This window comes from Saccopteryx leptura, chromosome 4 (genome assembly GCF_036850995.1).
Source record: "Saccopteryx leptura isolate mSacLep1 chromosome 4, mSacLep1_pri_phased_curated, whole genome shotgun sequence".
Lineage (NCBI taxonomy): Eukaryota > Metazoa > Chordata > Mammalia > Chiroptera > Emballonuridae > Saccopteryx > Saccopteryx leptura.
Genome location: NC_089506.1, coordinates 96,635,914 through 96,708,002, shown reverse-complemented (window position 1 = coordinate 96,708,002; position 72,089 = coordinate 96,635,914). Strand labels below are relative to the sequence as shown.

The 72,089-nt window shown below is 38.1% G+C and overlaps 1 pseudogene; it reads left to right on the top strand.

Moving 5' to 3' along the window:
- The first annotated feature begins 41,430 nt into the window (after positions 1-41,430).
- On the top strand, positions 41,431-53,620 carry LOC136404200 (ribosome biogenesis protein NSA2 homolog; annotated as a pseudogene).
- Positions 53,621-72,089: the final 18,469 nt, after the last annotated feature.

Here is a 72,089-nt window from a genome sequence, read left to right as displayed (position 1 = left end):
ATGAGATAAAAAAGATAGCAACAGAGGAAAGATGTATGGAATACAACCAAATAAAAACAAAAGATAGAAAAACGGAAGACATGGATCAAAAAAGACACAAAACTAACAGAGAGCAAGATATAAAATGGAAATAGGGAAATCACAAGTATCAATAATTACAATAAATGTAAACGGATTAAACTCACCAATAAAAAGGCACAGAGTAGCAGAATGGATTAAAAAAGAAAATCCAACTGTATGCTGCCTACAGGAAACTCATCTAAGTAACAAGGATAAAAACAAATTCAAAGTGAAAGGCTGGAAAACAATACTCCAAGCAAATAACATCCAAAAAAAAGCAGGTGTAGCAATACTCATATCTGATAATGCTGACTACAAGACAGGAAAAGTACTCAGAGACAAAAATGGTCATTTCATAATGGCTAAGGGGACACTGAATCAAGAAGACATAACAATTCTTAATATATATGCACCAAACCAAGGAGCACCAAAATATATAAGACAGCTACTTATTGATCTTAAAACAAAAACTGACAAAAATACAGTCATACTTGGAGACCTCAATACACCGCTGACGGCTCTAGATTGGTCATCCAAACAGAGAATCAACAAAGACATAGTGGCCTTAAACAAAACACTAGAGCACCTGGATATGATAGACATCTACAGGACATTTCATCCCAAAGTGACTGAGTACATTTTTCTCCAGTGTACATGGATCATTCTCAAGAATTGACCATATGTTGGGCCACAAAAACAACATCAGCAAATTCAGAAAAATTGAAGTTGTACCAAGCATATTTTCTGATCATAAAGCCTTGAAACTAGAATTCAACTGCAAAAAAGAGGAAAAAAATTCCACAAAAATGTGGAAACTAAACAACATACTTTTAAAAAATGAATGGGTCAAAGAAGAAATAAGTGCAGAGATCAAAAGATATATATAGACTAATGAAAATGACAATACGACATATCAGAATCTATGGGATGCAGCAAAAGCAGTGATAAGAGGGAAGTTCATATCACTTCAGGCCTATATGAACAAACAAGAGAGAGCCCAAGTGAACCACTTAACTTCCCACCTTAAGGAACTAGAAAAAGAAGAACAAAGACAACCCAAAACCAGCCGAAGAAAGGAGATAATAAAAATCAGAGCAGAAATAAATGAAATAGAGAACAAAAAAACTATAGAAAAAATTAATAAAACAAGGAGCTGGTTCTTTGAAAAGATCAACAAAATTGACAAACCCTTGGCAAGACTTAGCAAGGAAAAAAGAGAAAGAACTCATATAAACAAAATCCAAAATGAAAGAGGAGAAATCACCACGGACACCGTAGATATACAAAGAATTATTGTAGAATACTATGAAAAACTTTATGCCACTAAATTCAACAACCTAGAAGAAATGGATAAATTCCTAGAACAATACAACCTTCCTAGACTGAGTCAAGAAGAAGCAGAAAGCCTAAACAGACCTATCAGTAGAGAAGAAATAGAAAAAACCATTAAAAACCTCCCCAAAAATAAAAGTCCGGACCCTGACGGATATACCAGCGAATTTTATCAAACATTCAAAGAAGACTTGGTTCCTATTCTACACAAAGTCTTCCAAAAAATTGAAGAAGAAGCAATACTTCCAAACACATTTTATGAGGCCAACATAACCCTCATACCAAAACCAGGCAAGGATAGCACAAAAAAAGAAAACTACAGACCAATATTTCTAATGAATACAGATGCTAAAATACTAAACAAAATACTAGCAAATCGAATACAACAACATATTAAAAAAATAATACATCATGATCAAGTGGGATTCATCCCAGAATCTCAAGGATGGTTCAACATACGTAAAACGGTTAACGTAATACACCATATCAACAAAACAAAGAACAAAAACCACATGATCTTATCAATAGACGCAGAAAAGGCTTTCGATAAAATACAACACAATTTTATGTTTAAGACTCTCAACAAAATGGGTATAGAAGGAAAATATCTCAACATGATAAAGGCCATATATTATAAACCATCAGCTAACATCATATTAAATGGCACAAAACTGAAGGCTTTTCCCCTTAAATCAGGAACAAGACAGGGTTGTCCACTCTCTCCACTCTTATTTAATGTGGTACTAGAGGTTCTAGCCAGAGCAATCAGACAAGACAAAGAAATAAAAGGCATCCATATCGGAAAAGAAGAAGTAAAGGTATCACTTTTTGTAGATGATATGATCCTATACATCGAAAACCCCAAAGAATCCACAAAAAGACTACTAGAAACAAGTGAATACAGTAAGGTCGCATGATACAAAATTAACATACAGAAGTCAATAGCCTTTCTATATGCCAGCAATGAAACAATTGAGAATGAACTCAAAAGAATAATCCCCTTCACGATTGCAACAAAAAAAATAAAATACTTAGGAATAAACATAACAAAGAATGTAAAGGACTTATACAATGAAAACTATAAACCATTGTTAAGGGAAATCGAAAAAGATATAATGAGATGGAAGAATATACCTTGTTCTTGGCTAGGAAGAATAAATATAATCAAGATGGCTATATTACCCAAAGCAATATACAAATTTAATGCAATTCCCATCAAACTTCCAATGACGTTTTTTAAAGAAATAGAGCAAAAAATCATCAGATTTATATGGAAATATAAAAAACCCCGAATAGCCAAAGCAATCCTAAAGAAAAGGAATGAAGCTGGGGGCATTACAATACCTGACTTCAAACTATATTATAGGGCCACGACAATCAAAACAGCATGGTATTGGCAGAAAAATAGACACTCAGACCAATGGAACAGAATAGAAAGTCCAGAAATAAAACCACATATATATAGTCAAATAATTTTTGATAAAGGGGCCAACAACACACAATGGAGAAAAGAAAGCCTCTTCAATAAATGGTGCTGGGAAAACTGGAAAGCCACATGCAAAAGAATGAAACTGGACTACAGTCTCTCCCCCTGTACAAAAATTAACTCAAAATGGATCAAAGATCTAAACATAAGACCTGAAACAATTATGTGTATAGAAGAAGATATAGGTACTAAACTCATGGACCTGGGTTTTAAAGAGCATTTTATGAATTTGATTCCACAGGCAAGAGAAGTGAAGGCAAAAATTAATGAATGGGACTACATCAGACTAAGAAGTTTTTGCTCAGCAAGAGAAACTGATAACAAAATAAACAGACAGCCAACTAAATGGGAAATGATATTTTCAAACAACAGCTCAGATAAGGGCCTAATATCCAAAATATACAAAGAACTCATAAAACTCAACAACAAACAAACAACCAATCCAATAAAAAAATGGGAAGAGGATATGAACAGACACTTCTCCCAGGAAGAAATCCAAATGGCTAACAGATATATGAAAAGATGCTCATCTTCTTTAGCTATTAGAGAAATGCAAATCAAAACGGCAATGAGATACCACCTCACACCTGTTCAATTAGCCATTATTAGCAAGACAGGTAATAGCAAATGTTGGAGAGGCTGTGGAGAAAAAGGAACCCTCATACACTGTTGGTGGGAATGTAAAGTAGTACAACCATTATGGAAGAAAGTATGGTGGTTCCTCAAAAAACTGAAAATGGAACTACCTTATGACCCAGCAATCCCTTTACTGGGTATATACCCCAAAAACTCAGAAACACTGATACATAAAGACACATGCAGCCCCATGTTTATTGCAGCATTGTTCACAGTGGCCAGGACATGGAAACAACCAAAAATCCCGTCAATAGATTACTGGATAAAGAAGATGTGGCACATATAAACTATGGAATACTACTCAGCCATAAGAAATGATGACATCGGAACATTTACAGCAAAATGGTGGGATCTTGATAACATGATACGAAGCGAAATAAGTAAATCAGAAAAAAACAGGAACTGCATTATTCCATACGTAGGTGGGACATAAAAGTAAAACTAAGAGATATTGATAAGAGTGTGGTGGTTACGGGGGAGAGGGGGGAATGGGAGAGGAAAAGGGGGAGGGGGAGGGGCACAAAGAAAACAAGATAGAGGGTGACGGAGGACAATCTGACTTTGGGTGATGGGTATGCAACATAATTGAATGACAAGATAACCTGGACTTGTTATCTTTGAATATATGTATCCTGATTTATTGATGTCACCCCATTAAAAAAATAAAATTATTAAAAAAAAAAAAAGTAGTAGAACCCAAGTCATTGAAATAAATTTATTTTCTATGTGAGCAGACATTCTGGTTTCCCATAAAACCATATATATTCTCTATATATCAACTAAACAAGTGTTAGCATGAACTACATTAATATAATTTTTTGCCTATTTAAAGAAATAAAATAATATATATATTAGATATTCAAATGGCTCTTTCTGTCTCCAACTTGGCATCTTGGGCAGTGTTTCTCAAGATGTGATCCCAAAAGAATAACAAATGCGTTGCTTGTGAATTTGTGAAAAATGCAAATTGTAGGCCTTACCCAAGACCTAAAATAAAATCTCTGCTGTTAGAACCCAGAAATAGGTCCTGGCCGGTTGTCTCAGCGGTGGAGCGTTGGCCTCGTGTGTGGGAGTCCCGGGTTCGATTCTCGGCCAGGGCACACAGGAGAGGTGCCCATCTGCTTCTCCACCCCTCCCCCTTTCCTTCCTCTCTGTCTCTCTCTTCCCCTCCCACAGCCAGGGCTCCATTGGAGCAGGGATGGCCCGGGCGCTGGGGATGGCTCTGTGGCCTTTGCCTCAGGCACTGGAATGGCTCTGGATGCAGCAGAGAGACGCTCCAGAGGGGCAGAGCATCAACCCCTGGTGGGCGTGCCAGGTGGATACCGGTCGGGCACATGCTGGAGTCTGTCTGACTGCCTCCCCGTTTCCAGCTTCAGAAAAATGAAAAAAAAAAAAAAAAAAAAAAAAAAAAGAACCCAGAAATATGTGTTTTAACAAGTCATTTACGTGATACTGATATATGCTAAACTTTCAGAGGCCCTATGCTAATGACTACGATTTGTGACTTCATTTTTCAAAATTAGCTGAAATTTGTTATAAAATAATATAATACTTTTCTAGGTCATAGGTGCTGCAGAAAAAGTAAGTTATCATTATTAATGTTAATTAATAAGAGGAAACACTATCTGAAATTTTTGGAAAATGAACCTGATGAGGCTTAGGCTTTCAAATAGATACAATCATATACATATACTCATACCTAACAATTCAATATCACTATTCTTTTCCAGGGACAATTTGATGAACTTTTCATATATTAACTCCTTCAGTTCTCAAAATAAATACAGAAGATATTATTGATCTCACATTTTACACATGAAGAAAGCAAAGCCCAGAGAGTTTGGTAATCTCCCAACATCACAAAACATGTTGGGGAAAAATCAGGGGTTTGAACCAAGAATTATAGTAACTCATGCTTTTCAATATGACTTTGTTGAGTAAACATCCTCTTATCATACTCAGTGTTATTTAACTTTTTAAACTATAACTCTGCCATCTTAATTGGGATTTTGAACATTTGTATAAAACTTAAAGTAGGCCCTGGCCGGTTGGCTCAGTCGTAGAGCGTCGGCCTGGCGTGCAGGAGTCCGGGGTTCGATTCCCAGCCAGGGCACACAGGAGAAGCACCCATCTGCTTCTCCACCCCTCCCCCTCTTCTTCCTCTCTGTCTCTCTCTTCCCCTCCCGCAGCCAAGGCTCCATTGGAGCAGAGTTTGCCCGGGCGCTGAGGATGGCTCTATGGCCTCTGCCTCAGCAGCTAGAATGGCTCTGATTGCGGCAGAGCTATGCCCCCTGGTGGGCATGCCGGGTGGATCCCGGTCAGGCGCATGCAGGAGTCTGTCTGACTGCCTCCCTGTTTCCAACTTCAGAAAAGAAATAAAACAAAAAAAAACCTTAAAGTGTTCACCAATTCTTTTATTTATTCTTTATTTAGTATTTTCAATTTATACTAACTAAATTAAGGTTTTGGGAGGCTATATGATGTTCTCAATTCCATACAATATTAAACTGAGTAGACCTGTTTTTGAGTAGAAAGTTCTTTCCCTAAACTTTTATTAAAAAAAAAATCAGTGTAAATTCACTGATGAAGTGATTAATATTTAATTTTAATGCATATTAAACTATATTTTTTATTCCATACAGACACAGTGCTAGTAAATAAATCACTCCAACTTTAAACATAAAAATCAATTTATTTATACACTGGTAAATATTTAGCAGCTTTTTTTTCTAAGGTTAATATTCAGAATCTTCCTCTACAATATATTTAATATATTTTAGAGTTTGTAAAAATTCTAATATCTAGTATATTCTAAATAAATTGCAAATTGAGCTATTGCACAGATTTGAAGTGTAATTCTTATTAGCTACATGTGTTAGCACAGATTGCTTTACTGTGCCTCCAATATAAATCTGATGCAAATTAACATAAGCAAACATTAAGTAGATTGTCTGGACCAGTTATGTAGAATGTAGTTATATTGAAAGGTTTTTTAAAAAAATGCAACTAGAAGCAATTTTTCTTATTTAATAAATATTAAACATCGAGTATTTTTTTTAAGTCATCCTTAATCAACCTGCCATTATTTGAACACAATCTTAAAACACATCGGCATTTTCTTTCCCATTGTCCAACGCAGAGACATTTGAAAATACAATTCAGTAACTCACAAGTGCTGGGAAGGTAAACAGCCTCTTGTGAATTCAATCACCAGTTGCTTTAATGCTTACTGTTTAATCATATTATAAACTTCTCCAATGGGCCTGCGTAATTGCCTTCCTGGCAGAAAAGAGTAAACAGCTTACCTTGCATTTCTTGTTACTTGAGAAGCCCATTACATTCCTGAAAACATCAAAAGATTTGTCAGCACTTCCATTATCAACCTCCATTTTCTAGAGTTGATAGTTGGCTATTAAATTTTTCTCTGGCCTTAAAACGAACACTTATTATTTTGACCATGGAATAAATGTGGTCATACCCTGGGGGAAAGGGTGGGATTCTTTTGCTATGTAGTTCAAATTTGGTAAATTGTCATTCCCCAGAATATAGCAACTACTCATAATAATTACTACCATTTATTTAGTACCTATTTCTTGCCAGGCATGTTGCGCACAGTATATTGAATTCTCTTTAGCCAATTCAACAAAGAAGGTGTTATTATCCTGATTACAGATGAGGAAACTCATGCTTAGAGAACTAAAGTCCTTTTCCATGTTTACACAGTAAGAAACTGAGCTCAAATACAAGTTCAGAGTACCATGGCATTTCACATCGTGGAACTGCTGATTAACCTTACCCGTGCAGATAGGGTAAGTAGAAGGGACAAGAGGTAACAAGGAAAAATAGTTTCTTTACAATTCGACACTCAACCTATTTCATTTAAATTGCCAGAGGCAACTGTCTCATTTCGTAGCCAATTATAGCACCCGTGGATATTTTTGCTGCCTATCTTGAAGGGAAAAATTATACTAATAAGTCAGGATTAGAAAGACATTCCAGTCACTTGACAGCTTGCCATGTTTCTGTAACAAACAACTATTTGATTAGAGAAAATAAGGTTTGAAAATAATCACTTTAAACCAAAATATGGACTCATCAGTGTAAGTGTTTTTATTAAAAAGAAGTTCGCAATAGTTATAATTTACTAACTTAAATAATAATTATCTCCCACCTATGTTCTTATGACTTCTTCAGCAAAACTATGTAAAATACTTTCTCACCAAGAAAGTTTAGGCTCCTGACATCTAGACTAATATGACAGATCACATGGCTCAGCATGTTGGAAATTCATTGGAACTTACAAATACGTCTAAAATTGTTCTGTGAATAAGTGCTGAATAGTGTTGATGGTTATGCTAATTCAGTGGCATCTTGACTTTGAGGGGTGAAAGCTAATTTTAGGGACAAAAAAGCTACACTCCTGTTTTTTTTTGTTGTTGTTTTTTTGTATTTTTCTGAAGCTGGAAACGGGGAGAGACAGTCAGACAGACTCCCGCATGCGCCCAACCGGGATCCACCCGGCACGCCCACCAGGGGCGACGCTCTGCCCACCAGGGGGCGATGATCTGCCCCTCCGGGGAGTCGCTCTGCCACGACCAGAGCCACTCTAGCGCCTGGGGCAGAGGCCAAGGAGCCATCCCCAGTGCCCGGGCCATCTTTGCTCCAATGGAGCCTTGGCTGCGGGAGGGGAAGAGAGAGACAGGAAGGAGGGGCGGGTGAAGAAGCAAATGGGTGCTTCTCCTATGTGCCCTGGCCGGGAATTAAACCCGGGTTCCCCCGCACACCAGGCCAACGCTCTACTGCTGAGCCAACCGGACAGGGCCTACACTCCTGTTTTAAAAGACAGAATATGGTAGCCTGACTAAAATTTTGTTTTCTGGTCTTTATTTTTCTACTTTTCCAATTATGGCATCAATATGAAATATTCATTTGGTCTATATCTCCTAGGTTTATAGTTCTGTAACACTTGTCTGTAGAATAGCTACAAAACCCAAGTCTCCTCAATGTACCCAGTTTGGCTAATGCCCATTGATTTGATCTTTTACACTTATTTTCACGATTACTTGTGAAGAGATCAATTGGAATGACTAAGCAGTAATCAGAACTGAAAATGTGAGATCAAGAGTGACCAAATTGGCCCTGGCCAGTTGGCTCAGTGGTAGATTGTTGGCCCGGCGTGTGGAAGTCTCAAATTTGATTCCCGGCCAGGGCACACAGGAGAGGCACCCATCTGCTTCTCCACCTTCCCCCTCTCTTTTCTCTCTATCTCTCTCTTCCCCTCCTTCAGCCAAGGCTCTATTGGAGCAAACTTGACCCCAGGCACTAATGATGACTCCATGGTCTCTGCCTCAGGTGATAAAATGGCTCCAGTTGCAGCAGAGCAGCACTCCAGATGGGCAGAGCATCACCCCTAGTGTGCATGCAGGGTGGATCCTGGTTGAATGCATGCAGGAGTTTGTGCCCCTGCCTTCGTGCTTCTTACTTCAGGAAAAAAAAAAAAAAGACCAAATGGGCCTCTAGCCATGTTTTTTAACATGGTCAACATTTGACTTCATATCTAAGATGGTTTATGCCTGTTAGATTGGCAATACCATCAAGCAATTCATCAGCATGGATACAGGGGTAACTAATGCTCAATTATACAGAGACTAATTTTGTCAAGGAGAAAGCTGATTTTCCATTTTTGATTGAGAGTATCACTTACACTGATTATAAATTTTTAAATAATATTTAGATGATAAGTATAATGTTGATTATTTTTTATTCCTACAAACTGCCTATAATGCACTACTGGCTGAAAGAGAAATGTGTATAAAAACAAAAAATCCTAATGGTTATTTTCAACTCCCAAAACTGAATGATTTCACTCATCAGAGAAAGGGTGAGACTCAAAAACATGGTACATTTTTTTAAAAAGAACAGTTGTCACTAAAAGTGCTAATATTCCAGCAAAGACACTTCACCAGGAAAGCAGACCTAATCCTCTGCCCAAGTAGACACTGGAAGCATGTTAATAAGCAGTATAATTTTCGTAGCCATAAAAGCAGACAAAACTGGCTTTCAATTTACATTCCCCTTTTTTCCTCCCAGAGTAGAGACATATTCTAAAAGTCTAAGGGAATGACTACTTCTGTATACTTACTGTTTTACTCTTAGAGATATTTGATAATTTGCACAGGCCTCCCAGGGAGTGAGTGGACTGATGAGGAAGCTCCATGTTGCTGGATTAAAAATAAAAATGCCTCTGATCCTGAAATCCATGTCAGGAAAACTTGTTTTATGCCATTTGGCTTGTCTGTATCTGATCTTGTTGCTGCTTCGCATGCATTATGAATTCTACTCAGTCAGGATTTCATCTTGACTACAGAAAACAAAAACTAGCTTTTTATTTGCCCTAATTTTTCTTTCCTTTTTTTTTTGTCTCTGTCTGAATTGTTCAGTCTTAGAGAACTGCTTAATACAACTTGAAGAGCAAAACTTTAGAAAAAGTAGGAGACATGAAGATGACAGCAGAGTAGGCAGATGCACAGACTCCCAGCTCACACCACCGAACTGGATTACAAACTAATTTTGGAACAATCAGGGTGAAAAACCAACTCTGGATTACAAGAACAGCTCTCAAAAACCAAGGTGCGAGGAGATGATGTAAGAGTAATGGCGCGGTAGGAAGTGATACCAATAAATCTCCCCCAAAACTCAACAAGATCTTCAACCAGAAACAGAAAAACCTATCCTTGGAGCCTCCAGATGTTTCGCAATACACCCAAAGGTGTGGTCGAGTGAAAAATTGGCTAAATATATAATCAAACCCCGAAGGAAATAGGGAGTAAGAAATGCTCCGCCTTCCTCACTAACCTAAACAGGGCGGCTTTCACTGGGAACTGAGAATATAGAAACTGAGGCGGGGAAAGGGGGTGAATAGATCCAGGCCGCGGCGCAAACAGCCGAACCAGGCTGTGGCACGGAGATCCAAGCCACGGAAAAACTGTTCCTGTGGCAACCCAGGCAATATAAGCTAATACTCGCACCAAACCCAGACAAAGAAAGACAAGTGGGGCAGCCATTTCCCCCGATCTCCGGGTTGGCGTGCGCAGATAGTGGGCGAGAGATTCCTTCCAAAGCCACGAGAGTGTGCACCCGTGTTGTCCCACAGAGAGGCAGAGTCAGAGGCCTTTGTATGGGCCGAAAGCGGAATCTCCGGGCCGCCCCAGCACTCTGGGAAAGCCGTGCACGGGGATGGAGTGAGAGCCAATTCCAATGCCGGAACTTTTCCGTGTGGGAGGGGGATTCACTCAGAGGGTGAGGTGGCTGGCCTGATATCCTGGTCGGCGCGCATAGTGAGCGAGAGATTCCTCCCAGCACCTCAGGAGTGGGCGCCCGTGTTACCCCACAGAGGGGCAGAGTCAGAGGCCTCTGTGTGGGCCAAAAGCGGAATCTCCAGGCCGCCCCAGCACCCTGGGAAAGCCGCGCATGGGGACGGAGCGAGAGCCAATTCCAACGCCAGAACTTTTCCGTGCGGGTGGGGGTTTCACTCAGGTGAGACTGCTGGCCTGATATCCTGGTCTGCGTGCACCGATAGTGAGGGAGAGATTCCTCTGAGTGTCTTGGCAGTGCCCACCCATGTTATCCCATAGAGGGGCAGAGTCAGGGGCCTTTGTGTGGGCCAAAAAGCAGAATCTTGGGCCTCCCCAGCGCCATGAAAAAGCCGCGCCTGGGGACGGAGCAAAAGCCAATTCCAATGCTGGAACTTTTCCGGGCAGGTGGGGGTTTCACTCAGAGTGTGAGACTGCTGGCCTGATATCCTGATCTGCGTGCGCAGATAGTGGACGAGAGATTCCTCCAGGTGCCTCAGCAGTGTGCACCTGTGTTATCCCACAGAGTGGCAGAGCCAGAGGTCTTTGAGTGGGTGGAAGCCCCGCCTGATTATGCTAGCAGCTCTGACTGACTGAGCCTTACCCAGAACCCTGTGCTGAGTGGGAATAGAGTGGAGAGTTGCCAGCTCTTTGAGCCTCTTACTATTAAGGCAGAGGCAGCAGCAACCCCATAGCTGGATTATCAGGCTACTAATTGAGGAAGGAAAGACTAGGAGAGAGGCTCCAGGAACATGGACTCTCTCACTGGAGGAGCCTATAAATGCTAATGCGCCTCGACTGCCAACGAGACTGAAGCACAATACACAACATCTCCATAGAGATTTATCAACTGCAAACCTCTACCTGAGCATGCCAAAGGGGCAGAACCCGGCGTACAGAGTCACTGACCAGGAAGAGGGAGAGAAAAGAAAAAGCAAGAAGATAACGTCTCAAAATCAACAATAATACGCAGACTTTATAGCCTATCCCATTTTATTATATTTGTTTGTTTGTTTGTTTCTCTTATCTTCATTCTTGATATTTTTTATTCCTCCTCCAATTTGGTCATTTAAGTCTCTGCAAGTCTTACTCTTTCCTCTCCTTGAACTACACTACCCATAAGTGTTACATCTCCCATTATCTTTTCTTTCCTCTTTCTTTCTCTCTATGATGGTTGCACTCCAAAACCCTTAACTCTCTCTCTCTCTCTCTCCTCTTTTTTCTTTTTTCTTCTTTTAGTGGTTCCCGCTTTTTTCTCTCTCTCTCTCTCTTTCTTTTCTCCCTCTATATTAGTTTCTTCCTTTCTCCTTTACATCTCCTCTCATTCAAACCTCAATAACAAACAATATCTTATCTGGTACTCAAACTTATGTTTGTGGCATTTTGGGGTTTTTTTACTTCACCTTTTTAACACACTAGCAGTGCTCCCATCCCTGGCTCTCCATTTTATCTAGTTCTTGTTCCACTAAATACAATAGTAATTTTTTAATTTGTCCCCCCATTTTCCTTTTTCCCTCTTATTCCTCTCATCATAACTCTTAGTCAACCAACACCTAAAAGCAAATCATTTTATTCTTGACCCAATTTTTTTTCTTATTTGCTTTTTGTGGGTCCATACACCCTTTTTTCTTCTTCTTTTTTCTTTTTTTTTTTTTGCCCCTTTATTACTTCTCCCCAATTCAGGCCCTCCATCACAGGCACTGTTTGTTATAATTCACAGTCCACCACAAGATTTTCTCAAGAAAGAGGGGAGAGGAGAGGAGAGAAAAAAAGGAGGGGGGGGGAATAATTTCCTTTTTTAAATTTTTTATTTTATTTTTCTTTATTTCATTATTAATTTTTTTAAGAAAAACAACAACTCCTTTTGATTTTTTTTAACTTTTTATTCTTTATTAAATCTCATTAATACTATCAACAAAACCACCCTCAGATGCCATGATATTGTATCAAATATCATGGATACAAAAGAAAGAAAGGTAACACAGCTAGATGAGGAAAAATCTATGGAGAAAAAATTTAATATATTGGAAACCTTGGAGCTAAATGACAGAGAATTTAAGATAGAAATCCTAAAAATCCTTTAAGATATACAAGAAAACACAGAAAGGCAATTTAGGGAGCTCAGAAAACAACTCAACGAACACAAAGAATATATTTCCAAGGAAATTGAAACTATAAAAAACAAATCAAACAGAGATGAAAAACTCAATTCACGAGCTGAAAAACGAGGTAAGAAGCTAAGCTAATAGAACAGGACAGATAGAAGAGAAGTTTAGTGAAATAGAAGACAAGCAACTTGAGGCACAACAGAGAGAAGAAGAAAGAGACTCAAAAATTTAAAAAAATGAGATAGCCCTATAAGAATTATCTGACTCCATCAAAAAGAATAACAAAAGAATAATAGGTATATCAGAGGGAGAAGAGAGAGAAAATGGAATGGAGAACATACTCAAACAAATATTAGATGAGAACTTCCCAAGCCTGTGGAAAGAACTAAAGCCTCAAATTCAAGAAGCAAACAGAACTCCGAGTTTACTTAACCCCAACAAAACTACTCCAAGGCATATCATAATGAAAGTGGCACAATCCAATGGCAAAGAAAAAATTCTCAAGACAGCCAGGGAAAAAAAGAATACAACATATAAAGGAAGATCCATTAAATTATCATCAGATTTCTCAGCAGAAACTCTACAAGCTAGAAGAGAGTGGACCCCAATATTTAAAGTCCTGAAAGAGAGGAACTTTCAGCCACGAATACTATACCCATCAAAGCTATCCTTTAAATATGAAGGAGAAATAAAAATATTAACAGATACAGAAAAGATGAGGGAATTTATCATCAAAAAACCCCCACTCCAGGAATAACTAAAGGGGATTCTCCAATCAGATACAAAGAACAAAAAAAAACAAAGCCACAAGTAAAAGCTCCAAGAAGAACACAATAAAACCAAATTTAAACTGTGACAACAACAAAAAGAAAGGGGGGGGGAGAGGATGGAGATTAACAGTAGCAAAGAATGATGGAGTGCAAAAGTACTCACAAAATAGTGCGCTACAATGAACAGGGTAGTAACCCTTTTCATTACTTAAAGGTAACCACCATTGAAAAAACCACCACAGAAGCACATGAGATAACAAAGATAGCAACAGAGGAAAGATGTATGGAATACAACCAAATAAAAACAAAAGATACAAAAACGAAAGAGAAGGATCAAACAAGACACAAAACTAACAGAAAGCAATCTATAAAATGGCAATAGGGAACTCACAAGTATCAATAATTACAATAAATGTAAACGGACTAAACTCACCAATAAAAAGGCATAGAGTAGCAGAATGGATTAAAAAAGAAATTCCAACTGCATGCTGCCTACAGGAAACTCATCTAAGTAACAAGGATAAAAACAAATTCAAAGTGAAAGGCTGGAAAACAATACTCCAAGCAAACAACACCCCAAAAAAAGCAGGTGTAGCAATACTCATATCTGATAATGCTGACTACAAGACAGGAAAAGTACTCAGAGACAAAAATGGTCATTTCATAATGGCTAAGGGGACACTGAATCAAGAAGACATAACAATTCTTAATATATATGCACCAAACCAAGGAGCACCAAAATATATAAGACAGCTACTTATTGATCTTAATACAAAACCTGACAAAAATACAATCATACTTGGAGACCTCAATACACCACTGACGGCTCTAGATCAGTCATCCAAACAGAGACTCAACAAAGATATAGTGGCCTTAAACAAAACACTAGAGCACCTGGATATGATAGACATCTACAGGACATTTCATCCCAAAGTGACTGACTATACATTTTTCTCCAGTGTACATGGATCATTCTCAAGAATTGACCATATGTTGGGCCACAAAAACAACATCAGCAAATTCAGAAAAATCTAAGTTGTACCAAGCATATTTTCTGATCATAAGTCCTTGAAACTAGAATTCAACTGCAAAAAGGAGGAAAAAAATCCCACAAAAATGTGGAAACTAAACAACATACTTTAAAAAATGAATGGGTCAAAGAAGAAATAAGTGCAGAGATCAAAAGATATATACAGACTAATGAAAATGACAATACGACATATCAGAATCTATGGGATGCAGCAAAAGCAGTGATAAGAGGGAAGTTCATATCACTTCAGGCCTATATGAACAAACAAGAGAGAGCCCAAGTGAACCACTTAACTTCCCACCTTAAGGAACTAGAAAAAGAAGAACAAAGACAACCCAAAACCAGCTGAAGAAAGGAGATAATAAAAATCAGAGCAGAAATAAATGAAATAGAGAACAAAAAAACTATAGAAAAAATTAATAGAACAAGGAGCTGGTTCTTTGAAAAGATCAACAAAATTGACAAACCCTTGGCAAGACTTAGCAAGGAAAAAAGAGAAAGAACTCATATAAACAAAATCCAAAATGAAAGAGGAGAAATCACCACAGACACCGTAGATATACAAAGAATTATTGTAGAATACTATGAAAAACTTTATGCCACTAAATTCAACAACCTCGAAGAAATGGATAAATTCTTAGAACAATACAACCCTTCTAGACTGAGTCAAGAAGAAGCAGAAAGCCTAAACAGACCTATTAGTAGAGAAGAAATAGAAAAAACCATTAAAAACCTCCCCAAAAATAAAAATGAAGGCCCTGACAGCTATACCAGGGAATTTTATCAATCATTCAAAGAAGACTTGGTTCCTATTCTACTCAAATTCTTCCAAAAAATTGAAGAAGAAGCAATACTTCCAAACACATTTTATGAGGCCAACATAACCCTCATACCAAAACCAGGCAAGGACTGCACAAAAAAGAAAACTACAGACCAATATCTCTAATGAATACAGATGCTAAAATACTAAACAAAATACTAGCAAATCGAATACAACAACATATTAAAAAGATAATACATCATGATCAAGTGGGATTCATCCCAGAATCTCAAGGATGGTTCAACAAACGTAAAATGGTTAACATAATACACCATATCAACAAAACAAAAAACAAAAACCACATGATCTTATCAATAGATGCAGAAAAGGCTTTCAATAAAATACAACACAATTTTATGTTTAAGACTCTCAACAAAATGGGTATGGAAGGAAAATATCTCAACATGATAAAGGCCATATATGATAAACCATCAGCTAACATCATATTAAATGGCACTAAACTTAAGGCTTTCCCCCTTAAATCAGGAACAATACAGGGTTGTCCACTCTCTCCACTCTTTTCTTTTTTTAATTTTTTTAAAATTTTTTTATTTTTTATTTTTCTGAAGCTGGAAACAGGGAGAGACAGTCAGACAGACTCCCGCATGCGCCCGACCGGGATCCACCCAGCACGCCCAACATGGGGCGAAGCTTTGCCCACCAGGGGGCGATGCTCTGCCCATCCTGGGCGTCGCCATGTTGCGACCAGAGCCACTCTAGCACCTGAGGCAGAGTCCACAGAGCCATCCCCAGCGCGCGGGCCATCTTTGCTCTAATGGAGCCTCGGCTGTGGGAGGGGAAGAGAGAGACAGAGAGGAAAGCATGGTGGAGGGGTGGAGAAGCAAATGGGTGCTTCTCCTGTGTGCCCTGGTCGGGATTCGAACTCGGGACCTCTGCACGCTAGGCCGATGCTCTTCTCCACTCTTATTTAATGTAGTACTAGAGGTTCTAGCCAGAGCAATCAGACAAGACAAAGAAATAAATTCATCCATATTGGAAAAGAAGAAGTAAAGGTGTCACTTTTTGCAGATGATATGATCCTATACATCGAAAATCCCAAAGAATCCACACAAAGACTACTAGAAACAATAAGCCAATACAGTAAGGTCACAGGATACAAAATTAACATACAGAAGTCAATAGCCTTTCTATATGCCAATAATGAAACATTTGAGAATGAACTCAAAAGAACACTCCCCTTCATGATTGCAACAAAAAAAATAAAATACTTAGGAATAAACATAACTAAGAATGTAAAGGACTTATATAATGAAAACTATAAACCATTGTTAAGGGAAATCGAAAAAGATATAATGAGATGGAAGAATATACCTTGTTCTTGGTTAGGAAGAATAAATATAATCAAGATGGCCATATTACCCAAAGCAATATACAAATTTAATGCAATTCCCATCAAACTTCCAATGACATATTTTAAAGAAATGGAGCAAAAAATCATCAGATTTATATGGAACTATAAAAAACCCCGAATAGCCAAAGCAATCCTAAAGAAAAGGAATGAAGCTGGGGGCATTACAATACCTGACTTCAAACTATATTATAGGGCCACGACAATCAAAACAGCATGGTATTGGCAGAAAAATAGACACTCAGACCAATGGAACAGAATAGAAAACCCAGAAATAAAACCACATATATATAGTCAAATAATTTTTGATAAAGGGGCCAACAACACACAATGGAGAAAAGAAAGCCTCTTCAATAAATGGTGCTGGGAAAACTGGAAAGCCACATGCAAAAGAATGAGACTGGACTACAGTCTCTCCCCCTGTACTAAAATTAACTCAAAATGGATCAAAGATCTAAACATATGACCTGAAACAATTAAGTGTATAGAAGAAGACATAGGTACTAAACTCATGGACCTGCGTTTTAAAGAGCATTTTATGAATTTGACTCCAATGGCGAGAGAAGTGAAGGCAAAAATTAATGAATGGGACTACATCAGACTAAGAAGTTTTTGCTCAGCAAGAGAAACTGATAACAAAATAAACAGACAGCCAACTAAATGGGAAATGATATTTTCAAACAACAGTTCAGATAAGGGCCTAGTATCCAAAATATACAAAGAACTCATAAAACTCAACAACAAACAAACAATCCAATAAAAAATGGGAAGAGGACATGAACAGACACTTCTCCCAGGAAGAAATACAAATGGCCAACAGATATATGAAAAGATGCTCAGCTTCATTAGTTATTAGAGAAATGCAAATCAAAACTGCAATGAGATACCACCTCACACCTGTTAGATTAGTTATTATTAACAAGACAGTTAATAACAAATGTTGGAGAGGCTGTGGAGAAAAAGGAACCCTCATCCACTGTTGGTGGGAATGTAAAGTAGTACAACCATTATGGAAGAAAGTATGGTGGTTCCTCAAAAAACTGAAAATAGAATTAACTTATGACCCAGCAATCCCTCTATTGGGTATATACCCCCAAAACTCAGAAACATTGATACGTAAAGACACATGTAGCCCCATGTTCATTGCAGCATTGTTCACAGTGGCCAGGACATGGAAACAACCAAAAAGCCCGTCAATAGAAGACTGGATAAAGAAGATGTGGCACATATACACTATGGAATACTACTCAGCCATAAGAAATAATGACATCGGATCATTTACAGCAAAATGGTGGGATCTTGATAACATTATACGAAGTGAAATAAGTAAATCAGAAAAAAACAGGAACTGCATTATTCCATACGTCGGTGGGACATAAAAGTGAAACTAAGTGACATTGATAAGAGTGTGGTGGTTACTTGGGTAGGGGGGAGAGGGAGAGGGAAAGCGGGAGGGGGAGGGGCACAAAGAAAACGAGATAGAAGGTGACAGAGGACAATCTGACTTTGGGTGATGGGTTTGCAACATAGTGAATGACAAGATAATCTGGAGTTGTTATCTTTGAATATATGTATCCTGATTTATTGATGTCGCCCCATTAAAAATAAAATTATTTAAAAAAAAACCAAGGTGCAAAGAAGAAGCCACAACAAACCTGGTAAGGAGCTTCTGAATCTCCCCTGCTGATAGGAACGAGGGTGGGGGTGAGGCTGAGAGCCCAGAAGGGCTCTCACTCCAAGGAAAATTGCAGAAAATACTGCTCACAGCCACTTGCCTGGTGACCATGGAACGAGGTGTGTTGAAAGGGCCGGCTCCTCTTTCAAAAAGAAAGGGGAGACAGAAAGACTGATGGTGAGGGAAAGAGGAATGCAGGGGACAACTTGAGAAGCTGACTCATCCAGTGCTGGAAGTGGCCATAGATGTGGGAGTGGCTGCTCCTTCCACAAAACAGAAGACTAAAGTGCTTCCAAGTCACAGGTCTCCAGACATCTCTCCAGCTCAAATCAGCACTACAAAACACAGCTGAAAACAAGAAGTGGGGAAGAGGGGCAGTAACTCAGGTCTCCATGGAGATCAGAGATACACCTCCCCCTACTGAAGCTGGGAAAACACTCTGCCCCCAGAGACAAAAACTGGCAAAAGAGTCCTACAGAGTCTCAAGTTACACCCACCGCATTCCTGGGTACAGTTTCATATAAAACCCATGCTGAGATCAGTAAACAAGACTATCATCTGTTAAGAAAAAAAAGAAATCAAAACTTCAAAGTGACCCAAATTCAAAAGTGGATTACAAATAATAGCTGATGCCAACCCAAAAAGTCCTAGACATAACACAATTGAAAACTAGAGGCACACAACACCAAGCCTAGACTCAACAAGCTCTACAAACAAAACACACAAACACAGACATAATGAGAAGACAAAGAACTACAATCCAAATGAAACCACAAGAGAAACCTCTAGGAAATGAAGTGAGTGATATGGAAATAACCAAACTTCCAGATGCAGAGTTCAAAATAATGACTGTAAGGATGCTTAGGGATCTTAGGACAACAATGGATGGTCATTATGAACACCTAAATAAAGAAATAGCAAGTATAAAAAAGGATATTGAAATAATAAAAAAGAATGAGTCGGAGATGACACATACAATATCCGAAATGAAGACCACAATGGAAGGAATTAAAAACAGGATGGATGGAGCTGAGGATTAAATCAACAAGTTGGAGGACAAGCTGAATGAAGGCGTGAAAGCAGAGAATAAAAAAGAAAAGAGACTCAAAAAGTCTGAGGAAACCCTTAGAGAACTCTATGACAAGATGAAGAGAAAAAACATCCATATCATAGGGGTTCCTGGAGAAGAAGAAAAAGAACAAGGGATAGAGAATTTGTTTAATCATATCATAGCTAAAAACTTCCCTAAATTAATGCTGGAGAAACTCTCACAAGTTCAAAAAGCACAGGGAACTCCATTAAAGAGAAACCCAAAGACACCTACACCAAGACACATCATAATTAAAATACCAAAGCTAACTAATAAAGAGAAATATTTAAAGCTGCTAGAAAAAAAAGGCTATCATCTACAAAGGAGCCCCCATAAGGATGACATCAGACTTCTCAACAGACTCTTGAGGCCAGAAGGGAATGGCAAGAAATATTCAAAGTAATGCAGAACAAGAACCTACAATCAAGACTACTTTAGCCAGCAAGACTATCATTTAAAATTGAAGGAGAAATAAAAAGCTTCACAGACCAAAAAAAAAAAACAACAAAAACTCGAGAAATTTATTACAACTGAACCAGCGCTGCAGGAAATGTTAAGGGGCCTGTTGTAAACAGATCAAAGTGGTAAAAGAATATAGCAAAAAAGGAATACAGCTTTAAAGAATAAAATGGCAATAAACAACTACATATCAATAATAGCCTTAAATGTAAATGGATTAAATAATTCAATCAAAAGACATAGGGTAGCTGCATGGATAAGAAAACAGGACCCGTACATATGCAATCTACAAGAGACACACCTTAAAACAAAAGATGCACAAAGTCTGGCGGTAAAAGGATTGAAAGAAATATTTCATGCAAATGGAAATGAAAAAAAAGCTGGGGTAGCAATACTTATATCAGAAAAAATGGACTTTAAAACAAAGGATATAGTAAGAGATAAAAAAGGCCACTACATAATGATAAAGGGAGCAATCCAACAGAAAGATATAACTATTATAAATATCTACGCACCTAATACAGGAGCACCTAAATATATAAAGCAGACTTTGATGGATATAAAGGGCGAGATCAACAGCAATACTATAATAGTAAGGGATTTCAATACCCCACTAACATCACTAGATAGCTCCTCAAGAAAGAAAATTGACAAAGAAACAGCAGACTTATTGGAAACACTAGATCATTTCGATTTAATAGATATCTTCAGAATTTTTCAACCTAAAGCAGCAGAATAAACATTCTTTTGAAGTGCTCATGGTACATTCTCTAGCATAGACAACATGTTAGGGCACAAAAGTGGTCTCAACAAATTTAAGTAGATTGAAATCATATCAAGCACTTTCTCCAATCACAATGGCATGAAACCAGAAATCAACCACAACAGAAAAACTCAAAAAATTTTTAAACACATGGAAACTAAATAGCAGGTTGTTAAATAACGAATGGATTAAGAATGAGATCAAAGAAGAAATAAAAAAAATTACTAGAAACAAATGATAATGAGCATAAAAGAACTCAAAATTTATGGGACACAGAAAAAACAGTCCTGAGAGGGAAGTTCATAGAACTACAGGCACACTTTAAGAAGCTAGAAAAAGCTCAAATAAACAACTTAACCCTGCATCTAGAAGAACTAGAAAAAGAACAGCAAGTAAAGCCCAAATGTAGTAGAAGGAAGGAAATAATAAAGATCAGAGCAGAAATAAATGACATAGAGGCTAAAGAAACAATACAGAAGATCAATGAAACTAGGAGCTGGTTCTTTGAAAAGGTAAACAAGATCAATGAACCTTTAACTAGACTCACCAAGAAAAAGAGAGAGAGGATTCAAATGAATAAAATTAGAAATGAGAGTGGAGAAATAACAACTGACACAAGAGAAGTACAAAATATTGTAAGAAAATACTATGAAGAACTGTATGCCAAAAAACTAGACAACCTAGATGAAATGGACAAATTCCTTGAAACATACAATCTTTCAAAAATTAAACTGGAAGAATCAGAAAACCTAAACAGACTGATTACACCAAATGAGATTGAAACAGTTATCAAAAAACTTCCAACAAAAAAAAGTCCTGGGCCTAATGGCTTCACAAGTGAATTCTACCAAATATTCAAAGAAGAACTAACTCCTATTCTTCTCAAGCTATTTCAAAAAATTCAAGAGAAAGGAAGACTTCCAAGCTCCTTTTATGAGGTGAGCATAATTCTGATTCCAAAACCAGGGAAAGACAACACAAAGAAAGAAAATTATAAGCCAATATCTCTGATGAATATAGATGCTAAAATTCTCAACAAAATATTAGCAAATTGAATCTAACAATATATGGAAAAAATCATACACCATGATCAAGTGGGATTTATTCTGGGGAGGCAAGGCTGGTACAATATTCACAAATCAATCAATGTGATTCATCACATAAACAAAAGGAAGGAGAAAAACCACATGATTATTTCAATAGATGCAGAAAAAGCATTTGATAAAATCCAGCACCCATTCATGATCAAAACTCTCAACAAGGTGGTAATACAGGGAACATACCTCTACATGATAAAAGCCACTTATGAGAAACCCACAGCCAACCTCATACTCAATGGGAAAAATTAAAAGCAATCCCCTTGAAATTAGGAACGAGGCAGGGGTGCCCCCTTTCACCACTCTTATTTAACATAGTCCTAGAAGTCCTAGCCACAGCAATCAGACATAAGAAGAAATAAAAGGCATTCAGTTGGAAAAGAAAAAGTAAAACTATCATTATTTGCAGATGATATAATATTGTATATAGAAAACCGTAAAGTCTCACTCAAAAAACTACTGGACCTGATAAATGAATTCAGCAAAGTGGCAGGATATAAAATTAATACTCAGAAATCAGAAGTATTTTTATACACCAACAATGAACAGTCAGAAAGAGAAATTAAGGAAACAATCCCCTTCACAATTACATCCAAAAAAATAAAGTACGTAGGAGTAAATTTAACCAAGGAGACTAAAGACTTGTACTCGGAAAATTATAAAACATTGATAAAGAAATCAAGGAAGATACAAACAAGTGGAAGCATATACCATGCTCATGGTTAGGAAGAATAAACATCATTAAAATGTCTATATTACCCAAAGCAATTTATAAATTCAATGCAATTTTTATTAAAATACCAATGACATATGATACTTTAAAGATATAGATCACATTTTCCAAAATTTTATATGGGACCAAAAAAGAACATGGATAGCCTCAGGAATCTTAAAAAAGAAGAATAAAGTGGGAGGTATCACACTTCCTGATATCAAGTTATACTACAAGGCCATTGTACTCAAAACAGCCTGGTACTGGCATAAGAACAGGCATATAGATCAATGGAACAGACAGAGAACCCAGAAATAAACCCACAGCTCTATGGACAACTGATATTTGACAAAGGAGGTAAGAGCATACAATGGAGTAAAGACAGTCTCTTTAATAAATGGTGTTGGGAAAATTGAACAGCTACCTTCAAAAAAATATAACTAGACCAGCAACTTACACCATGCACAAAAATAAACTCAAAATGGATAAAAGACTTACATGTAAGCCGTGAAACCATAAGCATCTTAGAAGAAAACAGAGGCAGTAAGCTCTCTGACATCTCTCGCAGCAATATATTTGCTGATTTATCTCCACGGGCAAGTGAAATAAAAGACAGGATAAACAAATGGGACTATATCAAAGAAAAAAGCTTTTGCACAGCTAAAGACAATAAGAACAGAATAAAAAGACAAACTACACAATGGGAGAACATATTTTACAATGCATCTGATAGAGGGTTAATAACCAAAATTTATAAAGAACTTGTAAATCTTAACACCAGGAAGACAAACAATCCAATCAAAAAATGGAAAAAAGAAATGAATAGACACTTCTCCAAAGAGGACATACAGATGGCCAATAGGCATATGAAAAAATGTTCAACATCACTAATCATTAGAGAAATGCAAATTAAAACCACAATGACATATCACCTCACACCAGTCAGAATGGCGCTCATCAACAAAACAACACAGAATAAGTGCTGGCGAGGATGTGGAGAAAAGGAAACCCTCCTGCACTGCTGTTGGGAATGCAGACTGGTGCAGCCTCTGTGGAAAACAGTATGGAGATTCCTCAAAAAATTAAAAATCAAACTGCCATTTGACCCAGCTATCCCACTTTTAGGAATATACCCTAAGAACACCATAGAACTGTTCGAAAAGGAGTAATGCATCCCCATGTTTATGGCAGCATTGTTCAAAATAGCGAAGATCTGGAAACAGCCCAAGTGTCCGTCAGTGGACTAGTGGATTAAAAAGCTTTGGTACATATATACTATGGAATACTATTCAGCGGTAAGAAATGATGACATCGGATCATTTACAATAACATGGATGGACCTTGATAACATTATACGAAGTGAAATAATTAAATCAGAAAAAAACTAAGAACTATATGAATCCATACATAGATGGGACATAAAAATGAGACTCTGAGACATGGTCAAGAATGTGATGGTTAGGGGGGGGGAGGGGGCGAGAAAGGAGAGGGAGGGGGGAGGGGGAGGGGAGGGGCACAATGAAAACCGGATAGAAGGTGATGGAATACAATTTGACTTTGGGTGAGGGGTATGCAACATAGTCAAATGTCAAAATAATCTGGAGATGTTTTCTCTGAACATATATACCCTGATTTATCAATGTCACTGCATTAAAATTAATAATAAAAAATGTAAAAAAAAGTTTTAGGAAAAGTATACATGTGTGTCTGTTTTTTTCTTGCTTCTTGTTATACCTGACAAGGTCTAACCCTCATGAGGGTCAAAGAATAGGTCTAATTTTTACAGGAGGTCAGTGTAGTTGGACCAGAAATGGTTATGGCCACAAGGAGCCACAAAGGGGCGGCAATGATCTGTCTTGGTGACTCACAAGCTACAATTCTGCTCCTGTGAGGAAGGTTAAGTGAAAGGCTAATTGCTCACCACCAACAACATTTGAACTGACGTAGCACAAAATGTTTACATGCCTGACACATAAAACCTCCTATGAAATTTCCCAGTGATTAGAGATGCTGAGCACCTCTTCATTTTCCTGCGGATCATTTGGATATCTTCTTTGGAGAAATTCTTATAAAAGGACTTTGCTTTTTTTTACATGGATCATTTTTTTATTTTATTTTTTTTGCTTTTGAGTTGTAGAAGGTTTTTTTATATATTTTTAACAGTGACTCTTTATCAGAGATATGGATTGCAAACATGTTATTCCATTTTATATAGTGCCTTTTTATTTTGTTGATTATCTCTTTTGCTGTTTAGAAGTTTTTAGTCCCATTTGTTTATTTTTGCTCTTTTTTCCTGTGCTTTTGGTGTCATATCCAAAAAATCGTAGCTAAGAACAATATCAAGAATCCTTTTCACCTATGTTTTTTTCTAAAAACTTTTTTTCTAAAAGTTTTACAATTTCTGGTCTTATGTGTAAGTCTTTAATTTTTACAAATGGCTAACAAGTACATGAAAAGATGCTCAACATCATTAATGGTCAGTGAAATGTAAGTCAAAACCACAATGAGATCCTATCATCTCATACCTGTTAGGATAGCTATTATTAAAAAAAATAATAACAAGTGTTAAAAAGGATATGCAGAAATTGGAACAATCTTACACTATTGATGGGAATGGTGCAACCACTGTGGAAAACAGTATGTAGTTTCTTAAAAAATTAAAAGTAAAATTACCATATGACCCATCAATCTCACTTTTAGGTGGATATCCAAAAGAACTGAAATCAAGATTCCTAAGAGATATTTGTATTCATGTTCATTGCAGCATTGTTTACATTAGCTAAGATATAAAAACAACTAAATGTTCTTTGAAGAATGAATGATTAAAGGAAATGTTATATATACATAAAATGGAATATCATCTAGCCTTTAAAGAGAAACAAATGCTGCCATGTGCAGCACCATAGATGAATCTGGAAGACATGCTAAATGAAATAACCAATAACAGAAGGACAAATACCATATGATACCAGTTATATGAAGTTATATGAGGTATCTAAAATTCTGATAGAAGAAGAAATGATGGTTGCGATAGGCTAGGGGGAGTGGAGAATGATGAATTGTTTAATGAGTAGAAAGTTTCAAAATAGATTGCAAGAATAGATTGTAGAAATATGCTGTACAACAGGGGTCCCCAAACTACGGCCCGCGGGACGCATGCGGCCCCCTGAGGCCATTTATCCGGCCCCCGCCGCACTTCCGGAAGGGGCACCTCTTTCATTGGTGGTCAGTGAGAGGTGGTCAGAGACGCCACTCATGTACAGTACTACTTCTGGTGAGGCCGGACACACGCGTCAGGGCTCCGGAAGCATGTCATATCACTTGTTACAGCTAGCAGTGACAAATATGGAACCAGACATTGACCATCTCATTAGCCAAAAGCAGGCCCATAGTTCCCACTGAAATATTGTTCAGTTCGTTGATTTAAATTTACTTGTTCTTTATTTTAAATATTGTATTTGTTCCCGTTTTGTTTTTTTACTTTAAAATAAGATATGTACAGTGTGCATAGGGATTTGTTCATAGTTTTTTTTTTTGTAGTCCAGCCCTCCAACGGTCTGAGGGACAGTGAACTGGCCCCCTGTGTAAAAAGTTTGGGGACCCCTGCTGTACAACATAGTGCCTGTAGTTAATAATGCTGTATTGTAAATTTTAAAATTTAAGAGTACAGATCTCACGTAAGTGCTCTTACTACAATAAAAAACAACAAAAATTTTCCTATGCAAAATTCTCCTTACTTTTCTCTATTCCACAAGCTTGAATCAAATATTGACACTGATTTTGAAAGCTACAACTGAAGATGAGAAATATACAACATGGAAGAACATTGAATCCTTGTATTATCATTTGGGGAAGAAAGTTAAGTCAATCAGGAAAGTCTATGGCAAACTTCATATGAATGAGAAATAAAAGTCTAAGTATAGGAATGGTGACATTTTGTGCTCATGTATTTGAACAGCTGGCTTTACCTAAAGTAATATAGCAATTTGTATGTTGACATTTGGGTATTGCTAAAACAAGAACTAATTTGGTTTAGTGGTCAAGGAACAGATGAGAGAAACACTGGTTTTGGAGACTTGAAAGATGAAGACTTTTTAATGTAAAACATTTAGTAAAAAGTTGTTACCTGTGACGCTTCAAAGGTAGATTAAGAAACTATGATTCAGTAGATTGTGGAGAGTGATTGAAAATAACTAATGTATTGGCTTTCACTTTTGCTTTTTAAAAAATATTACAAGAAAGAGATAAACTCAAAAAAGAATTGGCCATTTGCAAGCAAAATTAAAAGGAATAGAGAGAATCCAGAATCCAGGGCCCAAAATGATGACAAAGCTGATTTATTACTTCACAGGGAAGCTCATTACTTTCTCAGTTAGGGAGATCTACAGCCAACTTCTTCATACTTCATTCAAGGTGCCAAGTACCTCCAGGAAGTTGAAGAAAGGTTCTAATATTATGGTCAGAGACTTAAACAAAGCCTTAAAAAATCATACGGGTTAATAAAATGACATAAGTTTCAGATGTACATTTCTATAGTAGATCATTTACATATTATACTGAGTGTTCACCTTCCCAGGTCATCTCTTCCCATCACTTTTTATCTGCCCTCTACCCACTTTTAAACCAAGAAGTTTACTGAAACAGCCAGTTACAAAGTCAATACCCAAAACATATCACTCTTATACTTCCAGAAAAGATCAGTTACAAATTATTGCTGAAAAAATTCTCCCATTTACGAGAGCAAAATTTATAATACACCTGAGAATACATTTTACAAAAAGTAGGTAGTGGTAATATGTAAAAAAAAAATTAAAATTACAAAATTGTTTCTTAAAAGTTTCAAAAAGATATAAAAATACACCAAAAAGCACTATGTTAAAAAGTACAGAACTACATTAATTGTTATAAAATATATAAATGGAATAAAATTATTTGTCCCAAATTACTAATCTCAATGTGAAAAAGAAGCTAAGTTGCTTCAAATATTTGAATTTATAATTATTTTTGATAGTCAAATAAATTATCCACATAAAGGTGAAAAATTAATTCTAACATTTATCCAAAATTAAAATAGAATAACTAACAAATCATGAAAAAAAGTAAGTAGGTTTTTCCCTTACAGATATTGATTCATTATAAATCAATAGCAATAAATATGCTGCAGTGATAAATGAAGAGACATACATATCAATGAAATAGAGTAGAAAGTCCAGAAAAATCATTGAGGTATACTAAGAACATGGTGAAAGATTAGTATTGTGTAACAAATTAAAAAAGCTCTATCGTACCATTGGTGATGAATGAGGACTATGACCAATCCAGGGCAGTTAGAGTTAGGAGAAACCTTATCTCATAAAATGCCAAAGGGGAATGTGAATTGAAATACAGTTTCTAGAGAAATGTTCATCAGTATAAACAGATTTAAGCTCTGACTTTCTTCTCCTCCCTTTGCCAATATAAAACTTTTATTTATAGTAATTTATTCTGAGGCAATAGTCAGAAATTTTACAAAGATGTACTTTTAAACTTGCTAATCTCAATGTGTTGAAGAATATATAGACCAATGACAGGATATAAATATAAATGTACATCAATAAGGGTTTTGGTTTGTGGTCATAATGAAGGTTGAAGGGACAGATTTGTATCTGACATAGAAGACAGATACACACACCTGTACATTTGCTAGTTACCGTATTTCCCCATGTATAAGATGCACAATTTTTGAAAAATTTGTGGCCTAAAAACTGGTTTTGTCTTGTACAGTGGTTGTAGATTTTTTTACTTGCATTTCCTGCTTTTTCATGCTTGTTGTCTTTGCATTCATTTTGCACTTGTTACCAGTATATTACAGTAGGTTACATTTTGCCAAATTCTTCCCAGAATGGCTCAGAAAAGATTTGCATACAGTCCTGGATTCACATTAAAAGTGATGCAGTTTGCAAAAGTGAGTGGAAATCGTGCTGCTCAACATAAGTGTGGTCCTCCTCCAACTGAAAAATCAATCTGAGACTGGCTATGGAAAGAAGAAATGCTAATAAAAACACCATGAAAGAAGGCCATGAGAGGCAAGTCAGAAAAATGGCCTGATTTAGAGAGGGAATTGAAGATATGGATTGAAGAGCAAAGGGCAATTGGAATTCCTGTGTCCACAAAGATGGTTCAGCATGAGGCAAGAAGAATTGCTGATGAAAAAGAAGTTACTGGTTTCAAAGGAAGACACAATTGGTGCTTCTGGTTCATGAAACTGAATGGAATAAACATGTGTACATGCTCCAGACTTGCCCAAAAGATGCCTGAAAGCTATGAGCAGAAGGGCCTTGAATTTCATCATTTTGTCATTCAGTGTCAGAAGACACATCAGTTTGAGTTGGGACAGATTGCAAATGTGGACGAAGTCCCCCATCAATTTGATGTCCTGAGTAACAGAACTGTTGATAATAAGGGGCTGAAAACTAACTGTGAAGACAAGTGGACATGAAAAGAGCCATTATACAATTGTTCTAGTTTGTTGTGCTGACAGAACCAAGCTGCTTCCTATGCTGATTTTCAAACGCTGAACAATGCTGAAAGAAGACATTCCTCTAGTAGTAATTGTCCATGTTCATGACAAGGGTTAGATGGATCAGGATGAGATGAAGATCTGGTTTGCAATAGTTTGGAGAAGGAAACCAGGGTGCTCTTATGCAAACTTACCCTATTGGTGCTTGATCAGTTCAGGGCACACATAACAAAAAACACAAAGAAGATTGCTGCAGAGCAAAAAAAAAAAACCTGCCATCATACCTGGAGGCTTGACATCACAGCTCCAACCACTTGATATCAGCATTAACAAACCCTTCAAAGCTGCCAAGAGAGATGAATGGAACTTATGGATGAAACCTTCTGGGAACAATTTGATACCAGCTAGAAGAGTGAAGAAACCAATTATAGGAGAAGTTTGTACCTAGGTGAAAAGATCCTGGGATAATATCAAAATTAAGATAGTGGTCAAGTCATTTAAGACATGTGGCATTTCAAATGCCATAGATAGAACTGAGGACGAGGCAATATATGAAGACAGTGAGTCATCATCAAACACAGATGAGGTCAAGCTAATGGATGGGGATGTTTTTTGGGTTTTGTTTTTGTTTTTGTTATTTTTGGATGGGAGATTTGATAGTGATGAAGAGTTGTATGAATTTTATGATGAATTCATAAATTGAGTTTAATAACTTTATGTAATACATTTTTTTTCAAATTTTGGGCCCCCAAATTAAGGTGTGTCTTATACATGGCAAAATATGGTAACTAAAACTTACCATGGGACCTGGTAAAACAAGGACTGCTCCTTTGTCAGAAAAAGAGAGAGAGCAGTGAAAATATTTTTTATTAATTTTGGGTCATTCACTTAGCCACTCAGTTACTTACAATCCACAGAATTTTAGATTTGAACTCAACCACTTTCTCTCTTCATTTCATTGGATTTTCTTCTGCCTTTTGTAGGTGAAGCCCCTTGCTCAGTTTAAAACCCCATGGCCTTGTTTCTGTCAAACATCACCTTTGTAAGGAAATTTATGGCTCATTCAGGTCCTTAGATGGGAACCTTTGCTCTCTTTCTAATAAAGAGACGATTTCCTTCTGGGCTTTGTTCTGTTCTGCCCCTAGCAACAGGGCCTGGCACAATACACTGTCACATCACTTCACCTTACAGAAGTTCATTTTCTTGATTTGTATATTATAATGCATGTTGTTTAGGCCGTGGCCTGCAACATTCTATGTTGTCACTGAGTGTGGGGAAGACAGTAGTAAATTTAATGAATTCATTTAATCAAGTCACTTAATTGAATTACACTTGGCTCTAACAAATTGTAAAAGGTGTCTAAACTATTTAATTTTAAATGCTATGTCAAACCCAGGACTTTTGTCCACTATAGCCACAGGTGGTCTTTGTCATAAGGCTCTCCTCTTCTGTAGCAGGCTCAGTGAGAGGAAGGAAGGCACGTTGGATATGGGATCTGGACAGTGACGGTGCAGGCTTCAGCTCTCAGTATTAAACCAATATTCTTATAAAGCAAGCAATAAGTAATAATAAATTGCTCAGTGTGATCCAAACATATTAGAAGTTAAAAAGTGAAATGTTTTCAAATTAGATTTATATTCAGTGCATTTATGAAAATTAATAAATAGCATTACATAATTCTATAATCTGTTGTATGATAACTGTTAGGGTGCTTGCTAACTGTCTTGAATTGATTTATTTATTTCTGTATTGTGACATAGTATAAGAAGCTATGAGAATATATATACTGAGTTATTATAGGAAAATAAGTGATTTCTTTCTATAAAATTAGTAAAATCATTCTTTTCATGATAATATGAGATATTTATTTTCCTAAGCATATTTTATACACAGTGTCTCTTTCATGTCAAAAATAGAATGATTAATGCTAGAAATATCCAAATATACATTTTGGTCTGTTCCACAGTAAAATAATAATAATAATAATAATAATAATGTTAATTAATTAATTAATTAAATAGAACTCAGAAAGAGACAAATGATTTTATGTGTGAAGTTATTTAAGTTTTATTTTAAGGTAAAGGTCTATCATTAAACCAATAATTCAAAGAAAACATATATACTTGTTCATTTTAATGTATATCCATATACTTATGAGGTTTAAAAACAATGATGTCCCAACTTGCAATAAAATATAATTCCTTCACTGAGTTCCCTTTTCTTCTGGCTCTCTCCCTCTCCTTGTACAGCATTGTCCATTTTGTCTGTTTGGAAAAATGAGTCTGAGAGCTCACATCCACAAAGAAAAAGATAAAATGTCACCTCTAAAGCTTTCATCAAAGGCAGACTCAAACAACATATTCCAACAAAACATAAATGAACAATAAACTAAAATATAGTAACACATATATGATGAGCTAACAAAAAGAAAAATAGATCAATAATTGCACTCAAGATCTGTGGAAATTATACTGTGCCGGATCCAAGCAAAAGCCCATTTTGCTGCAGTATTTTGCGAGCAGAGCTCTCCTGTGGGATCGAGCTGCAGAGGACATTTTAGTGGGAGGAAGAGAGCAATAGGCAGAGGAGTATGATTCATGTTCAGCATCTCAAGTGGAGGATAGAGTGCAAGCATTGAATAATGAAACAAAGACAAGATATTCAGCATGCCAGGAAGGTTACTATTAGAGAGCTGTTAGAATTATTTAAAAAGGTTAGTCTATGAATAAACATGCTTCATCAAGGTCTCTTACACATGCAAAGGAAGATGCTAATGAATAATAAAAGAGTAATGGGGACTGGCGAAGAAATTAATGTTAATCTTATCCAAAGCAGGTACAAATTAATATTGGAGCAACATTTTTGTAATCACTTCTCAAGGCAAAAATTCAATTAATGTGACTATATCAATATTTCAAATCTCAGTCCCTTGAAAGTGTACTTGTCTCTCATCATATAAGCTTGCTCTCCTCTGTGAACGGCTGTAGCTCGTCTTGTCACTACTTGGAGAGACTTCTAAATGGTATAGTTGGAAGAAATCGGGACCAGTTCTCTAACCGCAGTGCTATGGTGCAGAATTGCCTCAGGGCGTGTTTTGCTTAGGAAATTCAGTTTAGATAGTAATTACTCTATAGAAAACAGATATGTAAGCCAAGAACATTTTGCCTTACTTCATAGTTTAATTTACTATTTTATATCAATGCACATATATTCACACACACACATATACACACACATGGAAGAAAGCTGTTTGTGATTTCTGAAGAATACACATTTTTAAGTGCATCTTTATAGATACGGAATAAGTATATATATTATGTATATACTTCCATATAATATTTGGATCTGAATGGCATCACCTAAATAGATCAGCACAGGTAAACATATCAACACCACAATGCTACCAGTGAGCAAACAGTTATGTAAACCAGTTGAAATAGATTTGAGTCTGAGCTCAATTTCATCCTTTGTCACAGCTGGCTTGGAAGAAAGAAACAGGAAAAGGAGTGTTTTCCTAGGAATTAGTAATTATATCATTTTTTTCCCACTGGAGAGTTATTTTATCTCATATCTTTTCCTTTCTTTGGAAGTCACTAGATACATTTTATATAGTGAGTTATTCCTCTTGTTTGGCATACACTCACTATAAATGCCTGTCATAGTTTGTTTAAGGTGTCAGGGTCTTAGAAAAAGTTTATGAAACTAAATGGACTCCTCAAATAAGTGTTTTGCAGCTGGGCAGAATGTGTTGTTTATGTTGTAATGCCCTGACAGGTTTCTAGAATAAGAGGTGCTAACACCACCATACTGTGATAGATTGTACTTATTTGAAGCATGGTGCTGAGACAAATAGGTTTACATGCGGCTGTTTGCAAAACCAAATGACGATCCAAAGCCAGTCACCCTATTAAAATAGATGTCTGGACAATCTCCCTTTTGGACTTTTAATAGACAGTGTATCATTCCCATAAAGGGAGAAACATGAAATGATTTCCATACTGAATGAGTTCCCTAGAGGTGCTGGGATTTGTCTCATTATATAAGGCTTTTCCATCAGCATTGCAATACCTCTACTCGTCTTTGCTTCTCATTGAAGTGGAGAATTTTCTGTCAACAGCTATAGCCTGGCTAAACCTGCATAACACAGAAGAGGGATATACTGGAGATAAGATTACTTTTTTCCATTTATGTAGAAAATTATACCGAGTATTCCCGCCTGAAAAGGATTACTCTATGATGTGGATAGCATTCTGCACTCTCATTAAAAAAAAAGGCAGTCTACAATTTTATTTTATTTTTTAAATAAGTTGGATATGGCAGGAAAGACTATCTGAAATTTCACGCTGTTAAATTCCCCAGGGGGAGAAAATCACCACTTATGTATTCTCGTCAGATGCCTTTGGTAACTAACAGTCCAATATTGTACTGATAGCTTCCCATGGACGGCAATCCTACCACCTGCCTCAGTAATTTGCACTGGAGGAAAAAGGTTAATATGATAAAATAAAATGAACTTGGTCAAGTAATATTAAAGTTCAATTTCTAACTGACAAGCCAGAGCATTTTCTGAGAAAAAAAAAATGTTACTGTGCTCTGAGATTTCCCTTGAATTTCTGAAGCTTCTCTTTGTTTAGTTCACACACTGTCTTCTGGGCAGCCACTGCCTCGGAGCAGGGTTGCTTCTTGGTGTCCTAACATGCGCCTTCCCATCCTCACCATCGTCACCATCATCATCACCACAATGGGTCACTTTAATTTTTGGTTACTTAAAATATACTCATATATCTCATCATCAAAAACCCTCTGTGCATTTTTATGTTCATCTTACATACCAAGTGAAAGGGATTTAGGATACTTCACACCTTTAAAATTACACACATTAAAAAAAATAAAAAATAAGAAAAATAAAATTACACACATTATATCTAGAAGAAATAAGATCCAAACTCATGTCTGAATCCAAAGACAAGGCTTTTACACTCTCTGCAAGGCTGCCTCAACAAAAACATTCTAATCATTTTGCTTGGAACTCAGGGCCTACCCTTTGTTTTTCTTCTATTATATATTATTTTATTGATTTCAGAGAGAGCAAGAGAGAGAAAGTTACATTGATTTGTTCTTGTGTGTACCTTGACCAGCCACGGAACTGACAACCTCTGCACTTCAGAACAATGCTCTAACCAACCAAACTACCCAGCCAGAGAATTTTTTTAATAAAGTTTTTATTTTATTTTATTGATTGATTTAGAGAAAGGAGAGGAGAGAATAGAGAGAAAGGAGGTGAGGGGGAGTAGGAAGTATCAACTGATAGTAGTTGCTTCTAGTATGTGCCTTGACTGAGCAAGCCTGGGGTTTCAAACCAGAGATCTCAGCGTTCTAGGTCCATGCTTTATCCACTGTGACACAACAGGTGTGGCCAAAAATGTTCTAATACTATTACTCTTCAGAATACTTTTTTTATAAAGTCATTCAATTATCCTGTGCTTTACTTAAATTGCCAAGTTTTGTTTACTTTTGATGTTTTCACTCAGCAAAATAAAGATGCTCAACCATAAATAAATAAATAAATAAATAAATAAATAAATAAATAAATAAATATTGCCAGATTTGGGTAAAGGCCCTTGAGGGACAAAGGTACTCCTTATTAAGTCCCCTCCAGAACATCAGGCATAGGGAACAATGTGCCCTGATTTAACAGGCAGTAAGAAGAACAAATTAGTATTCATAGATTTACTCCTTGGCAAGTAATCAAGTGGTTTAATTTTATTTGATACTGACTTTCAAATGGTTGTTCTGCACATATCTTTAAAGGCAGGCATAACAATGAAGTGAAGCCTGTTTATTTTCTTTGTCCATTTATTAATTTCTCACATAGCAGTATAATTTTCTTAGTATCTTCAAAAAAGAAATTTTAAATGTAAGTGGTGATAGAACAGGTCAAAACATGTTTAATGCCATTATTGCTTGTCATAGAGGAATTGGACAAATCAGGCAGATGTAAGGTAAATGGAGCAAAATAAAAATGACTAAAGAACTTAACTTCCTAATGAGGAAATTACTGAGAAACCATCAATGGCTAACTAAATCTGTAACAAGTAATGGTGATAGGTTAAGCTTGGAAGCTTGTATTCTCCTGGTTTGCAGATAGTTTTATCAAATAAAGGACCCTCTTCCAGGTGCTCTGACTTATTCCATGTCACCATCTATGGAATATGTTCTAGATTTCAGTCTATGGATGAAATAAAATAAATGACTCTAAGATCAACCTTAAAAACCAAAATTGTGTAGCCTACCAATAGAAGTCGGCAAATATTGTAGCTTATTTTGTTATTTTCATTGATATTTTTAGGTTTGTGGTTTCCCCACACCATCTTCTGTGTGGAAATGATGTCTTCCTAGTCTCATGCAGTGATAGTTGGACTGGAATTCAAGGCGTAGTTTGACTCTCACCATGAAGTTGAAAAGGTTCTTGGGACAGTTTTTATTCACAAATCTTTTTTCTTACAACTCCAGTATTTTAAAGGAATGAATAATCAAACTCTCTCAATTGGAACACTGATCTTTTTTAAAATTAAATGTATTGGGAAGACATTGGTCAATAAGATTACATAGGTTTCAAGCGTACAGTTCTATGATACATGACTGTGTATTGTATTGTGTGCTAACCACTCAAAGTCAAATCTGCTTCTGGCAACATCTATTTGACCTCCTTTACCCTTTTCTATACCCACACCCTCCCTTCTCATAATGACCATACTGTTTTCTGTGTCTATGATGTTTTGTTAGTTTTCTTGTTTGTTCATTTGCTGCTTTGTTTTATACCTTACATATGAGTGAAATCATGGTTCTTAACTTTTTTTTTTTTGTGGTCTGATTTATTACATTTAGCATGATATTCTTCAGATCTATCCATATTGTCTCAAATGGCAGTAGTTCATCTTTTCTTATGGTTGAGTAGTATTTCATTATATATATGTACCACATCTTCTTTATCCAACTATCTATCAAATGATATTTCTATTGTCTTGATGTATGAACATAGGAGTGCATATATCTTTGCAAATAAATACTTTCAAATTTATAGGATAGATACCCAGAACAGGAGTTGCTGGGTCATATGGTATATCTATTCTTAATATTTTGAGGTGCCCCCATATTGTTTTCCATAGTAGTTGTACTAGTTTACCTTGCCACCAGCAGTGAATGAGATTTTCTTTTCATCTGTAACCTCTCCAACACTTGCTATTGCTTGTGTTGTTGATGACAGCCAATCTAAAAGGTGTGAGGTGGTATCTCATTGTAATTTTGATTTTCATTACCCTAATGGCTAGTGAAGTTGATCATCTTTTCATATATCTGTTGGCCATTTGTATGTCTTCTTGGGAGAAGTGTCTGTTCAGGTCCTCTGCCCATTTTTTTTAAATTAGATTCAGGTTTTTTAGTGTTGAGATGTATGAGTTCTTTATATATTTTGGATATTAACCAATTGTTAGAGCTGTTGCTTGCAAATATCTTTCTATTCAGTAGGTTGCTGCTTTGTTTTGTTGCACATTTCTTTTACTGTGCAGAAGCTTTTTAGTTTGATATAGTCCCACTCATTTATTTTTGCCTTGCTTTTGTGGTCAGATACATAAATTCTCTGTAAGACCCAGATCCATAAGTTTCATACCTGTTTTTTTCTATGTAATTTATTGTTTCAGTTCTGTTATTTAGGTCTTTGATCCATTTTAAGTTAATTTTTGCATATGGGGACACACAGTAGTCTAGTTTTATTCTTCACATTTGGCTTCCAATCTTCCCAGAACAATTTATTTAAGATTTTTTTTTTCTCCATTGTGTGTTTTTGGTTCCTTTGTCAAAAATTATTTGCCCATATGCTTGTGGTTTGATTTCTGGGCTCTCAGTTCTGTTCCATTGGTCTGTGTGTCTGTTTTTCTGCCAGTACCAAGCTGTTTTGATAATCATGACTCTGTAGTATATTTTGAAGTCAAGGAGTTGTGATACCTCCAGCTTTGTTCTATTTTCTCATGATTGCTTTGTCTATTTGGTGTCTATTGTGGTTCCACACAAATTTGATGGGTTTGTTTTTTTCTGTTTAAGTATACAATGCAAAGACAGAAAAAGTGAGAGAGTTTTATTCTATCCCTAGTGACTGGAGATTTTTGATCTAATAATTTCTGTAATTTTCAGGACTCTCCCAAAATCAGTTTGTTCATTTTACCTCTATATCATAGTAAGACCCCTTGTATCTTTCCAATTAATTATTGTTTGTTTGAATAAGGTCACTTTCTATTGTTTGCATCTAAAACAGTAAATGACTAAAATTCCAAAAGCCAAATACAAACAGCTTAATTTTCTTGATAAACAGATAGAATTTATATTTTATTAAAGACAATTTCATGCCAAAATGATCACATATTTTTAAGGTAAAGAAGATGCTAATTTTATGATCATAGTCATTAAAGCTAATTTATTATCCTTATCTAATCAACCAACTAGTGTAATTGTTCATCCCTCCAAAATCTATCTCATGCCTATTTCCCTCCATTATTACTGTCAAAACTTTCATCCAGGCCACAATTTTCTCTCTTTGATTAGCAGGTGCAAGATATTTTTTATTTACTCTTGTATTTAACTCCAGTCAGTATCTAGAAAAATATTTTTTAAATATACGTTTATTCCACTCACTCCCTTGTTAAACTTCTTTGATAGCTGCTAAGTGTACTTCAGATAAAATCCAAACTACTGTAATCTGCAAGGCCATCAATAATCTATCCCATGGCTCACTTTTTAACATAGTCTCATGCCATTGTTTTTCACAAGCCATTTCTACTTTCTTTCAGTTCTTAAAAATCCCTAAACTGTCCCACACCTCAAATTTTCAGCTTCAAATGGCTCTTCCTCAAAAAATTCTTCCTAAACAGTCAATTTTGACTTGTTACCCTTGTTTGTTTACTTCATTGTTTTATCATATTTCAAGTATATACAATCTGTTTTCCACTTATTTTTTGTTTGTATATTCACTGGAGTGTAAGATCCATGAGGGCAGACTGATTTATGAAACATCCCCAGGGTGGCACAATGCTAGCCCACAATGGCCTCTCAATAAATATTTTGTGAATAAATGAATGCATGTTTTCTATGTAGATCAGAACAGTGTTTGTTTTCTTTTAATAACACAGTGTATTATCCTCTTTTCCTAAAAGTGCTTTTTGTTTTAATCCTACATTTCATGTTTTAGTGCTTAAAAATTTCATACCAACCTTTATGTAAGCTTGTCTTTTATAGAATAGAAAATGAATCATTTTTTGAAGTGTTAATGCCTAGTTCCTTTGTTTTGTATAGCAGTAATGAGATTAAAATGAATACAGTATAAACTGAAAATCTACTAAAATTTCACCAGAGAATAGGCTTATAAAGTAATCATGGTATCAAGGGGAACCTAACAAATCTTTTTACCTGTGAAGCTTTTTTTGTGTTAGGAACACACAGAACACTCATACAGACAGTGGAATGCTACATTTTGTGCTGCGTTGGACAAAGCCCCATTTTGCTTCCCAGAACAATAAACTCAAAGAAATGGTTATTGAGCTAGAAGGAAAGAGCACTCAACGGTTTTGAGAGGATAAAACTCAAAATTTTCCACTTTGCAGAAGTTATGATGGTGATTAGGACTTTGCAAAATAGATAATTTAAGTGGAGAAGTGAATGTTTCATATAAAAAAAATAGTATAAGGAAAGTTGTGCTTCTTTTTTGCTTTTTTTTTTTTTGCATGCAAGCAATACTTGCATACTCAAATGAAGAATAAATACAAGTTAAAATAAATGTGCAAGTTGTGTGCAAGTAAAATGTACCCTCTGATTTCCACCTGAAATAGTCTTCATGTTGTAACAAAATGTCAAATATGATACAATATAGCATTTGTTGACTCTAGTCTGGCCAAAGAGATTAACATGAAGAAAGTTTTTAAGTCTTTGATTTGTCTTTGTTAGAAAAATATGGTGAAGGCCCTGGCTGGGCTGCTCAGTGGATAGTGTTGTCCCAGTGCAGATTGCCAGTTCTATCCCCCTTAGAGCATGTATGGGAAGCAATCAATGAGTGCACAACTAAACGGAACTAAGTATAATAACAAGTTGATTCTCTCCCTTCCTCTCTCTCTCTCTAAAAGAAAAAAAGTTAAAAAGTAGAAAAATATGATGAAGATACTGTTTCTATGATTCAAACATAAAAAATTTATTCCTGGAATGGGAAGAAGAGAACACTGACAAGCTCTGGTTTGCTTTTTTTTTTTTCTGATCACAGCATTTGATCCACAGTATCACTAATTTTAGATTTAATCTAGTTTATAAAGCAACTACAAGTAATTAGATTTTCACATGAATAAGACAAACGTTCTAAATCCAATTTAATAAACAGTTGAATAGCCTTTTTCCAGAAAGTATCAGGTAGTGGAGTTTCTCAAAGGTATGAAGGCTCTTCTAGATTGTTTCCTGTCCATATAACTCAGGAACCAAAGGCAGAGGGATATTATAGCAAGATTAGGTTGGGAGAATGGTGAGGAGAATGGGAATTGCCCAAAGTGAAGAGAGAATCTTAAATGAAGAATTTCTTTGATTGTGGAAGACTGTGTCCAGAACATCAATCCTTTGTGTGGTCTGCCCCAAAAGCTAATCTCTTCTAACTAAGGTTCAGACCCACTTAAAGTTTCAGTTCCTAACTTCTGGAATTCCCCTTTTTGATTTTTTTGAAAATAAAAATTATACATATTTAAGGTGTTTAGCATGACAATTATATATATAAATTGGATGAACTGCTACTAACTAGAATGAATTGCCACTGTCAAAGTGAAGACATATTGCTAGGGTAAAACTGACAAAGGAGGAAGGAACAAGTTTCTTTTTTCTTCTCCAATATTCTGTTTCTCTCCAGGGCCTCCTTATTGGTAGAGCATTATAGAGAGCCAACTGGAAAAACCAAAAATGATAGGCAAACCAGAGCTATATACACACTGAAATTATTACTAAACTCAAGTTAATTAACATACACATCTCACATAGTTATTTGTATATGCATGTGCAGTGAGAGCACCTGGAATCTACTCTTTGGCAAATCTTAGTATTCAATGGATGAGAAACTAAAGCCTGGTTCACAGTTTTTCATGACACAAAATAAGCCAAGTGAGAGCATAGCAAGATGTGAACTAAGTTATGAATTATATGGAAGAAGAGAAGCTCATAATTGTGAAAGGCAGGATGGACAACAGCAATTTTCATCTAATGTGCTGCAAGAATTTTTAAAACATTCATTACCTGACTATTTTGTAAGGGGCACTGACCTTTTTTTCCTTAGCTAGTCAAATTTAAAAAATGACAACAGCCAACACAGCAATAGCCATTTGGTATGAATTCCCTATCTTGAACCATAAATGTATAGGTCATATAATAGTTGCATCTTATTGGATATATCACATAATAAGATTACATCTGATTTGTTAACTCTTGGTACCAGAAATACTTATATACATACAAGTATAGGAATCTGATAATTTTTACAAGTCACCTTGGAACAAAAAGGGTATGTAATTACTATTTTTTTTGTAAATCAGTCAAAATTATAGCTATTTTTTTGTCATATCAGCAGAAAGTATATTTTTGGTGTGCTATACAGATTTAGCAACTAGTTTATGTGTACTATGAAATTAAAAAGTTGAAAATTGCTGATTTTAGAAATAAAAAATTCTGTGTGAGCCTTCATATGCCAGTGATAAGACAGAGAGTTGAAGTTAGAGATACTACTTTGCTTCCACCACTTTCAAAATCTATTATTAGAATTTCTATCTGCTTTCGTGGTAAACTTGGCTCTTCTGCTAACTACTTGTGCCAATTAGTAAAGTATTTCAGCTTTAACCCACTCTACAATGATCTCTGATGCTGAGGCTGGAACTGCCTATCATTTTTGGTTTTTCCAGTTGGCTTTCTATAATGCTCTACCAATAAGGAGGCCCTGGAGAGAAACAGAATATTGGAGAAGAAAAAAGAAACTTGTTCCTTCCTCCTTTGTCAGTTTTACCCTAGCAATATGTCTTCACTTTGACAGTGGCAATTCATTCTAGTTAGTAGCAGTTCATCCAGTTTATAGTTATTCCAATATTTGCAAAGCCAGGCTCATTACATGCCCTTAGAGATAACAGAACAAGTCAACTACTCTGATGAACAGCTCCAGGTGTTTAAAGACATCAGCACAGACCTCATGGCATCCTGTACTTAGTGGTCTGAGTATTTTGGCTTTGCAGAATTCTTCTTTGAAGCTTCTAAGTTTCAATAATTCCCTTCTCTCTCTGCCCCAGGAGTGAATGCTGCCCCCTGCATTTGCTACCTCTGTAATAGCTTACTCTACTGATTCTTCAGTTCCTCTGTACCTAGTCAACAATCTTTATTACATATTCTCAATTTTAAAAATCATGTGGTTATTTCTCCCAACTAGACTGAGACTGACGCACCACATTTCTAATTTTGAAACATAATTTTTATTTCTAAAAGAATCTAAATGGACAAAAACCAAGTGTGCTTTTAGCTATATGCTCTATGACTACCTGTTTGTCATATTGGATAAAAGAAAATACCTGGAAGTCTTACTTGGCTCTTCACTCACAACTGTGTTTACAAAGCATATCGGTTTCATCAAAGACACTAAATGTAGCCCTGGCTGAATATCCTGGTTGGTTGGAGCATCATCTGGAAGCTCAGAGGTTGCCAGTTTGATCCCTAGTCAGGGTATATACAGGAACAGATCAATGTTCCTGTCACCCTCTCTCTCCCTTTCTCTCTTACTAAAATCAATAAAAATAAATAAAAACGAAAAAGACATTAAATGTCTCGGCTCATGAGAATAGATTCACTAATTTTAATGCAAGTCAGGAGAACAAACACTAGCTCCATGCAATGTTGGTACAGACACTGGGACACTCACTGGGGAAGGAAAGCATAGGGCCTGAGGCATAATAACTAAAGAATAAGAAAATAATAATGATTATTGCTGTTATTTATTGAGTACAGATTTTATATGTGATACATGTCAATCCCTTTATAAATCTATAATAATTCACACGATAACCCTATGTAGTGAATTTTTTAATGATCTTTTTTTTTATTAGTGAGAAAGCTAAGACTCAAAGAAGTGGCATAGTTTGTTCACCATCCATAGTAAGTAAGAGGTAGGACTGGATTTCAACACTGGTCTATGATGCTCCAAAGCCCGATTTCTAATCCTTATACTTAATTTACTGTTATGAAAGTGCTGGTCCAATGAGAGAATGGGGCCAAAGACAGATTATCCAGAGGAAAGTATTAAATGCAAATATTACAGACATCAACTTCTGCGTCTCTTTATTTGCTTTTTCTGTTTTGTTTTGCATTTGAATGTGTTATGTAACCTTTAACAAATTACCCTTTTGTCATGTTTTTAAATATTCTCAAATACAAATTTCCTATCAAAGATTATATCTAAGCCATAGTTACGCAGAAACAATATTGAAATTGGTACAGCACCTAAAATACATGCTGTTTGTAAATTTATTTGTTTTATTCTTAAATCCTAAAGACAAATAATTTACATCTGCATGTAAATTTGATGATGCTGTGTTAAATTTTGATTCACGTATTATAATATCCTTTGTAGCTAGTTAATACAAACAAAGATGAATTTATTGGAAAGCTAAAAAAACTAAAATAAATAATAATAATAATCCAGACAAAAATTATACTTTTTAGTCTTACCTAAGATTAATAGACAAAAAAACAATGCTTCTAATTAACACCAAACAAGGTATCATAAAACTTTGTCCAAATGAATAACATACTTAATAATAAAAAAATTAGTATGGCTGATAAAGTCATATTATTTAAATCTTGAGTCTGTTTATGATGTCATACTTTTTCACAGTAAACCAGCAAAAGTATTAATAAGAATGAACATGAACAAATTTCTCAATTTCCTGTCTAAAAATTCCCTGTCTGAAAATGCAGGCAGATTGGAGGCTCCTGTGTGCATACCCCTTGGGGAAGTTATCAGGTTTAACAGGGCGGTGTCTTGTGTAGTAGTATCAGAGTTCCGGAGGGAACCATCTTGCATAAGCATGAATTACCACTACTATAAAGAAGTAAATGTTCCTGAGTATGTGGTTAGACTACTAAGAAACTCAGTATAAAGAAGCAGTAAAGAAAAAGGAATGAAGAAGAGAAAGGGGGGAAAAAGACTGCTAACAAAAAAGAAAAAAAAATGTGCTGTTATTAGAATCGGTTAGAACCCAAAGTGAAAAGACAGACATTTTGTTGGTTACTAATCGGATGCTGCTCTTTCCCCTTTGATCTCTTCTGGTTCCTGTGCAAATGGGCTGGAACTCTGATGAGGGTCACCTTTCTCATGACATATCAAACATCCCACCCTGAGACACTGCCAAAAATACCTCTAGGAAGAATGGCCCTTCCCACAGTAAGTACCCAAGCTTTTCTTTTCCAGGTGGATGGTATAATAAAAATATTCTTCCAATTATTTCAGGGCCTTAAAAGAGAAGATACAGCTTCAGTTCAATTCTGAAAAGAAGTAAAGCTGTCAGGAAAGCTCTTTTTGAAAAGGTTGGCCATTCCTAGTAAAGCTTCTTTGAAGGAAACTTTTCTCTCCTTTTAAATATATATACATATAAAGGAAAAGATTTACCCCCTTGTAGCATAGTGGAAGAAATACAGTGGAAGTTTGTGAAGTCATTTGAAATCTTGAACTACTCAGACAAAAGAAACAGGTAAATACAGGAACACTGGACTCAATTTTGCAGTGGTATCAAAAGTCCTTCCTTGTACGAGTTCTTCAGAGACCATTCGAGGGACTAGATGCTAAGTACTAAAGTGCTTTCCTTCTTCATTTTTCTATCCAGAACAGACACCTCGGCTCTTCTTTATAGGCTTCTCATACAAGTCTATGCAAATCTACCTGCAGTGACTAAGAGGTTATTAATGACTAAGGACAAAGCTGAACCTGTGGAATGTGCGGCCAGGTAGATGGTTACTCCTGATCTGTTGGCCTTTCTTTAGTGTGTAAGCAAGTGCAGGTCAGTGTGTCAACATTCAGGAGGGAGAGACTCCTCTCCTGTGGCATATACACAGCTCACAAAAATTAGGGGACATTTCAACATGAATATAAGCTATAAAATATCCCCTCTCAGGAATGTAATCATAACTGGCCAGTCTGGAATTTCCTGGCCAGCACTAGTGAAATCATCAAGCTAATAGACCCTTTTGTCTCCCAAACGAAGATGACCAGTGACTGTACCTGAAATAATCATGTTTTTTGTTATTGTTTATGACTTTCTTGATTCACCCACATCTGCCTTTTCTTTCTTGTAGCTCTTAGAAATCCCTTTCCATTCTACTTGCTAGATGGGAAGCTTCCCGACTCACAAATAGTTGAATGAAACCAATGTGATCATTAAACGTATTTAGTTGAAATTGTTTTTTATTTTGTTGTTTTGTTTTGTTTTTTAATATGGGCAATTTCAATTTGCTTTCTGAATAAATCCAGAGCAGAATCTGACAACTTTTCATGTGGGAGAGAGGAAATACACATTGGACAGTTTAGTTTGATGTTGGTAAAATAATTTGTTGAGAAGCTTACAATATATCCACAAAACACAAGCATATAAATGCATTCAAATATTAAGCAAACAATGCATCCTTACTTAGAGAAGGAAAAAATGAATTAGTTTTTATTTTTGTTGCAGGATTATATTTCAATTCCTCTTTTTTTCCAGGACATAACATGTTCCCAGGAAGAGGCCATACTCACCTTTTTTGCCAATTGTCTATCTGCCTTCTGCAGGTGTTTCTGCATCAGTATGTATTGTAGACACATTTATTCTTGTTTTCTCTACCCGAGACCCAGTAGTTACGACAAATTCAAACACAGTTTAGCCCCATAAACCAGTTATTGTTGCACTATCTACCAATAGAACACTTAATCAAGGAAATTAATTACATTTGTAATTCTGTTGTTTCAGCTGAGAGAAGCTTATCTTGTTGGTTTCTTAGTCTCTGGGCTATATTTTATTCTAAGTAATTAATTTAAAAAAGACGTGCTACACACCCATTATATGAAAGGAATGTTATAGATGGTGGGGATGATATAGGAGTTCTAAGAGATATGCATTTGTTTATATATAATGATATTTTTCCTGGGATCACCTAATATCTCTATCTGGTTTTACAAATTTTTAGGCACTTTTGATTTTGATATCTCATATTTATTACTGAAACTTAACATGCTCACTTAAAAATGTATGTCCCTCTGTAGATTCACACTCTCATCTCACATAGTCCAGACTGTGGCTTCATCACTCTGATAGAACAGGGCACATAGTCTGCTTTCCCATGTCTCCTACCCTACCCATTCATTTCTAGCATGACTGAGACAGATAGAGACAGACAGACAGGAAGGGAGAGAGATGACAAGCATCAGCTTGTGGTTGTAGCACCTTAGTTGTTCATTGATTGCTTTCTCATATGTGCCTTGATGGGGGGGGGGGGGGCTTCAGCCAAGCCAGTGAACCCTTGCTCAAACCAGTGATTTTGGGCTTCAAGCCAGCGACCTCTGACCTCAAACTAGTGACCATGGGGTCATGTCTATGATCCCATGCTTAAACCAGCAACCCTGCACTCAAACTGGTGAGCCCGCACTCAAGCCAGTGACCTTGGGGTTTTGAACCTGGGTCCTCTGCATCCCAGGCCAATGCTTTATCCACTATGCCATCACATGCTCTAGCTTCCACCCATTCTTTCTCTCATTTACTTTGGGGTGTGTTGGGGTTAATATGAGGGAAGTAGGAAAAATATACGCTTACTTTGGTAGTTCTTTGCCATAATGATTGTTTCCTTATGTAAACAAATGTACTTCATTTGGGAGGGAGGTTGCTATCCCCATTTGTTGACCATCGCTGTTAGTTAACCCAGCTCATTTGCAAAAGGTATGCCATAAGCAAAAATAAAATAAATAAAATATAAACAAATAAAAAAGGTACACCATGCATTAGTAGTGGAGGTCTCACCAGTAACTGTTGAGAGAGCACCGAATCTAAATGAGCTTTCCTGGGTGTGCATGGTCTCATATCTTCCATATAACTTTAGCTGGCAGCATTGAACTGGTCCTCTAATGAGATCACAGCAAGGCCAGAACTCACAATCCCATATGCCTCAGTTTGTCTTTTACTATCTCAATCTCATCTCCTAGAAACTTATAACTGCAAGGATTTCCTGCCTTCCTTCTCTCCTCTGCCTGACCCCAAACAATCTCTTCATAGTTCTCTCTTCCACACTCACGCAGTATATAGACAGTAGTGAAACCTAACTACATAACAGAAATCCAGTAGGGGAACAAATTTCTTCCTTCAAAGATTTTCAAATTTTTTAGCAGTTCTCTTAATAATTCCTTCTTAGTTTCCTGGATAAACAGTAGAATAATTTTTATAAACAATGCACTTTATCCAAAGGCAATGTCTTTTCACACTTAGTGATGCTTGTCTTTCTTTTTGGTAGTGGTTTGCATACAGTTTGCCCTTACTGCCCAGGGGGTCTCACAAAAAAAGTACATTTTGTTTGTTCTCTTTATGTTAATTTAGTAACTCTTTCTCAACCATTCAGTAGCTTGTAAAGCTGGGTTTAGGGAGTGAGGCAGTGTTAAGAAAAAACTAGGGTGGTGCACACACAACGCAATATACAGATGTTATATTATAAAATGGCATATCTGAACCCTGTATAATTTTATTAACCAATGTTGTTACCAGTACAAGCCAGAGTTTGAGTTGCTTATCACCCCTGAGTCACAGAACCTGGGTCTGAGTAGTATAAAAATATCTTTTATTCAGATTGTCAGCAGCTAAGAAAGCGGGATGCTTAGGAATCCACCAAATCCTGCCTTGCACTTTCACAGTTCAGACTTCTTTCATAGGGTTCAGGGGATGTTAATGATGGTGCAAGTGGTAAAGTCTGAGCAGTTAGTTATGTAACAATGTGCAAGAAGTAAGGGTTTGCTTGGCAGGAATGTCTCCCCAGCAAGTTCTTCTGATGTTAACACAGGTACAATTAGCATGGGTCCATTTTATATCCTTGGTAAATCTTAAAGACAGCCAGGGTCAGGTGTCTCCAAGGAGCAGCCAGGATTCAACACCTTTGAGATCATCTGCCTCTGGGAATTATCGAGGAACAAGACTCCCAATTCCTTTAGGAGACAAAGTAAATATTTAAGATTGTTGAACTAAGTTTCTAATTAATTTATAGGCCTTAACCTTTCACAGGAAATTCTGTGGCTAGTTTTTTACAAACAACTATTGTGATTTAAACTTTTCTAATCTTTAGATCGCTCCCTGATGTAAGCTTTTGCTGACATTTCTGCAAAGATACACTTTCAGCTGTATTTCAAAAAAGAAGGCCAGAGAGACATTAAGAGAGAATAGCAAGTAGATCAGGGGTCTCAAACTCGCGGCCCGCCGAACAATTTTGTGCGGCCCGCAAACTAATCCACGAAGTTCAAAATATTTTGGATAAAATTAAGTAAGCCTAGGGGCCTACTTGTATTTTTCATTTCTCTAGCATCCTAGCTAGATATTAGCTTAGTTAACAGCAATTGTGATGCGAACTACAGTTTCTGGTCGTTTTGTGACACTGAGTAAACTGCATGTACGATTGTGCTTGTTGTACTGATTTTTTTTTTGTTTTCAACTGCAGTGAGAAAAGTGTTGCGTAACAGTTGCCTTTTGTAGACCTAGTGCGGCCGAATGGCTGTGATCTTGCTCTGCGGCCCACGTGCTGAGTTGAGTTTGAGACCCCTGAAGTAGATTAACTATTTCCTAACCCCAGTTAATTACAACTAAAAGCTACTATTACTGAAGCTAAATTTCTAACTTTTGAGTATCCTATCAATGTCACCCCAATAAATTCAATAATATTTCTTTTAAAAGAAAGAACTATGTTATGAATAAGACACTGTTAGTATCACATCATGCCCCAACTAAAGGGAAAGCCAGGACATTTAACCTACAAGGTTATAATGGAGTACAATAACATACCAAAGAAAGGATAATTATTTGTGAAGGAGTAAGTCAAACAAGCAGCATAGAGGAGAAGATATTCAAATAATGCATTAAATAATGAAAAAACTGAAAAAAATGCTCCACCATTTATCTCTCCAGAGAAGGCAGTGACTCCCAAAAATATCATGCCAATTTTTATATTTTCCCGCCAGCAAAGCAAATATTTTCACCAGAAAAATTTAAACAGACAAATGTGACTTTATTCAACACTATTACATAAAAGAGAGACTGAGGCCCTGGCGGGTTGGCTCAGCGGTAGAGCGTCGGCCTGGCGTGGGGGGGACCCGGGTTCGATTCCCGGCCAGGGCACATAGGAGAAGCGCCCATTTGCTTCTCCATCCCCGCCCCCCCTCCTTCCTCTCTGTCTCTCTCTTCTCCTCCCGCAGCCGAGGCTCCATTGGAGCAAAGATGGCCCAGGCGCTGGGGATGGCTCCTTGGCCTCTGCCCCAGGCGCTAGAGTGGCTCTGGTCGTGGCAGAGCGACCCCCCTGGAGGGGCAGAGCATGCCTCCTGGTGGGCAGAGCGTTGCCCCTGGTGGGCGTGCCGGGTGGATTCCAGTTGGGCGCATGCAGGAGTCTGTTTGTCTCTCCCCGTTTCCAGCTTCAGAAAAATACAAAAAAAAAAAAAAAAGAGAGAGACTGAATTCAACTTCACTGAAACAAAAGGTGGACGGGTTTCTTAGCACTGGGTGAGTGGTGGAGAGAATTGGAGGACAGCAGGGTTAATTAGGCTCCCACCTGCTCACAGAGATGGGGAGAGAGGGAGGGTTTTTCCTTCAAAGCTTACATTTCAATCAATGGTTCCCAGGTCCTTCAGAGAGACATTTTTTGGGATGTGCAACTGTTAAGAAGCATGAAAAAAACACTTATATATTCGTCTCAAAGGGGCAAAGAAAGAACTTAGAATTGCAAATTTTCTAAAGTCAGTGCTCTAAAAGGGGAATCAAAGACCTAGAGTCAGTAAGAAACCTAAATATAGTTAGTCATGCTATGGAGAATGTTAAGACCAAGTTAGTCACCACTGTTTGGGGAGAAAGATGATGAATGTTAGCCAATAGATTAAATTATAAAGGGGTGAGGGGAGCAGACTGTAATTATCAACTTTGCTGAAAACAAAGGAACGGCCTATAGAGGCTACATTTTTATGTGGAGGGCAAGGCCAAAGTAATCGTGTTTTACCTGGTTCATAGATTAGAAGCTTGCTATATTTATTCAAATAAATGGACAATGTCTCATGCTTTGGAGTGGTTAAGAATTCCAGTTACAACCCCTGGCTTGTGGCTCAATAAATAGAGCATCAACCTGGCATATGGACATCCAGGGTTCAATTCCCGGTCAGGTCACACGGCATAGACAACCGTCTGCTTCTCCTTGCTTTTCTCTCCCCCCTTCTCTACCTCTTCCCCTCCTGCAGTCAGTGGCTTGATTGATTTGAGAGTGGCTCTTGGTGCTGAGGATAGTTCTGTTGGAGAACATCAGCCTCAGGCACTAAAAATAGCTCCATACTCGATCAGCCTTAGATGGGGTTGCTGGGTGGATCCGGTTGGAGTGCATGTGAGAGTGTGCCTCACTATCACCCCTCCTCTCACCTGAAAAAGAAAATTCTTATTATAGAATCAGACTGACTTTAGTTACAATTTAAATTTACTATAAACTTAAAAAGTGTACTTAATGTCTCTACTATAAATAATTATATTATCTCAATATATTAAAAGAATTAAATTAAATGCCCTAAATAACAATTTCCATACAGTGCTTGATTGATACACGAGGAATGTGAAATAAAGGGTATGTACTTTATGACTTCCTAAATGTCAGCCCCTAATATGTCTATTGCCTAAAGTTAGTCTCATTTTCTCATCTCAAACCCAACAAATAATTACACTATATTCAGTCCTGCTCTTGAGAAAACAATATTGCAATCACTTTGATCACATCATGATAATAATAATTATTATTATATTGTAAGTTCACATATGATTTGTTAAATGGTAGATTATCACAGGTAGAAGTAACCTTAAATAGAATTACTTCAAGAAATAAGAAAGTTTTTACTTCTTCTTTGGAGTACTTTATCATTTTTTAGCCTTTAAAAAGATGTTATTTGAATAGTTATTCTAATCAAAGCTTTATATGTCCTTATTACCATACTACTCTGAATCTTTAAAGAAATTGTATATTACATAAGTACTAAAAGCTTTGAAAGTGAAAATCAGACCTGACCAGGTGGTGATGCAGTGGATAGAGCATTAGACTGGGATGCGGAGGTCTCAGGTTTGAAACCCTGAGGTCTCCAGCTTGAGCACAGGCTCTTCTGGTTTGAGCAAAGCTCACCAGCTTGAGCCCAAGGTCTCTGGCTTGAGTAAGGTGTCACTTTGTCTGCTGTAACTCCCTGGTCAAGGCACATAAGAGAAAGCAATCAATGAGCAACTGCAGTGCCACAAGGAAGAATTGATGCTTCTTCTCTCTCTCCCTTACTGTTTGTCCCTCTCTCTGTCTCTCTCTGTCACAAAAAAAAGTAAAAATCAGTAAAGAATAAAGTTTAAACACATTCTTTAAAAAAGAAAAACTTCCTCAGACCACCAACCTAAAATTTTTCTTCATAACAAAAGAGATTTGCTATTCTAGAACCTTTTTTACAAATAAAAAAGTATTTTCTGGATTTTGTCTTGCCCGAAATGCTAAATTTGGTGCATGACTCTTACTGGTTGCCTCACAAAGAAAAATGTCAAATAACCCCTCAGCCTGGAAAGTAGGGCCCTTGGTCAATTATTGAAGATCCACCTTCAACTAAGACATGAGTACAAATATGATCTGTATACAGTGACTCAAATTATGTTTTAATATAATTAATTCTCATAGAGCAAGAAAATAACTATCTTATAAATGCTTCCAATGTTCTCAATTTTTTGAGGTACTTCTATGATATTGCCAAAGAGAAAAATAGATATTTTCAATTGACTGAATGTTTATGTCCTCCTAAAATTTATACGTTGAAGTCATAACCCCTACAGTATTAGGTGGTAAGACATTTGGGAAATGGAGAGGTCATGAGGGTGAAACCTTCATAAATGGAATTAGGTCTCTTAAAAAAGAGACCCCAGAGACATAAAAGTGAAACTAAGAGACATTGATAAGAGTGTGGTGGTTACGGGGGGGGGGGAGGGGGGAATGAGAGAGGGAAAGGGGGAGGGGGAGGGGCACAAAGAAAACAAGATAGAAGGTGACAGAGGACAATCTGACTTTGGGTGATGGGTATGCAACATAATTGAATGACAAGATAACCTGGACTTGTTATCTTTGAATATATGTATCCTGATTTATTGATGTCACCCCATTAAAAAATAAAATTATTATAAAAAAAAAAAAAAGAGAGACCCCAGAGAGTTCCTTTTTGCCTCCTGCTTTGAGAAGATTGAGCAAACAGACAGCCATCTATAAACCAGAAGGGAGCCTTCACTATACACTGAATCTGCTGTTGCCTTGGTCTTGAACTTCCTAGCATTCATAACTAAAAAAATTAATTTCTGCTGTTTGTAATATACAGTCATGGTATTTTTGTTATAATATAGGCCAAAAGGACTAAGACAGTAATATTGTTACCATTTTTAAAGATGAAGAAAGTAATTCCCAAGATTAATAAGAGCTGGAAGAGGATTTGCATGCAGACCTCTGAAAGTTTCCAACAAATGTTAAGAAGTAAGACAAGGGCCTGGCTGGTTGGCCCAGCAGTAGAGTGTTGGCATGGCGTGTGAAAGTCCTGGGTTTGATTCCCGGCCAGGGCACACAGGAGAACACCCATTTGCTTCTCTACCCTTCCCCCTCTCCTTTTTCTCTGCCGCTCTCTGCCCCTCCCACAGCTAAGTCTCCATTGGAGCAAAGTTGGCCCAGGCTATGAGGATGGCTCCATGGCATCTGCCTCAGGCACTAGAATGGCTCCATTTGCAGCAGAGCAACACCTCAGATGGGCAGAGTATCACCCCCTAATGGGCATGTTGGGTGATCCCTGTCTGGCACATGTAGGAGTCTGTCTCTCTGCCTCCCACTTTTCACTTCAGAAAAATACAAAAAAATAAAAAAGAAGGAAGACAAAACAGAAAACAGGTCAGTAAATCTACCACTGAAGGAAGGAGTGCTTTCAGAAAAGGGGTCAGCATATGTCATGTATATGGGTAACATGTTTCAAATCAGAGGAGAGAATCTGTGAAGGAAGAACTGCCTGCCCTTTATATAAAAAGAAAGCCAATTTGCTGATGTTCAAGGAAGATACAGACCCTTGTGTAATGGTCCTGTCAACTGAGACTTAAATTAATGATTTTAACAGATGCTTTTGTCTTCTGTGATTAAAAAAAAAAAAAAAAAGTCCTTCATTTTTTTCCTTTTGAGCTATTCAGCAACATATCAATTAGCTGTCTCGCAAGTTGTGTAGAGTGGGCTCATGGGCCTGAGACCTGAAATTTGAGAGCTAGGGGATTTCATCCAGCACCTCAGAGGCCATAACCATACCGCAAAACAAATATATTAAGTTACATTATGAGCACTATGCATACCTTTTGGATTACCCTAAGAAAAAGGAGAAAGGAAGGTCAAGAGGCTCATGAACATTCAAAGAAGACAAAAAAGGATGATTGGTCTGAAGACTAAGCTCAGCCATAAACAGCACCATGCTGAGAAAATACAAATGAAAATGACTATCAAGATGCATGAAAATAGAAACATCAAACAAAATAATGAAGGAAAGACTCCATGAGGAGCAGTACCCGCATATCTACTGGACAAGGAGGGACGGTCCTGAGCCAAAGTACTTTCCCATATGACTAAACAAAAACAAAAACAAAAAGTTGGAAAATAGGAAGTCCTTCTGCCCAAAGTTCGTGCCCAGGAGAAACAGGTGTTAAAAGTTATTTGAACAGGAAGGAGAAAGGAGAAAGCATGAAAGAGGATGGTTACAAAAGTCTGCCTTGTTGGAGATAGCTTTACTTGAGAACCACTTAAATATGAAAGATTCATTGGGCCAATGAGCTTACATTTCAAGAAGACAGATGTAACACATCTGAACTGAAAGCTCCCTTTGCCTGCAAATTCTCCCTCATCCCCAAAGGTACTGTCATCCAGGTGAACATGAGTTGCGTTTTGTGACACAAGGAAGCAAGGTTATTTGAGGAATATATGCCCACGGTAGCAACAATCCTGAAAACTATAAATGTATAAATGCAGTCTTATTGGTTTGACAGCAGTTTCACATAAGGAGCCACTGATAATTATTGGAGAGTATGCATCAATCAGGAAAACTTCACTGTGATGTTCTGAATACTGTCACACAGCGTGCGCATCTGTAGTCATCAAGGGAACTATTTATTCTATTGTAAAGGAAATTTAAATGACCCACTTAAACATTTATATTAATTAAAAATAAAAATAAGTTGGAATATGGACAAGAAGTAAATATTCCAACTTACTATTATTAATTAATTAAAAACAATGGCCCACTATAAGTTAAAGCAATAACAATAAAACACTCCCAAATGTTCCAGATTTTTAAAAAAAAAGTAGTCATAATAATGAATTTGATTAAATATGTAACCTGGAGATATTAAAACTCATTATTTTTTTCTATCTGATGTAATTAAATACTAAAACAAAATGCCTGCTATTGGTAAGCACTTTAGGAATCAAGAAAGGTTTGAACCTAAGGAAGGTACAAAAACCTTGCTACATACAAATTACTGAAGTAGAAAATCTAGAAGTATAAAAACCTTTAAATGATTTCCTTTACAATTCAAAAAAAAAAAAAAAAAAGGCACAGGTAACCATCCAGTCTACAAGAAACTCCAACAAGGAGATTATGTTCATGAAACTTGTCATGAACAAGAACCCTTTGCAAAGCTGTGAGACTTGCAAAGACAAAATTACAATAATGTAGCCTGCTGGCAATTCAGCTTAGTCAGAATCACTGAAAATATATACAGGATATTAAAATTTTGATCTCCTGTTCTTGTGTCAGAAATGACAATGACAAGAAAAAGAGAATGCATTGCCATTACAAAAACCATAAGACCAAGTAAAGTGGTTGATTAGGTCATCAAAATGAAGACAGTGTGAGCTTATCTTCTTCTAATGTTTTCTTTATGCTCTAGCTAAAATTAGTTGAAAATGTGATTCTCCTATATTTAAGAGTTTTTCCAGGTTAAATTAGAGAAAATTCTTCTCTTTCTAGGCAAAAACTCTCTTTGCAAGAAACTATCTTCATGAAATATCAATTACAATCAGATTAGTGGGTAAATCTACATTTCATAGTAGTTTATTCTTCTACAAATTGTCATCTAACCTGGTGACAATTATTACTTTATTTATTCATTCATATTTGAGGCAAGTGAGAGATCAGGACTTGAGACTCAATTACAAAGATATGTATACTAGTACTCTCATTTCTAACATGGAACAATGTATAGACTTAAACAAAATAAAACAAAAAGATCTAAACACTAGTCCTTAGTTCTCTATACCCACATTAATACAGTACTTAATGCTACACTAAAGTGTCCTTGATAAAATCTTCTTGCTTCAGGTTGAAATATGATGTTTTACATTTATACTTTACAACGTTGCTGATATTTATGAATTCATAATTAATCTATCATTTGTAACCTTTGACTCATAACATGGCTTGAGTGAAAAATAGCAAAATTATGGAACGTATATCAAATTTAACCCAGGAATTCTACTTGTAAGAATTTATCTTACAGATGTTCTTATGTGCTTTCAAAAATGGTATTTGTACAAGATTACTCATTGACTTATTCTTTTTAAAGCTAAATATTGGAAACTATCTAAAAACAAATAAAGATGGGTTAAATCAATTATGATACAATCACAAAGTTAAAAATTATAATCATAGAAAATAACTAGGCTGCTTATTTATGTGTTAATATGAAAAGACTTCTAAGACATACTGTTATTAAAATAAGACACCAAACATTATATAGAATATTATATAAAATATGAAGATATGTATACATATCTCTGAAATAAATGCATAGATTTTATTTTAGTATGTTCAAGGGAACTGGGTGGATGAGGAAACCATAAGAAGAATAAGTTTTAATGTATGCCCTTATGTAATTTAAATTTTTTCCCTTATGTGAATGCATTACTAGGCAAGATAAAATTAACTCAGAAGTCCTGAATTGCTCAAACTGCACATTTCAAAGAAAGGTCTGTCTTCAGGCCTGGACTTTTGTAACTCCTGGAGATAGCCTTGTAACCCTCGGTATATTCTGCTGAGAAGAATGAATTTGTATGACTGATTCATTAAGCCACACTGTATTTATGATAAATACATGTTTTTGTATGCCTGAGGCATCAAGTCATGCTCTAGCAGTTAGACCAGGTAAGATTATTTTAACAGTGTGATTTATGATGAATGCCTGGTTTTCTTTCGAAGGGACTGGAGTCTGAGTAGCTAAGGTCAGTCATATGGTAAACAGTGGACACTAAGGCTTGGATGAGCTTCTGTGCTTGGCAACACTTGTTGTCACAGGTTGTCATATATTGTTGCTGGAAGGATTAAACATGTCTTCATGTGACTGGGAAGGAACACCATAGAAACTTGTACATGGATTCTTCTAGTCTTTGCCCCATCTGACATTTCCCTTTGCTCATTTTAATCTGTATCCTTTCACTTTAATATACTAAAATCATAAGTATAATAGTTTTTCTGGGTCCTATGAGCTCTTGTAGCAAATCAATTTGTCTAAAGATGGTCTTCGGGAGCCCTCATAGAAGTGCATATTCACAAAATCAAAGTAAAACATTTTAAAGTTTAAATAGCATTTATCAGAGTAAAATCTATGAGTAAATAACGAGTTTATTGAACTCTTACTATCACCATGTTCTGTGCTGGACATTGTGAGAAATCCTGCAATAAAGCCCTCATCAAGTTTACTGGCTACACAAAGGGATAAAACTAAGACAGTAAAATTATTCATTTAAAACACAATGAGTTATGATGATTTCATCTGTAAAGTGGATCAGAGGCTCTGAACTACTGGTGTTTAGAGATTATTCTTGAGAAAGAAAATACAAGTACTTTTTTATGGAAATAGTTTTTTCTGAACATCTACTATGCTCTGCTACTGGAGCAACTTGTTTTACTCATATTTTCTCTAAAGCATTCAAGGTAAACATTCACAGCCCTATTTTACAGATGAGGAAACGAAGGCTCAGAGAGCCTAAGTCAAAATTTATGCATTTAAAATGTGGACAAATCTCCTATTTTATACACTGCACATAAAAATTAGGGGATCAGGGGACAGGCAGATACTCCAGTATTTTCAGCCTTTTGTATAGTGCATTTTCATTAATGAAACAAAAGTTGGTTTTGCATCTCATTTGCATAATTGAACAACTTTCTTGGACTTGCCATTTGCTTTTCTGATGTTCTTATTTAATAATAAAAAATACTTTTTTTTATTGCTTCATATTCACTTTGAAATATCCCCTAATTTTTGTAAGCAGTAGATTCGCTAGTGTGATATACATACAATGTAGCTGTGTAATAATGTATGAGCACATTGTCTAAGATTTCAAGGTTTACAAATGAAGAATTCTCAGGTTTAGAGACACTAAATAACACTCAGCTAGGAAAAGCCAGATCCAAAATATGAACCCCTGTCTACAGGATCCTGAAATTGCCTTTCCTCCCGCTGTGTTCCTCCCCTATGAAGCTAAATAGTTTCTATAAATCAGAGTTTATAAGACAGACTGTGCTTATATGATTGTAGAGAAATAACAAAATATTTTTAAAGTTTCACAAAAATAAAATGTTACCAAAAATATACCTGATCTTAAGTGTTTTCAAATATGACTTATTTATCTTCAAATACAGACTAATTGTAAAGGGAGAAACTGTTAGAGTAGTAGGCTAAGTGATTTGAAAAACTTGCATATAAAACTGTCTAATATTGCACAAAAATTACATACAGATGTCTGTGTGCCACAAACAAAAGAAAGTGAAATAATTGTAGCATTTTCTAGTTTCAAATAAAAATAAAGGAGGGATTCCAGATATGCACTTCTCAGATTTTGAACCCTTATTCCTGAAATAACTATTTGTACCTTGAATGTATTGCTTTATAAGTCACAATTAATCGCAGAAACAAAAGTGGTCAGACTGAATTAAAAGACAGGCATATATGGCAACATTATAAGTATTGATGTATTAATTTCCAAACAATTTCTTCAAACCTCTGAGATAGAGGCTAAATGCAACTCCATTTGATGACCCTATCATTGCTTTGTTATTGAAGAATCCAATAGAAATTTAGACTACTAACTAAATTACACACATTAAAAGCTTATTGGAATCTACAAATTATAGCCTTTGAAAACTCAAAAAATCAGAAACACAAAGAGAGCTATATTTAACTGATTTAAAAGGAAAAAAACGACACAGCTGGAAATATATTGTAAGACACAGTGATAATATAGAAGTGCCTATAGTTTTCACTAATGTCTATTTGAACACTCTTAAGAATGTTTCAACTTAAAGACAAGCACATTTTCCTTAGAACATCACTGTATTAAAAGTAAGGTGGCATTTATTTATTTATTTATTTCTGTAGTTTTTTTCCAAAGTGAGAAGCAGGGAGAGGCAGACAGATAGACTCTCACATGCACCCGACAGGAATGCACATGGCATGCCCACCAGGACTCAATGCTCAGCCCATCTGAGGCGTATCTTCACTTCAACAGGAGCCATTCTAGCACCTGAGGCTGAGGCCATGGAGCCATCCTCAGCGCCAGATGCAACTTTGCTCCAATGGAGCCTTGGCTGTGGGAGGGGAAGAGAGAGACAGAAAGAAAGTAGAAGGGGAAGGGTGGAGAAGCAGATGGGTGCTTCTCCTCTGTGCCCTGGCCAGGAATCAAACCCGAACTTATACACATCATGTCAATGCTCTACCACTAAGTCAACCAGCCAGGGCTGGTGGCTTTTATTTTTAATTGGGAATAATGAGGAACTGCTTGTATCTTGCCATGCTTTATAAGCAATAAGCAGTTTTCTTCCGAAAGGTGAGTCAGATGCAAAGATTCAAGAGAAGATTTGTGAAACTCGTGCTATTTATTATAAAAATTGTTACTGAAGAAGAGAGTGAGATAACTCTGAGCCATCAAAATTTCCTAAAGGACAGTAGATGAATCCAGGGTTCCAAATTTAGTAGGATCAAAGCTGTGGGACTGCAATGGTATCTCATATTTCATGCTGAGACATTACACACACTGGAGTGGACACTCTGCCTTGGAAGCTGAGTTAATGCTTATGGATGGCCTGCCTTGAGTCTTTAAAAAAAGAAAAAATTTGCATAAGTAAGGCAAGAAACATTCCTTAATCTTTCATTTAATTTCATTCAAGTTTTACAACAAAAGAAAATCTGAATAGTTTGGAGTAGTGGAAACAACTCAGTGGATTCAGTGAAGTGTGCTCAGCATGAAGAAACATGATGATGTAGGATTTAAACTTTTTATAAAAAGGCCTGACCTGTGTTGGCGCAGTGGATAAAGTGTCAACCTGGAAACGCTGAGGTTGCCGGTTCAAAACCCTGGGCTTGCCTGGTCAAGGCACATATGGGAGTTGATGTTTTCTGCTCCTCCCCCCTTCTCTCTCTCTCTCTCTCCCCTCTCTATAATGAATAAATAAAATTAAAAAAAAATATTTTTTATAAAAAGACTTCAAAATTGGTTTTAAAAAATTATTGATACTTGCAATAATTTTTGTGGTTTTGTAATTTTCTTACAAAAGAAGATATAACACTTTCAAATAGAATAAAAAGAAAACAATTTCTGACTTATTTATAATTGTTTTTAAATAATTTTTTTTTTTAATTAAGTGTATACCAGGTGCCAGCAATACATTCTTTTCTGGAGAATTAAAAATAAATGTGACATGATTCTTTAAAAGTGTATGAGAAAGGATTTTGTATCTAAAGGTTTAGAATGGGGTAGTCATAAAATTGTCTAGCATATTTAGTATGTGATGTTGGATTTAAATATCAACTAAGTTGAGATTAAACTGAGGAACTTAGAAAGGAAACAGAGTGATGCTGCACTCGGAATTGAGAACCAACTGTTGTTTCTTCATAGACAATTTCAGGTTGGGTTCTCCTAATTTCCCAAAGTGAAGCATCTGTATAGATAGGGAAGTATGGACCTTTTAGGACAAACCTCTGTTTTACTAGTTCCATGTTTTGTTTCATATTTTTGGTAATGTCTTTCTCACTTAAGTTACCTTACATAAAACAATGTTATAGTAGTTCCCCTATCTACAGTTTTGCTTTCTGTGGTTTCAGTTACCTGTGGTCAACAGTAGTCTAAAAATATAAAAAGAAAAATTAAAGACATAAACAAATCATAAGTTTTAAATTGCTGCCAATTTGAGTGGTGTGATGAAATGTCAACACTGCCCTCTTTAGTCCCAACCAGGATGTGAATCATTCCCTTGTCCAGTGTCTTCACTTGTGTATTTTTCCTACCTTTCAGACACAGTGCCTATGTTCAAGTAACTAACTCTTTTTTCATTTTACTTAATAATTTTCCCAAGCCTGACCTGTGGTAGCACAGTGGATAAAAACATCCACCTGGAACACTGAGGTCACCAGTTGGAAACACTGGCTGTTAGTCAAATAAGTTTGTAAATATGATGTATGTTTTCTTGCTTATAGTTTGCATTGGGTGTGGGGGACTGGCTGTAAGCAGGCAAAGTCATTATAACTTAAGGCTTAGTTTTAAGACTAAGCCTTTCCCACCCTTTTAATACTAAGATCTTTTCAACATCCTTCTAATACTAGATCTTCTCAAAATTAAGCTTTTCCTCATACCCTTGACTGTTGCATGATGTGGGTGGTGCACTCTTATGAGGAATCTCATTTATGCCTCAGATAAGTGGCTTTGTATCAGAGACTTTCTTATTTGTATATTGGCTTAAAGGCTTTAATTTCTACACTATAAGATGAGGCAGACTGGGGGGCTCTCTTGCTCAGATCCTGCCATCAGCATTGCAGAGGAGAGGCAGCCAAGATGATGGAGTGCTGAAGGAGAAGCTGGTTTATGCAGAATTTGTGCAAAGAGAAGAAAATGGGGAACAGAAGTGAATAAGGTTAGTGAGCTAGAAACCTTTGATTCTAGGAATACTTGGATGAGTAGTGGCTTTGGGAGCCCTGAATGGAAAGGGAAGTGTTTTCCCACGTTGTATATTTTCTTGCCTGCTGGGTGTGAGCTTGGATTAAAGGTACAGTAATGGCTCACCCGTTCTTGGCTCTGTTGTTTTATTACAGTCTGTTTGAATCAAATGTGAACCTTCACAGGCTAGGTGGCTGTGATGGTGGCCGTGGCTACTGGCTTTACCCTGGACTTGCCTGGTCAAGGCACAAGTGGCAGTTGATGCTTCCTGCTTGTTGGGCAGATAAAATATATTATGCTCACTTTGTTAAAGATGGCACTGCCCATGTGGAAGCCCATCGCCCAGGTGATATTAATTGCCCTTCTTGCTTGGGATGGGTGTGATTATATTAATGTGTGTTGGGGTACAGGCTGTAAGCAGGCAGGATCCTTAAAGCCTAAGGCCTAGTTTTAAGACTAAACCTTTACCATCCTTTTTGACGTAGGCTGGTACACTCTCATGAGGAATCCCATTACGCCTCAGATAAGTGACTTTGTATCAGAGACTTCCTTGTTTATATCCTGGATTAAAGGTTTTGATTTCTACAATTTAAACCTGGGCTTGCTCTCTCTCAGTTCCTGAGATTAGCAATGGAGAGCAGAGAGCAGAAAAAGGCCGCATGGAGAAGAGGAGAGGCAGCCAAGATGGTGGAGTGCTGAAGGAGAAGCCAGTTAGTGCAGAATTTGTGCAGAGAGAAGGAGATTGAAAACAGAGGTGAATAAGGCTGATGAGGTTAGAAACCTTTGATTCTAGGATACTCGGTAAGTCACAGGCTCTGGAGTCCTGAATGGAAACAAAGTGTTTTCCTACTGTGTGTATTTCTTGCCAGCCTGTGCAAGATAGGATTAAAGCTAATGGCCCAGCAGTTCTTGGCTCCACTGTTTCATTACCGTCTGTCCAAATCTAATGTGAACCTGCATGGGCCAGGCGGCTGTGATGGTGGCCTTGGCTACTGACCATACATTTGGCATAGTCTGTGGCAGGATTCGATACAGATGAGTATGGAGCCACCAACACCTTTGAGTGGTGGAGTAGAGGACTGGCTGCTGTTATGGTTCCCCATAGCTGTCCTTTTGGGAACCGTAGGCTGGCTGACTTTTGCAGCCATGAATGAGGAAACCGAGAGCTCTGTGGAAGAGGCTGCCCGGAACCTGCAAACCAAGCAGTGGAAGGAGCTGGAGGAAATGTGGGAGAAACAGATGCTGACCCTGGAGCTGAGGAAGCGCTGGAGGAGGAGGCCAACCAGGTTTGTGAGATTCACCTGGAAATGGAGCAGCCGCTGAAAAAGGAATCACAAGTTTATGAGTTGAGCTTGCCCTGGATGTTGTGGAGAGCCAGCAGAGCGGCAGGAGGCCGGGGCTGAGGCAGGGGCTGGAGCTGCAAGGCCTGCAGAGCAGAAGGAGGCAGTGGCCTGAAGCTCAAGCCCAGCAATGCGAGCTGATGTTTTCAGTTCCTCTTTGGAGGATGAGGAGAATCAGGCTGGAGTTGCAATCTGCAGACTCCAGAAGGTGAGAGCCCAGCAGCAAAGAGTATCTACTATGCCCCTGGTAGATCTGCAATTTTGGGACATAGGGGTGGTTGCCATCATGCTCTCTGGAGCAGAGATGGGAATGTTGACTGCCTTTGCCATGTGCTCCTCCTTGGGACAGTGTAAGACCTGCCAGAATAGAAGGGATGAGGGGGGTGGCTGAGGACCCATGTACTTGGACTGATCCCTGGACTACAACCGGAGTGGGTACTGGCTCCTTTGTTGGATGGACTTATGGATTTTGGACAATGTGAAATACCCTGATGGGGGTGGGGGGAGGCTTTGCTAGAAGCCATGCCCTGCCCTGGGAAGTTTTTGTCAAAGTGCTCAGAAACTGGTGAAATGTACCTTTGTAATTGTTGAAATTGTATAATTTTTCATGTTGTTGTAATTTGTGTAATGTGCCTAATTTCCTTGTGCAGGAATACATGTGCTTTAGATTGTGAAGTGAGCAAAAGGGGTAGAATGTTGGTCAAATAAGTTTGTAAATATGATATATATGTTTGCTCGCTTATAGTTTGCACTGGGTATGGGGAACAGGCTGTAAACTGGCTGGGTTGTTATAGCCTAAGGCTTAGTTTTAAGACTAAGCTTTTCCCCACACCCTTGACTGATTGCATGATGTGGGGTGGTCCACTCTCATAAGGAATCCCATTATGCCTCAGATAAGTGACTTTGTATCAGAGACTTCCTTGTTTGTATATTAGATTAAAGGTTTTGATTTCTACAATATAAAATGGGGCAGACCGGGAGCTTGCTTTCTCTCGGTTCCTGAGATTAGCATTAGAGGAGAGAGCAGATAAAGGTCATGTGGAGGAGAGGAGAAGCAGCCAAGATGGCAGAATGGTGAAGGAGAAGTCAGTTTGTGCAGAATTTGTGCATAGAGGAGATAGGGAACAGAGGTGAATAAGGCTAGTGATCTAGAAACCTTTGATTCAAATAAGTCAGTAGCTTTTTGAGCACTGAATGAGTGGGTTTTGGAGCCCAGTGTGTGTTTTTACTTGTCTTCCAGGTGCAAGCTAGGATTAAAGATGATGGCTCACCAGTTTTTGGCTCCATTGTTTCATTACTGTCTGTCCAAATCCAATATGAACCTGCATGGGCCAGGTGGCTGTGATGGTGGCGGTGCCTACTGGTGTTACAGGGCCGTCAACCTTGAGAGGTAGGGTAGAGGACTGGTTGTTGTTCTGGCTCCCCATGGCTGTCCTTTTAGGGGCTTTGGGCTGGGTGTTTTTTACTCAAGAGGAAACCAGGAGTTCTGTATGAGAAGCCACTCAATGTTGAAAGCTTCAGTATGAATTGCAAATTGGATGGCAGAAAAAGCTGGAATTGGAGCGAGCACTGCATAAGGAATTATGCGTTTGTGAGTTGTAATTTGCCCTGGAAGCTGAACATTTGCACGGGCAGTTGTTGGAGAAACAACTGCAGATTTAAGAGCTCGAGTCTCAGATTCTGGCCAAAAGCTAGCAGCCACAGGAGCCTAAACGGTCGCCAGAGGAGCAGCAGCATCCGTGCTGGTGGATTGGCATTGAGTCAGCAGGAGCAGGCACTTGCAGCTCCTCTTCTGAGGATGAGAAGGCTCAGGCTGAAGCTGCCATATGCACACTGAGAGCCCGACCAGTGGTTGCCAAGAAGGTAAAAACCCAGCAGTGAAGAGTCCCTCAGGGGCAGCCACAGCCTCCTGCCCAGATAATGGAACACTCTGTGGTCCAGCCCTATACTCATGCAGAGCTGATGGTATTGGGGGCACAATTTAGGCAGAAATCTACTGAATCCCTGGTAGCCTGGTTACTACGATTATGGGACATAAAGGAGGATGGCATCATGTTCTCTGGAACAGAGATGGAGAAATTGGCCGCCATTACCACACACTCCTCCTTGAGGCAGCATCTTCAGAACTGCCGTGGCAACCCAGGAGACCATACCCTATTAGAATGGGTGATGGCTGCCATTCGTATGATCAAGCAGAATGCTGAAGAATTGCTAGGTGCAGTGAGTCGGTGGCAATGCTACAGTGAGTTAGTAAAGGTCCTTCGGAAACTAGATATGAAGAATTCTGTTTTCAATCCTGGGTACTTTGGGGCAGATGAGGAAGTGTTTATGGCAAAAATGAGGGACTTTATACTTGGTAGCACCCTGTCAGCTCTTTTTGGATCACTTGTGGCTATCTTGGGCCCCTATGTGGGGCAGCCCATCAATGCAGTTACACTGATGTAGCAGATTTGGGAGAGCTGGAGGCTGCTCGGGATCATAAAGCAGTGAGGGCTGCTGCCTATGTTGCCCCCCTAACTAACAAGGGAAACAGGCCTATAAATGTTACCCGAACACAGATGTGGATAGATTTGATTGTGGCTGGAGCAGATAAGGGGAAATTGGATGACCAGTCTAATAAAATTATTTTGGTGTTTTGGCAGCAGCTTAAACCAGAACAGAAGTTTCAGCCACTGAGATGAAAATCCCCAGCAGCTACCAATAAAACGTTTGGTGCATGGGCAGCTCAGTTACAAGATTATATGATAGAGACAGCCGAGAGAGAGGAGAACTCCCAAGATCCATTGTACCAGTTTGAATAGGAAAAGGACCAAGGGACCCGTCTAAAAGGGATGGGCGGGGACCAGAGGCCACATGTGGAACTGGCTATCCACTGGTCCCCTTTCAGTGTACAATGGGTGTTGGCCTTAGTGGATACAGGTACAGAATATTCCCTCCTCTATGAGAACCCAGAGCAGTTTGCTGGGACACCAGTGGCCATTGATGGTTATGGCAGCCAAATTGTTTAAGTAAAGCCAATAACTATTCCATTGGGGATAGAAAGACTGCTTCCTAAGCCATATAAGTTGTATGTGTCTCTTATTCCTGAATATATTTTGGGAGAAGATGTATTGTAAGGACTGTGGTTGGAAACTACAGCTGGAGAGTTCTGGCTGCAGATCAGGGTTGTGAAGGCACTGTTGCAGGGACATGCAGCACATTCCCCTTTGCAATTACCCATCCCTCAGCATTTGACTAACACCAAGCAGTACCACCTGCCAGGGGTTATGAATAAGTCACAGGGACAATCATTGAACTAGAAAAGGTGGGGATCATCCGGCCAGCACACAGTCCTCAGTATGGCCTGTGTGCACACCAGAGGAAACCTGGAGAATGACAGTAGATTACAGAGAACTTAATAAAGTTGTTCTCCCTTTGCATGCCGCTGTTCCCTCAACAGCTAACATGATGGATGGGCTAAGCCATGAGTTGGGGACATACCACTTTGTGGCAGACTTGGCCAATGCTTTTTTCTCTATAGATATAGATGCAGAGAGTCAAGACCAATTTGCTTTCAGTTGGGAAGGGAGACAATGGACCTTTACACTGTTACCCCAGGGCTATTTGCATAGCCCCACCTTATGTCATGGGCTGGTGGCTGCTGACCTGGCTAAATGGAAACAGCCAGAGGCAGTTCTCTTGTACCATTATATTGATGATATTATGCTAACTAGTGATTCTCTTCCAGAATTGGAGCAAGCAGTCCCTACCCTGCTATCCCATTTGAAAGCATGTGGCTGGGCAGTCAATGAGAACAAATTACAAGTACCTGGGTTATCTGTTAAATTCTTGGGAGTTGTCTGGTCAGGTAAGAAAAAAGTTATCCCTGACACAGATATAGATAAGATCCAAGCATACCCGGTGCCCACTAGAGTAAAGCAGTTACAGGAATTCTTAGGTTTGTTGGGGTATTGGCAAGCATTTATACCCCATTTGGCTCAGTTACTATGCCCCTTGTACAACCTTATTTGGAAGGGGGTTCATTGGGTTTGAGCAGGCAGAAGGTTCATTTGCAGCAGCTAAGAGAGCTGTCAAGGTGGCACAGGCCTTGAATGTGTTTGATCCTGCCAGGCCCTGTGAGCTGGATGTTCATGTAACCTTGGAGGGGTTTGGATGGGGCTTGTGGCTACGGACAGAGCACTTATGGCAACCTATTGGATTTTGGTCCCAATTGTGAAAAGGTGCTGAAATTCGTTACTCATTAGAGGAGAAGCAGCTGGTAGCTGTGTATGCTGCCTTCCTGGTCACTGAGAGTATTACAACCACAACACCAGTTACAGTCAAGACAACATACCCTATTGCAGGATGGGTGAGAGATTGGGCAATCAAACCACGTAGTGGTATGACCCAAATGTTCACCCTGGCCAAGTGGGGTGCCTACCTGCAACAATGGGCTGTGTTCTGCCCATTGAGGGCAGAACTGCAGGAAGTCTTGGGTTCAGTCAACTATGCAACCTTAGAGTCAGGTGCAGCTGGGGCTCAGGAGGCAGAATCTGAAGTCAATCTCTACCAGAAGGGGTGGGAGCCCATCCCCAAGGATGCCTGGTATACTGATGGTTCCAGCAGGAGCCAACCTGCCAAGTGGATGGCTATAGCCTTCCATCCGGCCACTGAGACTATTTGGATGGACACAGGTACAGGCCAAAGCAGCCAATGGGCAGAACTAAGAGCTGTTTGGCTAGCTGCCCATATGAACCTTCACCTCTGGTGATCTGCACTGACAGCTGGGCTGCCTATCGTGGACTGACCCTTGGAATTGCTACTTGGCACATTAGTCAGTGGATTGTAATGCACCATCCACTATGGGGTCAGGTCATGTGGCAGGACTTATGGGAAATAGGACATCGGAAGCAGGTGACAGTATTATCATGTCATGGGGCATGCCCCTCTAGCCTATCCTGGAAATGATGAGGCAGATATGTTGACAAGGGTGCGATGGTTGGAGACTGTACCTGCAGGTGATGTGGTGCAGTGGCTCCACCGGCGCCTGCTCCATGTGGGACAGAAAACTATGTGGGCTACAGTTAAGGCTTGTAACTTGCCTGTGTCCTATGCAGAGGTACTTGCAGCCTGTGAGCAATGTGCAGTGTGTTCCAAGGAGCACCCTCGAAGACCACTGGTGTCACCTGGACAGGTCCAGAGGGGTCATGTTCCACTGACACAATGGTAGATAGACATCATTGGGCCCTTACCAAAGTCAGAAGGGTACCAGTATGTAGTCACTTGTGTAGATACTGCCACTGGTCTGCTTGCTGCTTACTCCACCCATAACCCTGACCAGAAGACAGTCATACAGGCTCTGGACCATCTGAGTGCTGCATATGGGTGACTGCTGGTCCTTGAAAGTGACAATGGTACCCACTTCACTGGTTCAATGCTGAGGCAATGGGCTCAAGAGCTGGGGATGGACTGGAAGTACCATGTTCCCTACCACCCCCAGGCTGCTGGTATCATTGAGTGGTATAATGAACTCTTAAAGCAGGGACTCCGACAGAAAGGGCACCGGCTCCCTTACTGGATGGACATGCCACTTATGGACAGTACTCTGGATTTTTAATGAGAGAACTCGATGGGGGAGCCCAGCTCCAGTGGAGGCCCTCCTGCATCAGGCAGCTGCCCCCATTCAATTGCAGATACACACCAAGGACATTTTACTCAAGCCAGATTTTGGACAGCGGGGCAACGTGCTCTTGCCTGCCCTAGCAGCCCTTCTTAAAGGCCAACGGCTTTGATGGACTTGGCCCTGGATTTGTTGGCACAATGGGGAAAGGGGCTAGTGGTGGACCTCCAGTTAACTCCTTGGGCAACCAGCACATGACCACCTAAGTTAGAAATGTAATATCCCTTGAGTGCTCAGGGAGACAGCATTATGAAGGGCATCTTCATAATTTCTTTATGGCTAATAATGAGTTTTCTTATTTTACTACACATAGAACCAGCAGATGCTGGTGTGCTGACCAATAAGGCTTGGTATGCCCACTCAGGGCGGCCTCTGGTATTAGCTATGGTGCTGTCTGCAGACAAAACTCTGGCCTGTATTCTGCCAAAGGAAAAATATTTGCCTCTGTTGGTGCCACTGACAACTCTCATTTCAGCCATAGCTTTTGATTTGTTAATCATATTGCTGTAGTTGATACTGTTTCTGTTTATGCAATGTACTCCACTTCTAGCATTGTGACCATCACGGAAGATACCTGTGGTTTAGATTGTGAAGTGAGCAAAAGGGGTGGAATGTTGGTCAAATAACTTTGCAAATTGATATATATGTTGGCTCACTTATAGTTTGCATTGTGTGTGTGTGTGTGGGGGGGGGGGACAGGCTATAAGCAGGCCGGGTCGTTATAACCTGAGGCTTAGTTTTAAGACTAAGCTTTTCCCCAAACCCTTGACTGTTGCATGATGTGGGTGGTGCACTCTTATAAGAAATCCCATTATGCCTAAGAAAAGTGACTTTGTATCAGACACTTCTTTGTTTGTACATTGGATTAAAAGGTTTTTATTTCTATACTATAAAGTGGGGCAGACCAGGAGCTTACTCTCTCTTGGTTACTGCTATCATCATTGCAGGGGCCTCCCTGACCCCTTGCCCTTCATGGAAAAAGCAAGTTTTCTGCTTTTCCCTTGTCCTCTCTTGTGGCTTGCCTGGGTGAGTGAAAAGCCAGGACCCACGACCACCATCACAGCCACCTAGCCTGTGAAGGTTCACATTAGATTCGGACAGACGGTAATGAAACAATGGAGCCAAGAACAGGTGGGCCGTCATCTTTAATCCTAGCTTGCACCTGGCAGGCAAGTAAAAACACACACTAGGCTGCAAAACCCATTCATTCAGTGCTCACAAAAATACTGACTTATCTGAGTTTCCTAGAATCAAAGGTTTCTAGCTCACCAGCCTTATTCACCTCTGTTCCCCATCTCCTTCTCTCTGCAGAAACTCTGCACAAACTGGCTTCTCCTTTAGCATTCTGCCATCTTGGCTTCTTCTCCTGGCCTCCTCCACATGGCCTTTCTCTTCTCTCCTTTCTCTGCTCTCTTCTCTAATGCTAATCCCAAGAATCAAGAGAGCAAGCTCCTGGTCTGCCCCACTTTATAGTGTAGAAACCCAAACCCTTAATTTAATATACAACAAGAAAGTCTCTGATACAAAGTCACTAATCCAAGGCATAATGGTATTCTTCATGAGAGTGCACCACCCCACATCATGCAATCAGTCAAGGGTGTGGGGAAAAGCTTAGTCTTAAAAGTAAGCCTTAGGCTATAACCACCTTGCCTTCTTACAGTCTGTCCCCCACACCCAATGCAAACTATAAGTGAGCAAACATATATCATATTTAAAAACTTATTTGACCAGCAGTGAGACACCAATAAACAGAATGGCCCACCATCCTCTGACTCTGCCATTTCTTTACTGTCTGCCCAAATCCAGTGGAAACCTGCATGTGAATAGCCACGATGGCAGCTCCTGGCAACTGTGGAGAGTTTTGTTCAAATAAACTCATAAAAATTCTTATAGGTTTGAATGTTTATTACATTGACATTATTAATATCTTACTGTGCCTAATTTATAAATTAAACTTCATCATTGATAGGTATATATTTATAAAGCATAGTATATAAAGAGTTAATTATTATCCATGGTTTGAGGTATCCACTGAGAGTGGGAGGCTAATTTTGGAACATATCCTCTGTGGATAAGTGTTTTTAAAATAAAAGTTTTAGAGGCAGGTGTATCAATTACCATGAAATCTAAAACTCAGGACACAAATTTTGTGTTGTTGGGAAAATAAGTTTGTAAAATATGTTTTTTTAGGTTTGCTCGCTTATATTTTGCATTGGCCTGGGCAGCACCATGTGTATGTAGTCAGTGAAAGGCTACAGTGCTTGCCCTCAGGGCAGCAGATTGCAAATTTCGGATTACTTCCTGCTTGGGAGGGGCCATTGTATTGCTACTGTTTGCTGAGAAGGGATTTTTCCCCAGCCTGGGTTTTGCAGAAAAAGAAGAAGGAGTGGGGATGTGGAACTGGAGCTGAGGGGCTTTGGGAGTTCTGCTGAGGCTGGTGGGGGCCTTTAATTCCAGGAGGAACTGGAGAAGATTTTCTGGGTTGTGGAACCAGAGAATGCATCAGAGATTTGGGAGTTCTGAATATGAGGAAAGTGGTCTTTCCTGCCTGTTTGCTTGTCCGCCAGTACAAGACTTTAATAAATGGAATGGCCCGCCATTTTTTGCCTCTACTGTTTCTTTACCGTCTGCCCAAATCCAATGAGAACCTGCATGGCCATGATGGTAGCAACTGTTGGCCATACATGTTGTGGTCAAATAAGTTTGTAAATATAATATATAGGTTTGCTCGCTTACAGTTTGCATTGAGTGTGGGGGACAGGCTGTAAGCAGGCAGGGTCATTATAGCCTAAGGCTTAGTTTTTTTTTTTTTTTTTGTATTTTTCTGAAGCTAGAAACGGGGAAAGAGAGTCAGACAGACTCCCGCATGCGCCCGACCGGGATCCACCCGGCACGCCCACCAGGGGGCGATGCTCTGCCCCTCCGGGGCGTTGCTCTGTTGTGACCAGAGCCACTCTAGCGCCTGGGGCAGAGGCCAAGGAGCCATCCCCAGCACCCGGGCCATCTTTGCTCCAATGGAGCCTCGGCTGCGGGAGGGGAAGAGAGAGACAGAGAGGAAGGAGAGGGGGAGGGATGGAGAAGCAGATGGGCACTTCTCCTGTGTGCCCTGGTCAGGAATCGAACCCAGGACTTCTGCATGCCAGGCCGATGCTCTACCACTGAGCAAACCAGCCAGGGCCCTAAGGCTTAGTTTTAAGACTAAGCTTTTTCCACCCTACATGACTTTGTATCAGAGACTTCCTTGTTTGTATATTGTATTAAAGGTTTCAATTTCTACACTATAAAATGGGGCAGACCGGGAGCTTGCTCTCTCTAAGTTCCTGAGATTAGCATTAGAGGAGAGAGTAGAGAAAGGAGAGCAGAGAAAGGCCACATGGAGGAGAGGAAAAGCAGCCAAGATGGTGGAATGCTGAAGGAGAAGCCAGTTTGTGTAGAGAGAAGGAGATGGGGAACAGAGGTGAATAAGGCTGGGGAGGAAAAATTTGATTCTAGGAAACTCGGAAAAGTCAGTGGCTTTGGGAGCCCTGAATGGAAAGGGAAGCGTTTTCCCACTGTGTGTATTTCTTGCCCTCTGGGTGCAAGCTAGAATAAAGCTGATGGCCCACCAGTTCTTGGCTTCATTGTTTCATTACAGTCTGTCTGAATCAAATGTGAACCTGCATGGGCCAGGTGGCTGTGATGGTGGTTGTGGCTACTGGCTTTACAGATATGTTAACAGCTATTCTGAAGGAAAATTCTAGTAAGAATATAGGACTCTGTCTATATTCTTAAGACAATGCTTACTCTGCCTACTAGACAAAGTTAATTCTATTTTGGATTATTCTCTTTCCTATTTTAAACACTACTTGTGAGGAGCCACTGAGCCATTTCACCCGCAGGTGTTGTAAAGTACCAAAGGCTACAGAATTAATATTAATATTTTAGGAGGCTTGGAGGACATTTTATTAATTTGGGTTAAGGTGTGAAGAGAAATTGTGAGAATAGTCTCTGTACTGTGTGATTGGCATAACCAGGATGGATCTTGCCATTGTATTGTAAATGAAAAGGGAAGGAAAGCATAGATTCCCTGACATTCCACCACACCTGTGGGGAAAGGAGTGAATGGCTAGCCAGCTGCAGGAATGGAAAAGCCAAAATAAACCTTTTCTTATAACTATGAGCCATTTGCGGGCATTTGTCCCCACGGAAACTACCTCTCTTATGTAAATGCATGTGGTTAATACCTCTGACTCTGGACAGAGAGATGGTGGATGAACACTAGAAAATATAGGAAGGCCTTTTAATATGTAAAGAGATATCTTTCTACCATTGTGTTGACTTGTAAATTTTGTTTTCTCCAAAATGATGTATGGTTTGCAAATTGAACGTGGTCCTATCATGTTAAAGGACATATGACTATAACCAATAGCGGTAAGGGGCTCCTAATTGCAATTTTTGCTTCTGTACTTCCCACTTACAAAACTATAAAAACTTAAGTAGAACAAAGGGCCGGCGCGCTCTCCTTCAGATTTCTGTCGGAGTTCCCGC